This window comes from Grampus griseus, assembly GCF_964374135.1.
Source record: "Grampus griseus genome assembly, chromosome: 6".
Classification (NCBI taxonomy): Eukaryota; Metazoa; Chordata; class Mammalia; order Artiodactyla; family Delphinidae; genus Grampus; species Grampus griseus.
In genome coordinates this window covers 44,598,274-44,664,084 of record NC_139000.1, presented here as the reverse complement: position 1 = coordinate 44,664,084, position 65,811 = coordinate 44,598,274, and the positions used below count along the sequence as shown (strand labels likewise).

The 65,811-nt window shown below is 37.1% G+C and overlaps 2 protein-coding genes and 1 pseudogene across 4 annotated transcripts; 1 reads left to right on the top strand and 2 right to left on the bottom strand.

Annotated features, from left to right (window-relative positions):
* Positions 1-7,232: 7,232 nt before the first annotated feature.
* LOC309824417 (uncharacterized protein C9orf40) lies at positions 7,233-12,618 on the bottom strand. The gene is made up of 2 exons (XM_082657299.1): positions 12,049-12,618; positions 7,233-7,773 (listed from the first exon to the last, which is right to left on the bottom strand). Exons 1-2 carry the CDS (start codon positions 12,478-12,480, stop codon positions 7,615-7,617), a joined length of 591 nt encoding a protein of 196 aa, XP_082513425.1. The 5' UTR covers positions 12,481-12,618; the 3' UTR covers positions 7,233-7,614.
* An 8,550-nt stretch (positions 12,619-21,168) lies between these two features.
* On the bottom strand, positions 21,169-61,360 carry CARNMT1 (carnosine N-methyltransferase 1). Of its 2 annotated transcripts, none has more exons than XM_082657542.1 (8): positions 60,914-61,360; positions 53,282-53,477; positions 52,274-52,437; positions 39,296-39,436; positions 38,167-38,345; positions 36,017-36,130; positions 25,397-25,500; positions 21,169-24,690 (listed from the first exon to the last, which is right to left on the bottom strand). In XM_082657542.1, the coding sequence occupies exons 1-8, from the start codon at positions 61,357-61,359 to the stop codon at positions 24,589-24,591; spliced, it is 1,446 nt and encodes a 481-aa protein (XP_082513668.1). In that variant the 5' UTR covers position 61,360; the 3' UTR covers positions 21,169-24,588. The 2 variants fall into 2 exon arrangements, with proteins under 2 accessions (XP_082513668.1, XP_082513669.1); XM_082657543.1 differs by lacking the exon at positions 60,914-61,360 and adding an exon at positions 60,435-60,663.
* Positions 61,361-62,785: 1,425 nt separating this feature from the next.
* LOC309823554 (ribosomal protein eL22-like) lies at positions 62,786-63,640 on the top strand (annotated as a pseudogene). Its single transcript has one exon. The product of its transcript is annotated as a ribosomal protein eL22-like (transcript).
* The last annotated feature ends 2,171 nt before the right edge of the window (positions 63,641-65,811 follow it).

The window sequence follows — 65,811 nt, the reverse complement described above, 5'->3', positions numbered from 1 at the left end:
TTATCTTCTAATAACTTTTAATGGAGTACAATCTATTAAAATACTGAATCATTATGCTGTACACCTGAAACTAATATTGATTGTATATCAACTATATTTCAATACAAAAATAACTTTCATATTCTAACATCTGTCTCATCTTGGAATTGGCATCTGTTGATTACCTTTCCCTGTAAATTGATCACATTTTCTTGATTGTTTGCATATCCTGAATATTATGTTGTAAGTTTCTGGGACTTTTTAAAATCCTCTAGAGGATGTTGATTTTTTTTTTTAAACCAGGCACTCAGCCCAGTTAGGTTCAGACCATACATTCTGTCTCTTCTGTGGGTACGGCTCTAAGGTCAGTTCAGTTTTCAAAGTCCTGGCTGTGCTGCTATGTGCCGGTCCCATGCATGCATCGCTCAGACATCAGTGAAGAAACTGGGCAGAAGCTCATACTGTTGTTTAGTTCTCAAAGCCTTTGCTATATAGCTTTCAATCTGTGCCATGCATGTGTACCTTAAGGATGAGCCCAGGATTAGTGCCAGTTTATATACAGAATTATGGGATCACTTACCCAGCTCTCTCATCTCCAGAATTCTCTCTCCTGCTCAAAGCAGCTCCCTTTCCTGGTCTTCTACCCAAAAAGTGAAGCTTCTCTCAGAATTTGGGCTGCCCATGCTGCCACTGCACTTCTGCTGGGTGTTCACTCTTGGTTCAAAGCTGGGGAAAAGAGTAAGAAATAAAACCAGAAAACTTAATGCTGTATGAGTTGCTTTGCCAAATTTGACTTCTGTTTCCAATCCAGTAATGCTTTCATTTAGTTTTCAGAGACCACAGGTGTGTTTTAGCTAGAGTTTTGAGTTGTAATTAGTGGGAAAGAGAGAGTGTACTGAGTTTACTCCACCTGATCAACTCTTAAAGTCCTACTTTTTTTATTTTTAAGCATTTTTCTATATCATTAAAAATTCTTAATAACACTATTTTATGATTTCATTATCCTCTATTACACATATTTAAATTATCCATCAATTCTCTTTAAAGCTATTTTTTGTTTATTGCTAATATTTTGCTATTACAAATAACACTACAAATAATAAGTGTGCATCTAATTTTCTGATTATTTCTTTAGGATAATTTTTAGATATAGAATTACCAGTTCAAATTATAATAAGGCTCTTAAAGCATATCATCAAATTGCTTTTCAGAAAGGTGTTACTGAAACTAAAGCATTATCTGCAACTTTTGCCAATTTATATAGAAAAATATTATAGTATCTTGTTTTAAATTTAGGACCACAATTGATTAGAAATGCTTATTTTTTATACTCGTGTATATTTTTTCTTTTGTAAACTATTTTTTGTAGTTTAATGCATGTCCATTACTCATTTATTAGAATCATAGTTTTATAATAAATTTGTATGAATTATATATATAAATAAAGAAGAAATTACATGTCTACCTGCCCACTAGTATAAAAATAAAAACAACAGAACAAATCAGAAATTAATGAGATTTTTACTTACAGGGTTAAGTGACAAAGTAGGAAAAAGAGGAGAGTGAGAGTGGGGTAAAATATTTAGGAGGAATGACTTCTCTGATGATAGATTTTTGTATAGTTCTGACTTGTAGAACTATGTGAATGTTTTACAAACTTATAAACTTAAAAGAACATAGACGGAAAGTCAAAACAAAACAGAAACAACTGAATCCAACTATATTACAAATAACTAACATAACCACTTTGAAGAGAGGGATGGGAAAATAGAATCAAATGAAGTACGTTTGGGAAACAATATTTTAATTGCATATCCAAAGAATAAAGACAAAAAGAAAAGTGTATACAAATATTTTGCTCTAATTAGCCGCCTACTTATTACAGAACTATGGGTTAGCAGTTTACAAACTATGTTATATGTATTTGAGGACTGAGTAAATAAATATACTATGGATAAAAAGCCCCATTTTCTCACAGTTGGAGAAAGGAGTTACAAATAAGGAAAGGTGGGAAGATAAAATGAACCCTGTCATGTTTATCAGTATGAATTCAAGTGTTTTTAAATATTTTTATATGTTTTAAAAATCCGCTTAAAAATATGTATAGGAATTCCCTGGCGGTCCAGTGGCTAGGACTCCATGGTTGCACTGCAGGGGGCATGGGTTCGATCCCTTGTGGGGAACTAAGATCCCACAAGTCACGCAGCCAAAAATAAAAATAAATAATTAAAATATGTATATACAGATATAGACACAATATACAGATACATATAGATATACATTAGTTGTATACACAAAATACATTTTATTGTTCTGTCAGCTGAGAGGACCTAGAAGCAATGATACCCAATACCAATGAGCAGATCTTGCACTGAGCTCTTCATTTCTAAATACCATTCTCTAATAAAGGAATCAGGGCTTTTTGGAGAAATAATTTCAGGACTAGGGTAGAGAAATTACAAGAGAAACATCTGTGCCAAACATCTTGTGTGAGAAGCTAAGGTAGTGTTAAAAAGTGATGGGGTCTGTATTAGCTGTCTATTGCTGCATAATAAATTGCCACGAACTAAGCAGCCTAGAAAAACAGAACAAAATTTATCAATTTATTAACTCACTTCTAAATGTCAGAGGTCCAGCTTGACATGTAACATTCTCTGTTGAGAGTATCATTAAGCTGAAATCAAGGTGTCAGCCAGGTTCTGGGGAAGAATCCACTTCCAAGTTCATTCAGGATGTTGGCTGAGTTGATCCTTGAGGTTGTAGGACTGGGGTCCCATTTTCTTTCTGGGTTGCCACCAGGACTTAGGCCTTCAGCCTCTGGTGGTTGCTCTCAGGTTCTTGTCACATGTGCTCCCTCCATCTTCAAAGCCAGAGGAAAATTACTCTCATATTGAATCCCTCCTACACTTTGTATCTCTCTGACCTCCTCTCTCTCTAGCCTCTCCACCCATATTTAAAGGGCCTGTATGATTAGATCAGGCCCACCAACTCATCTCTCTATCTTGAGGTCAACTGTTTTGAGACCTTAATTATATTTGCAAAGGTATTCAAGTAGTACCTAAATTAGTGTTTGATCAAATAACTGGATGTTAACAACAGGGTCTGGGAATCTTGGGGCCCATCTCTGCCTATCACAGGGTCATATCATTAGAATACAAGATACAGCAATCAACAAATATAAGGTGTTATGGTATTACTATTTAGGTCTGTGGACTCCAGATAATTCAACAGCTGAAATTCTTGAAAACTGATCTTCCTAGAGTGTTTTCCTCAATCAACTTCAGGTATTGAGAGATCACTAATAGTTATCTATCTGTCTATCTATCCATCTACCTATCTGAAAGATAGTGAATACATGCATTTCAAGTACTGTAAAAGAAGAGAGATATGTATTTAGTGCCCACTATGGTTTCCCCACAGCCACCATATCATTTCACCCCAACTCTGCTCCTCTGAGGGAAGTATTAGTGTCCCCATTTTCTGAGGAGGATACCAAGGCTCAAACTGTTTACTGAGTAACAGAGTTGCCACAGCTGGCACTGATTTCCATCCAGAGACCTTGTAAATGCAAAAGTGCACTGCCAATATTAACCAGTATTCACACAATAATAAAATACATTTAAAAAGAGGAAGGCACAAGAGCCAACTTGAAGGGACTCCCAATGGCTAAACCTAGGATTTGTGCAACAAAATAATGATAGTAACAGATTATAACTCATAGAATAAAATATATACTCATTAGTCTATACTGATATAAACAATTGAATATAGAAATGAGGATGAAAGGAAAGCTCTTCCCTTACAGTAGAATTCCAATAAATAAATATACTAGGGATGATGGAAATAGAAAATTACCATTTGACAGATACCAGAGAAATAAGTATTTCAGGCAAGAATCATCAAGATTGTAAAATTTGTGGGCAGAATGAGAAATTTATATAGTTTCGAAGTATCTTTCCAAAAGATAATTATTAATTACAAAGGAGAAAATTGTAAATTTACAAGAGACAAACCTGGCAGATACCCCCTTGACCAAGTAATCAGTTACAATCACCAATAAAGAGACAAATTGACATCCCATGCCTCCTGGTATGATGCACTGAGGTTACATCACTTCTATAGAGTTCTTATTAAAAATGCATAATTATGGGAAGTAACAGACAAACAGAAATTGAGTGCCATCTGATAAAATAACTAACCAGAATACTCGTCAAAAAGTATCAAGATCATGAAAGGCAAAGAAATTCTGAGGAATTGTTTAAAGAGGACTAAGGAGGTACAACTAAATATATGACATGGATTGAATCTTGAGGCAGAAAAGGGATGTTAATAAGACAGAAAAGGGATGTTAATAAGACAGAAAAGGGATGTTAATAAGACAATGGTGAAATCTGAACCTTCCTTTTTTTTAGGTTTTTGACATATATTCTTTAGAGTTGTCTGAAGTCACTCTTTCCATGTCCTCATCAAAGTATAACAGAATTATATTGATGCTAATTTCCTCATGTTCATAATCATACTGTGATAATGTAAGATATTACAATAGGGAATCTGGGTGAAGGGCATACAAGTTAAAAAAAAAAGAAAAAGAAAAACCTACTTTTTAATTTCCATCTCAATTTATCCACAATGCAATTTTGCCAAGTTACCTGAGGCTTACTAAATTAACAACATTTTTTTAAAGGACAAAATTATTTCAACTCTCTGTATATATACGTATACATACACACACACACACACACCCTGCATGTGTATATTATACATATTTAACATATATGTGTAAATGTTTACATTGTACTTATATATACACCTACATAAAAATATTAAATCTTTTAACATATTAACAGCACGTGTTTTCCCTGAATCTTTATTTTTTTTGTTTTTGTTTTATTTATTTAATATATTTTTGGCTGCGTTGGGTCTTCGTTGCTGCGCGCGTGGGCTTTTTGTAGTTGCGGCAAGCAGGGGCTACTCTTCATTGCAGTGTGCAGGCTTCTCATTGCAGTGGCTTCTCTTGTTGCAGAGCTCAGGCTCTAGGCCGTGGGCTTCAGTAGTTGCGGCACACGGGCTCAGTAGTTATGACTCGCAGGCTCTAGAGTGCAGGCTTAGTAGTTATGGCACACAGGCTTAGTTGCTCTATGGCATGTGGGATCTTCCTGGACCAGGGATCAAACCCGTGTCCCCTGCACTGGCAGGCAGATTCTTAACCACTGTGCCACCAGGGAAGTCCTACCTTATGGTTTTGATGTTTTTTGACACACGCTTGAAAAAGTCATCCAAGCTACTCTTTGGATCTCCTTCACTCAGACACTGCAATGTGGTGTCCGATGAAACTTGTCAAAGTAACCACCTCCTATTGTTCATTTGGGGGACATGTCTTAGTCCTTACGTTACTATACAATAAATATAATAAAGTTAGCACATTTCCAATGTTTTACTACTGGATCTCTGTAACAAACCTTTTCTATATTCATCTTCAGGAAATGGTCTAAAATTGCTGGCATGACCCTCCCATCAACAAATAGGAAAACCCATTCATTTGTTCATGCAATATTTATTGACTGACTACTATGTGGCAGGCACTGTTCAGGCCACTAGGAAGAACAGTGCACAAAAATAGACATCTTCCAAAAATAAAAAATGGACACCTTCCTACCCTCAGGTCAAAGAGAAAGAAGGAAGAAAGTTTATCCTTTCCACAGTACTTTAACTGCTTCTTCCCCCCGTCTGCCTGCTTTCTTTGCTATTTCTTCAATCCCAACTCTTAAACTTCTAGTAGCAATTTAAAGTGGAATGAAGTGCAACTATAGGAAGCACATTTATTCCAATTATGTTTTTTGTACCCATAAGATCATTATGAGAATTAAACAAGATGATGCAGGTACTTAGTATACTGCTTGACAATAAACATAGTCTGAGGTAGATACTATTTATTGTTTCTCATTTTACCAGTGAGGCATCTGGAGCTTAGAGATGAAAAATAACTTGCTTAATGTTACACAGGTAGAAGTGGCAGGCCAAGACTTTGAACAGTCTGACTTCAAACCTTAATTATACAGTTTGTCTTCTGTTCTAGAATATTCTTATTAATGTCAACCCATACTTAAATCCTACAGTACACACAAAACATTGGTGGTTCTCTCTCTCTCACTGGCATTTATCATCTTTCCTAAATTTTGGATCTAATGTCATTAACAACAACAAAAAATATACAAGCAGGATGAGTTAGTCAATTACAAAACCAACATTCTGAATGCAATACAAAAGTTAACTTAATTACTAAGTTATTAGTAACTTAGTTACTAACTTAAACACAAATTGCTTACTTTAACAATGAAACTGTAATAATGACACAATAATTCAGTTGTAACAAAGCCATCAACAGAGCAAAATAAAAACAAAGCTAACGAAGGAGGCAGTGCTTCAGCTCAAGTTAGTTATCTCCTTTAAACAGGAAAAACAATCACTAGTCTAGTGGTTCTTGAACTGGCCTGCTCATTTGAGGAATGGGTGGAAGGAAGATTGGTGCTTAAAAAAATAGCTACACCACGGGCTTCCCTGGTGGCACAGTGGTTGAGAGTCCGCCTGCCGATGCAGGGGACACGGGTTTGTGCCTGGGTCCGGGAAGATCCCACATGCCGCGGAGCGGCTGGGCCTGTGAGCCGTGGCCGCTAAGCCTGCACGTCCAGAGCCTGTGCTCCGCAACGGGAGAGGCCACAGCAGTGAGAGGCCCGCGTACCGCAAAAAAAAAAAAAAAAAAAAAAAAAAAAAAAAAAATAGCTACACCCAAAGCCCACCTCAGAACTATTATATGAGAATCTCTCAAGAGTGGGGCTCATTTGAAGTGTTGTCAGTGTTGACAAGTACAAGTCTAAAATAATAAGCAATAAAGAGCATGCCCTCAAAGCAATTCAAAACCAAGAAATTAAAAAAATAAAATAAATATGATAAATTTCTTGCCTCTTATCCTGGGAAAAGGGGGAAGCACCTACTCATTTCTCTTTGTTCTTTACCGATCTTTGATTGCCCAAAGTCAAGTTTAACAAACGTTAAATACTGGAAGTTATGCAAACATCCTACCCAAATTAAAATTTTCACTACTGTACATTTAGAAAGCTCTTTTAAAACAATACCAGGTTTCAGAAAGAATCCCCCACATTTTAAGTTTGCACAGATGTTTAAGTCAGCTATTTGTTCAACGAAGAAGAGTCGATGAAATGTATTAGAAAGCATTTTATTAATAAGTTATTATAAAACAATATTTATTTCATGTACCACAAATTAACTTTTTGGTGCAACAAGAGGAATATCTGAATGTTTCCCATCTATTTCTAAAACTGTCACAATTCCTTTTTATAAGATATCTTCAAATTTAGAACCTAAACATAAATTTTTCTTAAGAATGCATACATAAAATACTTCTCCTATAACTGCACTATATCCTTGACAAATCCCTATTGGGAGGTATAGTAGTGACTGCAGGCATTTATCTTTAAAACAACTTTTCCTCATTTTTCAGGTTTGGGAATGATATCACATCAAGTACGGAAAATAACTCTTTTCCTTAAGAATACATAAATTCACTTAGAGATGTCTCCTCAAATTCAGAAAAACCCACTTCTTCAGCTCCTTCTGTCAGGACTCCATATCGATCTCAACAACTTCATTCTTGTCCTGAAGTGTTGTTTCTGTCAGGTTGTCTTCACTTACATCTTCAATGTCTGCCAGATCAATAGGTGGTAAAGGATTCCTCCAGTACTGGAAGGTGTTATACTGCCAAAATTCTTCATTGAGCTTTAGTGAAAAGAAGAGAGAGGTGAAAGTACATCAATGGTCTAGAAAAAATTAAGTTGTTTCACGAAACAAATTTTTTTCTGTTTTAAAAGCAAACTCACGTTAAGATTTTGCAGTCTTTAACTTTGCATCTTCAACAAATATATATTTTTAATTCTGCCTAATCAAAGTACTTCATGGACTCAGTCAACTCTGCATTTTCATATTCATGAATTGGTGAAAGTATTTCCTGTGAGTAGTTTAAATTTAAAAGAATTTCCTCCAAGAGCTTCTCTTCCCAGAATTTTCTTCCATTTTTCAACCAAAAAAATAATGCCTGAAGATAGTCTTAAAGTTTTTTACCTTTCAGTGAGGAAAACAATTTATTTAAAAAACACATGCACACATCTTAAAATTTACTTTTGGTCTTTTTCCTGATGTTTGGTATTTTAAGGGATTGACTTGATGTAGGCTAAAATATTTTGACAACCTTCTAAAAAGCATTAGAATAAAAACATGGTAAATAACAAGAAAATCTTAAACTGATCATTTTATTAAAGATACCATTTTGTACAAGACATGACTCAAGATACCAAAACTGATAAATCCAAGTGAATGCTGGCCCCTTCAAAATTCAACAGCTTACTGTAAAAGGCTATAAAATTGTTTCAAGTAACTATGAAGTGAAGTTGATATTCCAATGAAGTTCAAAACTGGCACAAAATTAAAATACTTTGTGCAAAGGAAGTGGCATTGCAATTACATATAGGCTTCCAAAGTGACCGTTTTGAAGGTTAACACCTTTCCCAGATGGATATCTATATATCTATATTTAGTCTACTAAATTGTCTTTGTACTTTAGGTTCATACTTGCTATAGCAGCACTAACCAACAGAAATATAATGAAAGCCACATATGTAATTTAAAATTTTCTAGTAACTTCAGCTAAAAAAAAAAGTAAAAAAAAAACAGGCGAAATTAATCTTAAAATTTTACTTGACCTAATAAAGCCAAAATACTATCATTTCAACATGCAGTCAATATTTTTAAAAATTGAGATATTTTACATTCTTTTTGTCTAACTAAAAGTTTTCAAAATCTGCCAGGTATTTTACACTTCCAGCACTATTCAGACTAGGCCCATTTCAATGCTCAATAGCCACATGTGGCTAGTTAATTAAATGGGGAGCACAGGTCTTCTCAATAAGTTTATTCACTGCCTTAGACACTAAGGCTTAGAAAATTAAGAGTCTCTTTGGAATTCCTTAACACTGGGATAAAAATGTAATAACTCAAAGGATGCCAAGAAAAACTTCATTTTAATAAGTAATAGGGTTAAAAACAAGGACCTATTTCTCTGCCTTTTGGGAAAATAAAAACTATTGTTCAAATGATCTACTTATAAGAACAAACCAGAAAAGATCCTTAATGAGGTCAGTATAACCTAGTAGCTAAGAGCACAGACTTTGCCACCAGACAGACCTGTGCTTGCATGATAACTCCTCCACCCATTAACTCTGATCTTGACCTAGGTCTCTTTCATCATTGGTAAAAAGCAGAAAGGCTCTTGTGCAAATTACAGTTTAGCACTATAAATGCCCAATATAGCTAGTTATTATATCCCAAGAAGCCTACGAACCAATATCACTATGAATCAAAATCACAACATTTCTGCTTCCTTTCTATTTAAAGTATTTAACAGCAAGGGTCAGCACTGACAGATTACTCAATCTGCATAAAGTGACACTAAAGTGACACTAACATGAGAAAATACATGAATATTTATTGAAGTAATACCTGGTTTTATTTTAGTTCTCCGGTTAAAAAAAACACCTGAGGGGCTTCCCTGGTGGCACAGTGGTTGAGTCCGCCTGCCGATGCAGGGGACACGGGTTCATGCCCCGGTCTGGGAAGATCCCACATGCCACGGAGCGGCTGGGCCCATGAGCCATGGCCGCTGAGCCTATGCATCCGGAGCCTGTGCTCCACAACGAGGGAGGCCACAACAGTAAGAGGCCCGTGTACCGCAAAAAAAACAAACAACCTGAAACAGCTCAAATATTCTGAGGTTCTAGAACAGAAAAATAGGTATCACGATTCTGCCTAGATTGCATCTTCAATATAGAAAGGACATATTTGAGGAAATTCTTCCCAAATGAGATCCCAAGGGTACGGGTAGGGACTTAAGCTCTATTCTGAGCAAAACAGGAACCAGGAAGACATTTGCTTCATGAAGTGAAAAAGCTTTTTAACTTCTACATGTTTTTGCTATATCCTATTTTCCCCTTGGCTGTAAGACCCTTAAAACAAAAACCATGCATCTTTGGTGGCAGGAAAGAAAGAGGAAAGCTGGAGAAAATTAAGTTTGCACAAAGAAGCAGCTCAAGGAACAGAACAAAAGAAAGGAACATGAGGGTTCCTGGGCTTTTGCCAAAAGAGAACAGGGGACTAGTCTTGATGAAGAAGGAACCCCTAGAGCCAAGCTTGTTCCCTGTCACAGGCTTGTAGTGACTACAAGAAGCAGAGAGCTGTCAGATGTGGTCACTGCTGTGGAAGAAGACACAGGTGTGTCTAGGAGATTCTAAGCAAATGTCTGTGTCAGTTTACTAAAAAATTCCTTTGCTTACCTGCCATTTCCATGTCCCTCTTATCAATTTGTGGCATACTGCAGTCAGTATATTCTGGTAGCAAAGACAAGCCTAAGTATGGGTCCGGTACCAAAAATGGCCAAGTTTTCAAACTACACAGTACTTATCTCCATACCAAATAGGTCTGGATGGCTGTCACTCTGGATTTTTGTTTTTTCAGGTTTTGCACACTGGTGTGACATGATTTAATTGGAAATTCTAATTCTTTATTCTACTTTCAAAACATAAGTGCTATCTAAAAGCAGTCTGAAGAAAAAAAAATCTAAATAAGGATCATGTTTTCTAAATTCCAAGAAAACTGGGGGTAGAAACATTTACAATTTATAGTTTCATCCAGAAATGCTCATCATAATGATTATATCTAAAGGATAATTTTTCATGACCACAGAAAAAGATCTTTCCCAACTACTGTATTTTATTGGCAAGGTGTCTGATAAATTCTGCATAAGATACTTGAGACAATGAAAAATGTGGGGTGGATGCTATGATGGAGTAATTGAAGAGAATTTGGTGAAGTCTGGGCTCTACATTTGGCTCTTCCACCCCCAAAGCTCCTGGTTCAACCCAGAACTGCCAAATCGCAGCTTGAATTCCAAAGATTAGACCAACGCTGCCCAATAAATACAAAATGCCAGCCACAAACGTAATTCGAAATTTTCTGATGGCCATATTAAAAAAGTAAAAGAAATAACTGAAATGAATTTTAATATAATTTATTCAATCCAATATCTCCAGATTATTTCAACGTGTATTCAATATACAATTTTTTGAGATCTTCGAAATCTAGTGTGTATTTTACTTTGAGCACATCTCAATTTGAACTAGTCCCATTTTAGGTGTTGTGTCACATAGCTAGTGGCTGCCACACTGAATAGCACAGATCTAGACAGATCTTATGTGCAGAGACAGGGCAGGCTCATTTCCCAAGGAAGAGGAACTCTCCAAAGATCCTCATACAGACGGCTGATCTTAAGAACCAAATTAATTCTCAACAACGATCCTTTTTCATAGGATCCGATTTAAGACTGCCTTTTCCCAATATACGGAGGCCCTTCCTCTCAACCAAAAGAGCTGTAACATGCCTAAAGGATGTCCAACTGGTGGCTACCACATTCGTCACCCTCTTTAGAAAGAAATCGATCACGAATTCCAGAAAAAAAATCATCGTTAAACCAAGGAAGACGCAATACATCTTTCTCTGACGTTTGTCGTTGAGCTTAACTTATTGCGGTTCACGGTCAACATCTTCCCAAAGTTCTACAGTCTGTCATGACCCACGCCCCTGCTTCCCTCTTGGACAGCACAGATGCTGAAGGTGCAAGGCCACGCCTACTACCTCACCCAATGGTCTGTCTCCCCAGACTTTAGCTTAGTGCTCTCAGCTCGTCGGACTCTCCCAAAACGCTGCCAAAGGTGGGCTCTGGGGCCCCTGGTGTGCTGCCTGGGATGGGGGGTCGGTGTTCATTCTTGCGGCGAGGATCCCGGCTTTTCATCTTTTGGGGCGTCGTGACGAACATGAGTCTAGAGGGGAACGATCGGTTCCTTCCCGGGACGCGCAGTGCCCGGGAAAGTATGACCCTTTTTCCCCTCACCCCGGGCCCCGCCCCCCGTCCCCCGCCGGAGCGCCCAGCCCACCGCCAACCCCTACCTGGTGCGGTGCGGCCCCCCAGTCTCCCCGCAGGGACTCTGCGCGCTCCGCCCCGTCGTCGCCACCGCCTCTCGGGGGCCGAACGCCCCGGGGCTCCTCCCCCGGCCCCCGGGGCCGCACGGGCGGCTGCAGCAGCGGCGGCTCGCCAGTCTCCAGGCCGCGGCCCTCACGCTCCGCGCCGTCCGGAGCGCCAGTGTCCCCGCCGTCGCGGCGCTTGCTGGGCGAAACCAAAGGCTCAGTCATACCCCCTGCGTCGATTTTACGCTTTCGGGGCAGCTCCGGGACGCCGAGGGGCTGCTCGGGATGCGAGGCCCCCGGCGGCGGCGGGATCCAGAGCGGTGGCCGCGGCGGCTCCTCAGGAAAGTCGCAGAGCAGGAGCCGCTTCCAAGGCACGTGGAACGTCAGGGGCTCGGCCGCACGCCGCTTGGCCATGGGCCCCGAAGGCTCGGGCGGAGCCCGCCAGGCGCGGGAGGCCGAGCGCCGATAGCTGTGGGGGCGGAGGGCGAGGGCGGAGCGCGCAGCGCGCTAGGAAGGGCGAGGACCGAGTCCGGGCGAGGCTGCGGCTGGAAGGTGCAGAGGGCGGAGGGGGCGGGGCGGCCGGTGTGGCCCAGCCCGCGCACGCTGCCCTCGCGACCGCCGAGGTGTGGCCGGACGCTGAGGAGCAACCACGAAGCGGCTGAGATTCGAACCTGCGCACAAATGTGCGCGCGCGCACTCGCACCGGCGAGGCGGAGTCTTTGGTTGGTGGAGGCTCGCGGGGCGAACTCCCGAGCGCCCCTGCGGCCGGAAGTGCGCGCCCCGGGGCGAGGCGGGAAGGCCGCGGCGGGTTTGTTAAAGGCAGAGTGGCGCTGTCTTCGGAGGGCGTGATTTTTCCTCAGGGGCGGGGATAGGGGTGTGCAAATCCCGAGCTTAAAGTGTATATGTTAATATTCCCTTCCTTGAGTCAGTGGCCGTCGGGGCGTCCCCAGGAGTTTAAAACAGAGAATTATACAAATTTGATAAATTAGTGTTCACAGGCTTTAGCGCTACGTTAAATGATTACGCAAGACAGACTGCTGAACGGGGGTTGGGGCTGAGGGAAATAGATAAAGCCAACATGCAAAAACAAAACAAGAGAAAACAAACCAACGAGCGTGTTTTGCAGTGGCTGTTGTGGACGGTGAAGTAGGCACCACATTCCTTGATCTTTTGAATAAAAATTCACTGATGAAGTTGCAGAGAAGATGCGTCGCTCATCTAAGGGCTAATCCTGGAGCACAGACCTCTTCCGACTGAAACCTAAAATTGTTTGGCTCTTAAATTACGTGGGAAGTGCACAGAATTCCCTGCTTGCTCTGCGCGGTGATCAAAAGTGAGATTCCAAGACCTTTGTTATTTCAAACTTGTGTGTGTTGTCAAAGAAAATGAGGAGACGATAACAACATATAAGGTATTTACCTTATATTTTAATGGTTAATAAAGACAGTAACCAAGTAAAGAAGAAAGTAAGGAAGAAAATTATATATAAGTGCTTTGAAGGGAGAAATTACTATGATCTTCTAGAGGAAAATAGTGCAAGGAAGATAACTGTCCTCTAAATGGTTGGTACTACCTATATATTAATTACCCCATGCCCCTATACCTCAAGGCTGTTGTGAGAAGATAGGGCAACCAGTTGTTTATTAATAAGCACAAATAAAATAAGTAGGGTAATAAATAGTAGCTTTTCTGTCTGATCTTTCCATTTCCTCTTGTTTTCCTCTCATCCCCGCGTCCCCCTCCCCTCTGGCAACCACCCGTTTGTTCTGTGTATCTATGACTACTTCTCTTAAGTTTGCTCACTTGTTTTTTAGATTCCACATGTAAGTAAAATGATACAATATTTGTCTTTCTCTGAATTACTTCACTTTTCATAATATCCTCTAGGTCCATCCATATTGTTGCAGATGGCAAGATTTCATTCTTTTTCATAGCTGAGTAATTTTCCATTTATTTTATTGATATTAATATTATATATATATATGTATGAATATATCACAATTTGTTTATCCATTCACTGATGATGGACATGTAGGTTGCTTTCAGTTTGGGGCTATTACAGATAAAGCTGCTGAGAACATTTGTATGGACATAGGCTTTTTTTCTCTTGGGTGAATAAATACCTAGGAGTGGAAAGGCTGGATCACATAGTAAGTGTGTATTTAACTTATTAGCAAACTGCCAAACTGGTTTCCAAAGTGGTTATACCATTCTACATTGCCACGAGCAGTGTATGAGAGTTCTAGCTCCTACACATTCTCTCCAACAGTTGGTTTAGTCAGACTTTAATGTTAGTCTTTCTAAATAAGTATCTCATGTATCCCATTGTAGTTTATCCCTTTGCATTCCCCTAATGACTAATGATGTTGAGCATCTTCTAAGTGCTTACTTGCTATCTGTATATCGTCTTCACATTTTGACCAATTTTATTTTTGCCCTATTTTATTTTATTTTTGCCCAATTTTAAAATTGGGTCATTTGCTTTCTTATTTTTCTTATTTCATATTTTTATGCATGTAATCATATTTCATTCATTTGTATTAAGTATAGCATTCCATCATATGAATCCACTTCATTGTTGATAAACGTTTCAGTTTTTTCAGATGTTTGCAGTTACAAATAATGTGCTATGAGCATGCTTGTTCATAATTTCTAAGGCACATGTGCAAGAATGTCTCTACAGAGTGGAATTACTGAGTTGTAGAATATGTTTAACTTCACCTGGACTAGGTAGTGCCAAAGCTTCCCAAAGTGCTTTTTACTAGTTTATCATTCTAGTAGAGGACAAGAGATGCCTTTTTGTCGCATCCTCACCAGTAAACTGAGTATGGTCTTACCGGAGCAGTGTGATATGGTATCTCATTGTGGCCTCAGTTTGTATTTCCCCAGTGAAATTGGACATCTTTTTATATCGTTTATGGACCATTCCTGGAGCAATAATCCTGCCTCTTTACTGTGCATGGTGTCTTGTTGAACAAGTTCTAAACTTAAATGTGGTTTAAATTATGTCTTTTCTTTGTCTAGTTTTTGCTTCTTTTTTGTCTTTAAGGCATTGGCCCTTTCACCACCACCTCTGCCTCAAGACCACCCTGCCTAATCCCAGTCTCTGCTTGGCCCAACTTGGATCTCTAGCTTTTTGTAAAAGGATTGCTAAATTCTTTGCCCTTTAAAAAAATTGGTTTAGTTGGGTTTTTTTCTGATTTGGAAGAGCTTCTTTTATATTCTAGAAAGCAATGTTCTTATGGGTAGTAGGTGTTGTAAATATTATAAATATTTCCTCCCAATTTGTGTCTTGTATTTTTACTCTTTGTGATACCTTAATTTTAATGTAGTCAAGTTTATCAATGTTTTCTTTTCTGGTTTACACATATTGCATCTTGTTTAAAAAGTCCTTTCCTGTCCCAGTTCTATACATTTTATGGTTTTATATTTTTGCTTCCACATTTAAATCTTTCATCCATGTGTAATTGATTTGTGTGTTTTTATGGTGTGAAAAAAGACTCAAGTTCATTCTCCTTCCCTGTATGGAATAACTAGTTTTCTTAACACCATATATTGAATAGTTGTCCTTTTTATCACTGTTATGCAGTACCTGCTTTGTCACAAGTCAAGTTTTCATAAATACACACAACTTTGGGGGAGCTCTCTATTCAGTTAGATTGGTCTATTTGCTATCCTGGGCCAATTCAACAGTGTCTTAATTACCATAGCTTTGTAATAAATCCTTGATATCTTTAGAGCAATCCTCCACATCTTGTTCTTCAGGAATATCTTGACTCTACTAGGCCCTTTGCTCTTGCATGTACAGTCATCTTGTAGCATTACATTACCCTTTGGAATCATAATTGCATTGAAACTATAGATCAATTTGGAGAGAACTGTCATCTTTACAATATGGAGTCCATTTCCTTCTCAATGATATTTTATAGCCTCAAATTATTTAGGTCTTTAAAAAAGTTTTATAATTCTCACTGCAAGGAGCTTATGTATCTTTTGTTAGGTTTATTCCTATGCACTTTATAGTTTTTGTAAATAGTTTTTCCCCCCACACCATACCTTTTTTTTCTCCAACATTTTGAGTTATTACTCAGTTGTTACTCCCGCGCTGTCTTTAAAAAATTAGTTTACTCCAAGTTTTATATAGTACCAGATTCATTGCTTCAAGGAATTTATCCATTTCATTCCAGCTGTCAAATTTGTTGGTGTAATATTTTCTATTTTCTGTTTCCTTGATTTCTACTTAATTGGGGTTTACTTTGTTCTTCTTTCTCTAGGTTCTTTTGATTTAACCTCTAGCGTCATTGATTTTAGCCTTTCTTCTTTTCTAATATAAACATTTAAAGCTATAAATTTCTCTGTAGCACTACTTTATCTGCAGCTGCCCAAATTTTGCTGTTACATTTTCATTATCTTTCAGTTTGAAATACTTTCTAATTTCCCTGATTTCTTTTTTGACCTATGGATTATTTCAATGTGTTAATTTTTCAAATATCTGCGATTTCCCTAAATATCTTTTTCTTATTGATTTCTAGTTTAATTTAATTCCTTTAATTCATACTGTGTGTAATTTTAATCCTTTTAAATTTATTGAGATTTTATGACCCAGTATATGAATTATCATGGTGCATGTACCACGTGCTCCTGAAAAGAATATATATTCTGCATGTATTGGGCACAGTGCTGTCACGTAAGTAGATGTCACAGGTAAAGGTGATTGATAATGTTTGGTGATTTTTTTGTTTCTCCCTTAAGTTCCATCAGTTTTTGTCTATGTATTTTGAAGCTCTGTTATTAGGTACACACATATTATGATTGTCATGTCTCTGATGTACATCCATTTTTCTCTCTGATAATGCTCTTTGTTTTGAAGTCTTAATTTGAGATTAGTATAGTTGTTCCAGCTCTCCTATGCTTACCATTTGCATAGTATATCTTTTTTTTCCATCCATTTACTTTCAGCTTGTCTGTATCTTTACATTTAACGTATCTCTTGCAGACAACTTACATAGCTGGATCTTGCTTTTCTGGCATTCTGACAATTTCTGAATTTTAATTGGAATGTTTGTATAGTCCTTTAACATTTGATATAAATTATTGATATGGCTATATTTAGGTCTGCTGTTGTACTATTTTGTTTGTTCCCTTTCTTTTCTGGCTCTGTACCTCCTTTCCTGACTTTTTTTTTTTAATATTTACTTATTTATTTGGCAGCACCAGATCTTAGTTGTGGCACGCAGGATCGTTAGTTGCAGCATGTGGGCTCTCTTAGTTGCAGCATGTGGGATCTATTTCCCTTACCAGGGATTGAACTCAGGCCCCCAGCATTGGGAAGGCAGAGTCTTAACCACTGGACCACCAGAGAAGTCCCTTTCCTTACTTCTTTTGGATTAACGGAATATTGTTTTGAATTTCATTTTAATTCTTAACATTTAACTACATCTCTTTGCATTAATTTTTAGAGATTGCACTAAGGATTGCAGTATACATCTTTAACTTTTTAGTCTATATGAAGTTAACACAGTACCACTTCATGTAAAGCAGAAATCTTGAAACCCTTCTTTCTCACCCCTGCCCTGTCCCAGAAGCACTTTTATACTGACCCAGTAGGATATTCTACCTATCCTATAATTTCGTTAGAAGCACTCTGACTTCCTTCCCCAATACTTCTTGTGGAAAATAACCCAGAACTCATCATTAGTAACAACAAAGCAACAAAGAAGTTTTCTTAATATCTTCTTGGTAAAGAAGACTCTCATGAATTTATTCTGCTTATCTTTAAACTTGCCTGTTTCAGACTGATTGAATGAAGCCTCAGAGCAGTTTAGGGTAGGGAAGTGGTTTAAAAATTTTTAGCAACTATATATTTGCCAGACCTTTTACATATCTCATTTAATCCTAAAAACTGCAGCAGATGCTATTACCAATTTAACAGATAAACCTCACCCCTGAGCATCAGATCCCTGTCAACTTTTCAATGCGTCCAGACTTGACCACCGTATTTAAAATTGCAACTCACTCCATGTTAAGATTCCCCTTGCCTTTTTTTCCCCCACAGCACTTTACACCTTCCAATATATTATATAATTCACTTATTTGTTATTCTTATTATCTTCCTCTCTAGAAAGTAACCTCCTTGAGGGTAGGGTTCTTTGTGTTTTTTTCACTGATATATTCAAGCACTTAGAACAGCGCCTGGCATGTATTAGTAGCTCTTTACATATTGTTGAATGAATGACTATTCTTCATTTTACCTGGGTGTTTCACAGGCGTCTCATACTCCATCCTCCAGTATTCCCTATGAGCCATCATTCATCCAACCAGGTACTCATATCAGAAATACTCCTGTGCCCCTTCACAATCTTATGTTCACTCATTAATTTATTCTTTGAACAAATATTTTGAGCATCTGCTATGACTGGGCAAAATTCTAGACACTAGAGTTTCAACAATAAACAAAGCTAAAATCCCTATCCCTTGACTCTCCCACCAAAGCTTTGTATTGGGGGAATTAGACAGTAAACAAGTACATCTGTCAAATGCTGAGGAAAAAAATAAAGCAGGGTAAGAAGTATAGGGAGGGTTTATATAAGGTGAGCAAGAAGGATCTCTCTGATAAGGAGACTTAAGCAGAGACCTGAGGAAAATGAAGGGACAAGTTGTATATATATATGGGGAGTGACTGTAGGCAGAGGCAATGGCAAATACAAACATCCTAGAGCAAGAGCATACCTGGCATGAGCTTGGGACAGCAAAAAAGCCAGTGTGGCCTTTTTTCTCTCAGTGTTTTGTTTTGCATAGTTGCTATATCTGCTGTTAACCCTATACATTTTTTCATCCCAGACAATGTACCTTTCAACTCTAGAAGCTCAATGTGGGTTTTATATATGTCTCTACATAACTTTTTGAACATATGGAATACAGTTATGCTATTTTATTATTTTTTTTAAAAAATATTTATTTATTTGGCTGCACCAGGTCGTAGTTGTGGCATGTGGGGTCTTTAGTTGTGGCATGGGAGATCTCTAGTTATGGCCTGTGGGATCTAGTTCCCTGACCAGGGACTGAACCCGGACCCCTTGCATGGGTGCACGGAGTCTTAGCCCACTGGACGACCAGGGAAGTCCCCAGTTATGCTATTTTAATGTTCTCTGCTAATTGTTGGTTCTGGGTTGGTTTCAGTTGATTGATTTTTCTCCTCTTTATGGGTGGTGTTTTCTTCTTTCTCTGCACACATGGTAATTTTTGATTGGATACCAGATATTATGAGTTTTATTTTGTTGGGTGCCTTTTTTTTCCTCTGGCTTGGGTATGTAGTTATCTCACACACATGCACTGATCAGTACTCTACAGATTACTCCAGTGGCACTGTCCTCAGATCTCCAGTGTTCTCTCTGTGTGCAACTCTTTCCTCTCAGGAACTCTGTCCTACACAAGGTAACAACAGCTCACTGCCAGTGGAATCTGAAGCCTGTGATGCTGTGCGATAACAAAAACAAGACGCAAACCCAACTCAAGTTCTTCTAAGATTGACTCAACCTCCCATGCCTGCCTGAGAGGCATAAATTTACACCAAGGCATAAATACTCTTTACCTCAGGTTCTGTTTTTTTCTACACAGTAAGTGGAATTCAATATTATGAGACTCAGGGAAAAAAAAAAAAAAAAGCCCTAGTCAGCCGATGAAGCAATTAATGGAACTAGACTCAGAGTTGACCCAGATATTGGGATTATCAGTTAGGGACTAAAATATCTATAATATATTAAAGGATACAGTAAAAAAGGTGGACAACATGCACTGATACACAGGGAATTTCAGCAGAGATGAAAACTACAAAAAAGAGATAAATGGAAATGCTAGAAATAAAAAACATAATATCAGAGATAAAATTTCTTTCAACAGTTTCATTAGTAGAATGGACAAAGATGAGGAAAGACTCAAGGAACTTGAAGATAGGTAAAAAGAAACTATTCAGTTTGAAACACACGGAAAATTTTTTTTTAAAAAAGTGTAAAAAACAAAACAAAAACTAAGAAACCACCAAAAACAGAGCATCCAGGAGTTGTGGGACAATGACAAGACAATCTGATGTACATGTAATAGAAGCCCCAGAAGCAAGAAGCAAGAGACAGCAGGGCAGAAGAAATATTTGAAGAGATAACAGCAAAGAACATTACAGAAATAGTAACAAAATATCAAACCACAGATCCAACAAATGGGGTCCAATGGGCTGCTGCTGGTCAGCCTCAGTGCCAGCTACGTAAAACCAAAAGCAGATGTGGTCAGTCTTGAGAGGCCAGAACTCAGAACAGCCCTCACGACTCTGGCCAATCCTCTGCTTAATGAACCTCACTACGTTTTTACTAACTTTTGGGTCTGGTCTGCCAGGTGAGAGCCTACAGACTGGCAGATTAAAGACACCTCTCTTTGTCCCTTAAACTTACGCAAATTGCTCAGCCTCCCTCGTAGTTAAAAGAATAAATATTAAAATTAGATACTTATATTGACAAAATATGGAAAGCTTAGCAATATCTAGTACTGGCCAGGAATGGATGCAAAGTTATTCTCAAACGCTGGATGGAATGTAAATTGGTAGTCTTCTTGAAAGGCAACTTGACTGAAAGTGCACATACACACCCAATGATCCCACTTCTAAACAGCTACTGAAGAGAAATAAACATATATATGAGGCATGTACTACTAGCATGTTTGTGAAAATGAGGGTAACCCTCCATTAAATTTTACTTGTGCCCTCTGTCCCATTACCTACCATTATATTTCTTTACACTTCCCACCAAGCTTTTGGAATCTATACTTATACCTGTCATCTTTGATTTTTTCCCCTAAGATTGCACTGAAACTTTTTTCAAAGGGTCACCATAAATATTAAAGGTAATGTCCTGTTACCAATCTTCATCTTTTTCTATCACTATACAACAGTCAACACAGATTGAAATCACATTTACTTGTCCACCATATGCTTTCACATATTCACATACAGGCATACCTCAGAGACATTGCAGACTTGGTTCCAGACCATTGCAATAAAGCTAATATCGCAATAAAGTGAGTCACACAAACATGGTTTCCCAGGACATCTGAAAGTTATGTTTATACTGTCGTTTATTAAGTGTGCAGTAGCATTATGTCTTTAAAAAATGTACATACCTTAATTTAAAAATGCCATCATCATCTGAACCTTCAGCAAGTCATAATCTCTTTGCAATGGTAACATCAAAGATCACTGTTCACAGATGACCACAACAAATACAATAACGGAAAAGTTTGAAATATTGCAAGAATTACCAAAATGTGACACAAAGACATGAAATGAGCGAATATTGTTGGAAAAATGGTGCCGACAGACTTGCTCAACACAAGGGTTATCACAAACCTTCAATTTGTAAAAAATGCACTATTTGCAAAGCACAATAAAATGAGGTACGCCTGTATAATATTTCACAGATAGCACATACGATCTCATAAAAACCCACTGAAATAGGTGGTATCAATCCTGTCTTATAGATGAAGAAACAAACTCGGAGCACCTTGCCCAAGATCACAAATAATAATTCAGGAAAAGTATCTAAGTGCAAGTTAAGTGCTCATCCTACTAATGGCTGGTCCTGGAATTTTCTTCTACTGGTTCCTTTACAATTCTTGGTTGATTATTTAACAAAACCAAAGACCAAGATTAATTAGTATGAGGCCCAGCATACTCAGAAACCAAGTGATCATATTAGAAGCATATAAAAATAGGCTAATCCAAGGGTTCAAAAGTATTATGTGTTCAATTAAAATTCCCATGTCTATGGTTATGAGTAATTTAGATGGAAACAACCAAGCAAATATTGTTTCATAGCAATTGGCAGACTTTAATATTCAAGAAAAATTAAGTCCATCATACACATTAAAAATATAGGAAATTTCATGCAGACATGAAGCTTCCGATTAAGCCTTTGTGGCAACTTTTAGAATGAGAGTTACATACAAATACAGTGCATTTTACAGTTCCCAAACTTCGTAATTTTATACTGTGATTTATACAGCTTCTCTTTATATTTTACATATCCCATCTTGCTCACTTGATTAATATACCCTAGCCTGCATTGCTTCAGATTATGTAAATTTAATAAAAAACAACAACAAAAGCAAGCACAGTGACCTATCTCCTCCCATTTGATGAAAATGAATGAAAACATTTGTGTATAGAGTTATTTAAGAAAAATGTTTTAAACTTTAAGGCTTACACACTTTAGTAGCTATTTATACACATAAGAAATACAAAATTAAATCCTCCAGTGACACCTCTATTATTGATTGATACCACAATTTTCAAGTTTAGAATATATTAACTACAAAAGCTATAAGAAAAAGAGTGATGCAAATTTGTGAAGTACGTTTAAAAAACAGTATTCATAATATGAGGGAGAAATTAGAAACAAATGAAATGATTTCAGAATTAACTAAAATATAAGCTATAATTTAGAAATATAAGTAACATTATTAAAGAATAAAACCTGATAGCAAAAATTTTAAGTAATAATGCCAACCCATTGGTGTCAACCTGTTTTTCCCTCTGAGAAAACCAAGATCGTTTGTTTTGATACAAGTTGTAAAAAAGTTAATATTAATCAGTGAATAAAAAGCATTTCTAAATTACAAACAGCATGATTCCTTTCCTTTCAATGGCTTTTTTAAAATACTTATGCTCCTTTTAAGTTTCTTTCTTTAAAAGAAAATAATAAATTTGGGGGCTTTTTCCCCTTGCAATTAATTTCAAGTTCATCCATGTGGTAGGTAAGGAGAATTCCCACTAAGTGAATATCTGCCAAGTACTGAGGAACACAAAAAAGAGAAACAGTTTTTCAGAAATACTCAACAGGTTACATACTCGTGTCCATAACTTGACAAATCAAATTAACTTCACGGAATCCTTCACTGCATCATGGGCATAAAGGCCACAGGAGCTCCTGTAGTGTATGCAGAAAAGGTCCTACTGGTAAGATGCCAAATCGCGTAGTGACTCCCCCGCACCTAACTGACAGTAAAGGTCTAAAGACTTCTAAGTAAGTTTTCCTATGAAAACATGACATTTATGCTACCAGCACATTATTGAGATTAAGTCTATCTAATCCAAATTGCCACAGAGGTCACTTAATATCATCACAATCATCTGTGAAAATATTCAATATTACTTCCTTTTCTCCAAGAAAAGGTTAAATTAGTCATCTCTACTTATCAAGCTACTGGAAAACAGGATAATAAACATTAAAAAAATACAAAGGAAAACTCCCTCCAATAAAGATCCGCTAGAGGTAGAAATTTAAAGCAGCATATATACTGTTTTAGCTACAGCTATCAGGGAACAAAATTGGTATTAATCTGAAATTATATTAATGGCTGCTTCTTACAATATTAAAGACACAGACCATGGGCAGTAATTTATCCCTAAATTTCATAATCAAAATTTCTCCACATTAATACTATCATGACAGTTTTTACTAGTATATAATTGTTTTAACGGAAAAAAAAGTGCTTGCTTTTGTAATTCATGTAACCTAAAGAAAAGACATTATTGTAAACATCTCACTGACAAACTCTGTATTCATTTATAGTTTGAAATCATACATTTCAAATGGGCAGATTTTATTCTTATGTCCCCAGTTTCTGAGCAGTACCTTTAATAAAGGCTTTTGTGCCTCACTTAGAATGCTGAGATCTCATACATTTCAGAGTGATCCATGATGAGTATGCTTTCAAAAAGCGTTCAATTTAGTGTGTCCAAAAGACTTAATTTCTCAGTTATTTAAAATGCATTTTACTGGCCTGTGATCCTATGAATTCAGCACTTCATAAAAATGAAATGTTTGATGCTAACTATAAAGTCAGTTGAGCTAGAAAATAAAATCAAATAATCTGAATGATAAAAGAATAGATGCACATTTTACATATAGATTCCTTAGGTCCAAAGTAAACAAAATTCCCAATTCCAGATGTTGAAAGTGACAGAGGATCCTTAGACTTTTTAAAAAATAACATGTGCAATGCATACAAAAGAACAAAAAAGGAGATTATTATGGACTTCAATACTATTAGTCATTCATATGGCAGACTTGCAATGGACAGCTTCATGAAGACACTGGAGACAAAGTTTTTTCTACTGAAAGATAATTCTGGGCTTCAAGGAAAATGTATACTTGAAGACATTTCCTCCATTTTTACTTGTGTAGTACAAATATGCATGGCATAGTATGTTTCTGAAAAAGCAATAGACATATTAAGAAAATAGACGCTATTTCTTAATTTTGTTAGGAATAAGAAGGCACCACTGACTTGAGGTTGTGTCCTGTCATTGTGATAGTTGACTTTGAGTTGTTTATTTCAGCATCTGCTATTATTAAACTTTTTTCCTTGTGATACCACTTGAGATTGTGTCCTGTCATTGTAATAGTTGACTTTGAGTTGTTTATTTCAGCATCTGCTATTATTAAACTTTTTTCCTTGTGATACCACTTGAGACCGTTATTGTGGTTTACGGACCACAAACAAGACACATTCATAGTAGTACTTCATCATGGAGAGATCATTCACAGTATATGTTGACAAGACAGATTCTTTTTCCACCTGAAATGCAAACAATAATCATAATGATGATGATGATGACAACCATGGTGCTATTTTAAACACATTCTGTATATTAATTCATTTATTACACACAAGTACCCCCTAAGATTGGCACTATTAGTAATCCCACTTTACCAACAACAGTTTTGCTCAAGGTCACACCACTAATAAGTGGTGGAACTGGAATTCACACTCAAGAAGTCTAATTCCAGAGCTTGAACTGTAAACTACTACAATATGTTGCTTTTCTTTATCTTTAAGAACAAACCTGTTATTTACCTTTTAAATGAATCAAATGCTTCTAAATAAACATACAACTAAAACACAATAGTCAAAGTATCATGAAACCTTATAATCACATGATAAGGAAAGACTGAACAGTACAAAAGTACATACAGTTAACAATATCCCTCTTACACCTGCCCTCCCACCCTGTCTACCTGGTACTTTTCAGTCTACAAAGGCCAATATTATAATGGTCAGCTACCACTTATTGAAAGGTGATTACACCAGAGATTACTGTTTTCCATTTACATACATATTATCTCAAATCCTTATAGTTCTAAAAGCTAAGTATTATTATTTTCACTTTATGGGTGAGAAAACAAAGAGGTTAAGAGGTAAAGCCAGTAACTACCATAACATCACCATTCCTGTTTAAGTGCTTTGGAAGTTAAATTTTGGCAATACTTCATTCCATCCTTACCTCTACCTGGAATCCATACTGCAGGACAACGTTTTTTATATCCTCATAGCTCAATTCTATGGAAAGTTCATTTGCCAAATTTTCAAAGTGGTATAGCAGAGGACCTATGGTTTAAAGATACTATGAATGAACTACTTAAATATAAACATGCACTAGTAGCCGTTTAAACTGAACTCCAAGTTGAGAAATAAGTTGGGTAGAGGATGAAACGTAAAAAGGAGAGGTAAAGAACCATTACATTTGCCAAGGACAAGTATCCAGACCACTGAAACTTTGGCCAAGTAACTGCCATTTGAGTGCTGGGCCTACATTCATGGGGAGCGAGACCCTCTGGTATAACCGCCTTGCACTGTGATTCTCCACATCATGGGCCTTACACCTGTAACTCTTAAGGTCCTGAAGGAGTAGCTGAATCACAGAATGCCTAGTCCCCAAAATGCAAGGGTATACTGTAATTATAATTCCATAAGTAAATGCAAAACTGCAGTTACAAACTGAGTATCGCATGAAAACAGAGAAGAGTCCTCAAGCCAGACTGGGAAGGAAAAATGCAGGGGTAAGGGGGGTTGGAGAGTGATAGGCTGGGCTTCCTAGAAGGAGAAGGTGATACGAGAGCTGGCTTTTTTTTTTTTCCCCCTTCTTTTTTGGCAGCACCTCGTGGCTTGCAGGATCTTAGTTCCCTGACCAGGGATTGAACCCGCGCTACCACAGTGAAAGCACTGAGTCCTAACCACTTGACTGCCTTGTGCTGGCTTTTTAAGAGCACAGTTCATATCCCAGCTCTAACACCAACTAATTGTGTGCCTATGAACAAGTCACTAACTCTGTCCCATCTGTAACGTGACTTTAACGTGAGATAACACACCTGGCATATTGTAGGCACTAAGTTCATCAAAGCTATTACAACTTCTTAAAATGACATTCCCCCTTTACTATTCTCTCACTCCAGATATCCAAGGAACTATCACCTGACTCAAACCAAATTTTCCAATCTTTTAGTCTCACATTTTGCCCAATCTATCGGCTTTATCCAGGTAACATTATCATTCCAAAGTTATACTAAAGGATTAATCTAGACAACCATCTCTGCACCTTTCATTGGGTTAATTATAAACCCTGAGACCAACTCACCACCCACACCCCATCCCCACTGCTCATACCATGTGCTAATAATCACAAGAGATAAAAGTAACAAGACAAAGTTTCTGCTCCCAAACTGCTCACCACTCTGTGGAACATACTTACTTAGGGTTAAAAGGTTTTTCTTCTTCTCTTTTTTATTGTACATAAACCACTAGAAAAAAATAACTATAATTTATATATTAGTGCTCTTTTCAAAAGATAACAATGACTCCCCACCAAACTACTCACTCTATCAAGCTTCAATTCCTTTTAGCTGGATTAGTACTAGTAAAAATGAAAGATGCTACCATTTACTGAGCACCTATTGTAACCAAGATCATCCCAAAGCTTTTGAAGCCTTTTATTAAAGAACGCAGAGCCTCATAGCAAAGTCTTTCCAGCTCTAAAGCATATGCTGTTCCTTCTCTATTATTTTAAGAACCTCCAACAATATTGTTTTATTATATCTACATAAACACATTCCTAGGCCAGATTTTACTTCTACATATGTTTTATTCCATTACAAGCTATATGTCTTAGGTTTCTTTTGAATCCACCATAATGCCCAGCATAGCACTGAATGTACAGTTAAGCATCTGTAACTTTACCACCCAAAGACAGCCATTACAATTGCGCTGTATTTTTCAGTCTCCTATCACAAATGGTACTTCAACAAATAGCTCTGTGTATATTTCGGATTCTCCCTTACAAAGAAATTCCTTGAAGTGAAATTTCCAGGTCAAAGAGAATAAACAGGGCTTCCCTGGGGGCGCAGCGGTTAAGAATCCACCTGCCAATGCAGGGAACACGGTTCGATCCCTAGTCTCGGAAGACTGTACAGGCCGCGGAGCAACTAAGACCATGCGCCACAACTACTGAGCTTGCACTCTAGAGTTCGTGAGCCACAACTACTGAGCCTGCGTGCCACAACTACTGAAGCCCACGCACCTAGAGCCCATGCTCTGCAACGAGAGGCCACTGCAATGAGAAGCCTGTGCACTGCAATGAAGAGTAGCCCCCGCTCACTGCAACTAGAGCAAGCCCAAGCGTAGCAACGAAGACCCAATGCAGCCCAAACTAAATTTATTAAATAAATAAATAAAATAAAACAAAGAGAATAAACATTTTTACTGACTTGATTCAAACTGCCAAAATGCTTTCCAAAGGAGAAAATAACAGTTTTCACTCACAATTGCAATGGTAAGTACTTGTTTTAACACCTTACTTAGGAAGGGGTGGGAATACAATGGTACAGTCACTCTGGAAAACTGGTTGGCAGTTTCTTGTAAAGTTTTCCATACATGCACCACATATGACCCAGTAATTCCACCAGTAGGTACTTATCCAAGAGAAATGAAAACTTGTGGCTACAAGATTTGTACTCAAGTGTTTATAGCAACTTTATTCATAATCATAATTTGGGAACAACCCATATGTCCATCAACCAGTGAAAGAATAAAAAATGTAGTATATCCATACAGTGAAATATTACTCAGCAATAAAAAAGAAAAAAGCTACTGGTATATGCAACAAAATGGATGAATTTCAAAAGCATTATGCTAAGCGAAGAAAGCCAGACACAAAAAGCAACTTACTGTATGATTCTATTTATATGGTATTCTGGAAAAGGGAGTACTATAGTAACATAAAACAGAGAACTGCCAGGTATTAAGGATGAGAAAACTGACTACAAAGGGGCACAAGAGACCTTTTGGGGATGATAGAAATGTTCCCTATCTTGACAGAGGTAACAGTTACATGATTATCCAGCTTTCAAAATGCATCAAACTGTACACTTAAAAAAAAAAAGGGTGAATTTATTATGTCAACTATACCCCTCCCAAATCTAACTTAAAAAGAAAAAACACAGTAAGTATTTGCTAAATTGGCAAGAGGAAAACAACAGGCCAGACATGATTTCATCTGCATTTCCTTGAGGCTGAGCAGTTTTTCACATTTATTACCTGGTCGCTCATTCTTTAAATGAATGTTTACCAAGCACCTAGCAAATACCTGGCACTGGATATATAAAGATGAATAAAACACTGCCACACTCCTCAAGGAGTTCTTTATTTTCTCAACTCGCGTGTCTCTTCACATTTTTTAATGGAAATAACAGAAGAAGCAAAGAAATATTTTTTCCTTGACCATAAGTATAAAGCAAGCTCAGTAAGAGAAAGCTAAAATAACATGAAATTTCATAAAAATAAAATCAAACCAATGAGTAATCCTAACACTCAGAGATAACCACTTGAAAACTTAATGTATCTCCCTGATGCATTAGCATGAGATATTACGTATATAGTTTTGCATCTTACACTTCATTCGGAACATTTCACTATTTTATTGATTATTTCTGGAGAATGGTTTTACTATGTGGCTATCCTATGACTATCCATTCCATTACTGTTAGAAATGTAGGTTCAGTCTAAGTTTTCACTCAGTGAGTATGTCCATTAATTGGTCTTTAGTCTTCACCCATATCTAATTATTTCACTCTGACAGACTTCTACAAGTATAATTAACCTAACACATGTACGTAATACTGAATGCAATTATGTAATAGGTTAGATGGCAAGGCAAATATTTGAGGCTTTGTGGGCCACATACAATCTCACCCACACATTCTTATTTGTGTGTCCCCCTACCCCAACGCTTTAAAAAATGTAAAAAATACTCTTAGCTGGTGGGCCATAAATAGGCGGCTGGCTAAATTTGGCCTGTGGGCGATAGTTTGCCAAACCCTGACCAATGTATGAATTGTTAAGATTTTATCATACATTATCAAAATGTTTTCTTCTTGAATAAAGTTTTATTACTATACTCCCACTAGCAGTACATAAGCACACCCTATCTCACTGTAGCTTATCTAAACATCAAGCAAAAAATTTAAAAATCTACCCAATATGATACGTGAAAAATGGCATCTCATGTATATTTATTTGATTAGCAATGAAGGTGAACATTTTTCCCCCTGTATATAGGTCATTTACATTTACTCTTTTATAACTTATACATTTATGTTGTCTGTCTATTTCACTTGAGAAGGTTTCTCTTAAAGACTTTTACTTTTTTTTCCCTTTCCAATTTTTTTCTAATTAAAAAAATAGAGCTCATTGCAAAAATACAAAAACATATAAAGGAACTTCTGCTTCCTGTAAAGGCAGGTTAGGTTATTCAGACCAATGTTTCTACTGAAAACAACTAAAATTGGCGTATATAATTTATTTTTTTAAATCTTAAAAATAAAGAATACATGGCAAGTTACTAAGAAACTACCAGGAGCCCAGAGGATTAACCAGAGGTAAAGCTAGATGCCATTTTTTTTACCCTGAGGGTATTTGACTATCCATATGAAATGGGCCTGCAATTTAACAAACTCTTTTGGCCAGGGTGATAAAAAGACAAAACTCTGAGCCTACCAAAGGTAGGTCTGACAGATCACCCAACATTATATTTGGAATCTTACAGGCTATCTTCTTCTTCTTTTTTTTTTTTTTAATTTTTTTAAAAACATCTTTATTGGAGTATAATTGCTTTGCAATGCTGTGTTAGTTTCTGCTGTATAACAAAGTGAATCAGCTATACATATATAACCCCATATCCCCTCCCTCTTGCGTCTCCCTCCCACCCTCCCTATCCCACCCCTCTAGGTGGTCACAAAGCACCGAGCTGATCTCCCTGTGCTATGTGGCTGCTTCCCACTAGCTATCTATTTTACATTTGGTAGTGTATATATGTCCATGCCACTCTCTCACTTTGTCTTATGGGCTATCTTTGAGGTAAGAAATAAGTAAACTGAATTCTATCCTTTAACCTGGGGGTGGGGGGGAAGGGGGTTGCAAGGAAAGCTGACCTAGTGCTTACTAAACAAGGGGGAAAAAAGAGAAAAAAAATAATTTTGGAGAGATATTGTAAATCATGCTTTAGCCCTAGGGTAGATTTTCAGCTTAATTTTACATAACATGAGTGGTCCAATGAACCTCAAGTCCAGGTTTTAGTTTAATATTTAATTTTAATTTAATTTAGAATTTAATATTCTGTTGTTTTTCTGATAATGTTCCAATCTTCTCCCAGAAGCAAATGCACATTCCTTTGGAGAAAAAACCCTTTAATGTAGGTCTCCAGAAATCTCCAAAAGTAACTTCTCAAGGGCAATGAGCAATAAATAAATGGTTAAGGTCCACAGCCCAGGGAAACAAAGAACCATAAGCAAGAACCAGCAGGAACAGGAGAAAGCAGAGACTCACCTGCAAAGACTTGAGATATTACAATTATTGGACAAAATACACTCAGTATTTTCAAAGAAATAAAAGACTATCTTGAAAATATATTCAGAGAATAGAAGATTCTTAAATGACATAGACCAAAACACACAAACAAAACCAAAAAAAAAACCCACCTAATAGAAATAAAATAGATATTAGACACAGTGAAAGAGAGAATTTGTGAATGGGAGGACAGGTCAGAATAAATTATCCAGAATGCAAAACAGAGAGACAAAAAAATAGCAAGTAAAGAGAAGTGAAAGCTAGAGTGAGAAGGTCTAAAATACATTTGATTACATTTCCAGGAGAGAAAAAGAATGAGGGAGAGGAGATTTATGAAATAATAGAAATAATACGTGTTATTACTTATTTTGATGCTATGCTTGTCTCATATTGGCAAGTGGAGACCCTTTTTTAAGCTAAGATTTTTCAGAACTGATGAAAAAATTTACAGACTCAGGTAGCCCAATAAACTGTATAGTTTTTGTTTTTGTTTTTGTTTTTGTTTTTGCAGTACGTGGGCCTCTCACTGTTGTGGCCTCTCCCGATGCGGAGCACAGGCTCCGGACACGCAGGCTCAACGGCCATGGCCCACGGGCCCGGCCACTCCGTGGCACGTGGGATCTTCCCAGACCGGGGCACGAACCCGTGTCCCCTGCATCGGCAGGCAGACTCTCAACCACTGTGCCACCAGGGAAGCCCAACTGTATAGTTTTTAAAAAGAAAAAATCACAACTAGATGTAATATTGAACCTGAAAAAACTACAAAGTGAAAAATCTTAAAAACAAAACTGATTACTTAAAGAAGCAACAGTTAAAATAGCTAAAGTCTCAACAGAAGCTAGAAGCCACTGGAATGATATCTTCCATGTACTGAAAGCTATATGCCAACCTTGTGTTGCTTGGGAACTAAAAGTACCAGCATAAATTCATGATCTATAAACATGAACTGTGTCTATAGACATAGAAGGGTACAAACATATACTTCTAAAAAGGTCTAGAAGCAATACCATCGCAGTGGTAAAATCCAGATTTTCATTTCTACATACCATTCCCCACTAAAAGGAACCAGGAATCCTTGGAAAAAATGACTGACTTCAGGGATCTCAGGCAGAAAAAGTATAAGATGAGCCTGGTATACCTGGTTATGCCAGAACGGAGGTGCTCAAAAAATGACAGGGATATGTCAAAAGGACACAGGAGCCAGCTTGAAGGAGATCCCATTTACCAAATCTGGGATAAGTTGATTTAAACCATTTATATCCTTAAGGTTCTAAAAGTTCCAGTTAAGAGACAGAGATTATTAGATTGGATAGTGAAAGAAAATTTAACTGTATGCTGTATATAAGAGACACATCTAAAACATAAAGATACAGAAAGGATTTAAGAGAAAAAGATCCACCATACGATTATTAAAAGCTAGTGTAGGACTTCCCTGGTGGCGCAGTCGTTAAGAATCCACCTGCCAATGCAGGGGACACGGGTTCGAGCCCTGGTCCAGGAAGATGCCACATGCCACACAGCAACTAAGCCTGTGCACTGCAACTACTGAGCCCGCACTCTAGAGCCTGCGAGCCACAACTACTGAGCCTACATGCCAAAACTACTGAAGCCCGCGCACCTCTATCCTGTGCTCCACAACAAGAGAAGCCACCGCAATGAGAAGCCCGCGCACTGCAACGAAGAGTAGCCCCCGCTCGCCACAACTAGAGAAAGCCTGCGCGCAGCAACAGAGACCCAATGCAGCCAAAAGTAAATTAATTAAAAAAAAAAAAAAAGCTCATGTAGCTATACTGACATGCTGACTTAAAGAAAGATGGCTTGCATCTGTGCAAAACAGACAGCTGGCACTCAAACTCCAGCAAAAAGTTTTATAGTCAGGGTAGGGAGGTGTTGGGGGTAGGAGTAGGGTGAACTGGTGGTCACTGCCTGATCATTTTCCAATGCAGACTTTTAATTAATCCTCTTCTTTTCTGTCCTACATTTCATACTCACTCTCTACTAGGCCATGCTTTCATAAATTCTGCTCCTTTTCCATTTACTTTTTCCAGGGAATTAAACTTCTGGTCTCCTGCCTGAGCATGGACTGGAAGGGGGCATAAGGTAGGCATCTTGGTTACATAGGAGGTCAACTGTTTCCTAAATATAGATTTTTCAACTTATGTTGTTTTCATTTGGTACCTCATTTTCCAGGGTTATTCCACGTCAACCAGCTCTATTCACGTTGGTCTCTTTGCACAACTTATCCACCTACCCCATCTTCTGAAATACTGTTACATTCTTTCGTCCCCTGATGACATCCCTGCCATTATTTGTTCGTGTGTTTTATACCTTTTTATAAACTGTAACAAGATCTCAGTGAGGAGATAATGTATGTGTTCAATCATCCACCTTTTATAGGAAATCGTTCATGTTTTTAAAAATTCTGTAGGTTTACAGTGCTTTCAAATCTGATAGGCTCCATTTCTCATTACGCTTTACAAAGACCTCCTTTGGTACTTTAACCTGTTTCTCCTTCCAGATGAAGTTAGATTCAATTTGCTAATTCCCTGCCCTCCGCTATCCAACTATAAATGTATCAGTGCATGGGCACAGACACGCACACCTACACCCCCACTTTTAAAAATAAATTCTGTATAAATGCATTTAAGGGGTACTGATCACCATGAAAAACAGTTGCACAGGATGCACAGGCATTCTTCTGCATTTTGCCAGACCAGAGCCTTTCCCAAAGGACATATGCAGAAGAGTTCCCTTGAAAAGCTCACTAGTTTTCCAGAACCTAGGAAACATTAAAGTGAATACCTTAAATACCTCTTAAAGCATTTTATAAATTAATAATATTCCCAACTCTAATCTCATATAATGTCACTAATTTTTCATTACAATTTAACTTCCAATGTAACTTTTTAGTATTCCAGAATGGCTAGCAGTTACCTCTCTCATTACATATGAGTATGTTGACATTCTGGTCTATGTAAGCATGATTAGGGTGAAACTGTCCCCGAAGGGCTGGGGACACACTCTCAGTTTACAGATAAAACTAATTTTCCAAGTCCACATGGCTGAAGCCAAAACCATAGGAATGTTATGAATTTACCAATATAAATGCCATTTTATTAAGTCCCTTGGCAGCAAACTTCTGTGGCATCTTAACATTACTTTGATCCTGATTTCAAATTCTGAAACAATACAACCATTCATACACCTAACAGTTGCTAAATATTCACTCCAAGTGAGGAAGAGGCATTAGATTCCTGCCCTCATCAAGCTTAAAGACTAGTAGGGGAAACAAAAAGATGACTGACTATACCACAATGTGTTAAATGCTAGGGACAGATTCTGTGAGAATATAAAAGAGAAATACAGGATATTTAACCCAATCTGAAAGGATCTCCTGAGCTGAGTGTTAAAGAGCACATAGGGAAGAGCCAAATGAAAACAGAGAAGAAAAAGAAAGGGCTTCCTAGGCCAGAGGACTAGCACCTGAGGTCAGGGCAGCGGCAGTAAAAAAGAAAAGGAAAAAATGAAGCTGAGACACAAGATAGAAGAAAAGATCACAAAGGGCACTACACATCCAGAAGAGTTTAGGTTACCAACAAAGTTAGACTTTTATGCAGGGAGTCTGTCAGGGATAGATTTGCACATTGGGAAGATCACTCTGGTGGTAAATGGAAAAACTGAAAGAGGTGTAGAGGGTTGAAGATAACTTGAAAGCAGGGATACTCTTAAGAAAACTACTGCATTAATCCAGGCAAGCAATGATGAGGGCCTGGACTGGGGCATTAGCACAAGGTTAGAGCAATGGTTTTTGATCAAGGGTAGTTTTGCATTTTTGGCTGTCACAACTGGGGAAGTACTACTGGAATCTAATAGGTACAAGCCAGGGATGCTGTCAACCATCCTACAGTGTACAGGACAAACTCCCAACCCTCAAATGACTGCATAGTCAGAATAATGCTAAGTTATAGACTGACCCAGCACAAGCCTGCAGAGGAGCTGATTAGGCATTCAAGGGGTTGGATGGGGGCTGTCAGCCTGTCTCTGCCATATATAAGCTCCACAACCTTTCTGCTAGTTACTTAACCCAAGATTCAGTTTCTTCAATTATAAAATAGCAATAATCCTATTTCAACATAGGGTTGTTTTGAGACTAAACAAGGTATTTTTAAGTGGCTAACATAATGCCTAACCCACAGGGAGCAAATACCCAGTAGGTAATGTTATCTGTCAATCATTCCTCAGGAAAAAGAATACTTTTCTTTTAAGGAAGACCCAAGGTTAGAGATATTTGCTTCATATCATGGCTACAGTTTACAGCTGCTCTCATCTTTCCTATGGACTTCTAAAGAGAAGTCTGGAAAAGACCTACTACTACCTGTAGGCTTAGTCCTACTGGCTAAATCTCTGGTAAAGTCAAATCATTAAAGAGAGCACATAACAGAACCCACCAACAAAACTACACCAATACTGAAGACACCAAGGACTCAATGTTTATCTGACTTTTATGTAATATAAAGTCTTCCTTAGTATGGATTATATATCCTACTAAAAAAGACAAGTATATTTACCTTGATTATCATTATTCTCCCTTTATTTTAAAGGAAGAGTATAAAATTGGCAATTTCCCTTAGACTCTAGATGGGAAGGACCACGTCATACTCATTATTTGATTTCTAGCACGTGGCAATAGGATGCAGTAAAAAGGCTTTTGCATAAATTAAATTATATTTCTACCCTTTCTTAAACTCAAGGTAGTCACAAAAATTATCATACCTACTCTTTTCCTAGTATGTATATGTACTGGGGAGGAGGTTTCCAGGGGAGAGATTAAGTGCTTTCCCTCAAATGTTTCATTACAGAAATAAAAAAAGAACACTTCCTTCTTAAAGGAAGCGTTGTCTCCATGGAATGGAGGGTGGGGAAGATAAGGGAACGATTATAATCAAGTTAATAGTTAGTACCTCTTTGAAATTATGACTGCTGTGAGACTGACCTAGTATGAATATACAAATTTTGGGGGTTCTACTGCTTTTGGAGGAACTAACTATGATTGGAGGAACTGTACCACTAACTAGAATGCAGTCTAAAGGAAACTGCAGAGGTTTTAAAACATGTATGACATAATTACAACTTCCATGAACATTTAGTACTGTGAAGTTACCAAATGCAGAACAGCTCTAAGTACTCAGATTAATGTGTAAATTCTAATAAATACTGAGAAACTTACCTAGATTTATCCAAATTCCACCTGGTTTGAGTATTTTCCATATTGTGTCAATATAATCAATTACATTGTGAGCTGTGTCTATGAAGAAACAGGTAGCAATACAGTCCCAAGTACCTATTCAAGGAAAATCAAATTACTACATGTTATATTATTTTGCCTTTCTTTTAATGAATTCTATAAAGGTACCAGTTACTTCTTTACAGACTATGAATATTTCATTTAACTGCAGGGGTATAGAAGCTAAACTCTTCCAATCAACTGCTATAATCAAGGCTACCAAATAAACATTTATGAGATACTTTGTAATTCATAAGAGCTTTTATTACTAATTTGATAAGGTAATCAATTTGGAAATCATTTTTGATAACCTATATCACTATATCCTTACCAAATAATATTTATAAGAGTTTTGTTTATAATCTTTTCAACTTCTAGCCTTCATTTTACATCAGTTAAGATGAAATAATATCTGAATTTTAAGTTGTGATTTAAACCAGTGTTAGCTACCAATTCCGGAAGGTTTCAAAAAGACTGCATGCATTTGCTGCCAATTGAGAAATGAATGGCATCAGAATACATAAGCGTCCACCAGTACTTGGGAGAACTGCCAGTTGAAAAGGGGGATGGGGGCAGTCAGCAGCAGTGGGTGGGAACCCAGCAGAGAACTCTGTTTGCCTTCTGGAGGCTGTGGCCTGGCACAGAGACAGAAGAGACTGCATTGAAGGTGGCTGTCTGTACAAATAAGGCACTTGATCCAACTGCGGATTACCTTCACCATCTCCTCTTTCAAACCTGCTCCAGAAGAAAGTCACTTTTACTTGACAAAGCAATGTTTTCCATTATTTCATTCCTATTTTGAGACCCTGCTCCCTAACTTACCCCCAGCACCTAACACCTTCTATCTCCCTCCTTCTACCTTCAGAGTGCAGGTTTTCACAAGGTCAGCGTTCAGGGAAAAACAAACAAAAACTTTACTATCTTGTTCCTCTCCCGCTCTAATCTCTCCAAGGCCTCCCATTTCTCTCAGAACACAATTCAAAGTCTTCGCTGTGGCCTACGAGTCAGCCTCACCAAACCCACTCCAACCTCATCTCCCATCATTTGCCCACTGCTTATCAAACCCCAGCCAAACTGACCCTCTTACTCTTCTTGAGCAGAACAAGCATACTTCCCACTCCCTAATCTTCTTTCCTTTGCCATTCCCCCTGCAACACTTTCCCCCACATATCTGAATGGCTTGCTTCTTCATTCCTTTGAGGTTCTCTGCTCAATCTTTCTTCTTAAGTTCCCCTTTTAGAAAGATCTTCCCTGGGAATTCTGTATAAACCAGCAGTCTCTCCCCAGTCACTCATTATTCCCTTTACCCTGCCTTATTTTTTCTTCCTCACAATATTAATTTGTTATCGCCTCTCTCTCCAAACTAGAATATGGGTTCCCTGTGCACAGGGGCTTTGTTTTGCTCACTGCTCTCTTTGCAATGCCTGCTACTTAGCAGGTACTCAACAAATACCTGTTAAATGAATGAACTTGCTGACCCCTCAGCCTGCTATTTTTTTTCTTCCTTTTATTGCCAATCCCTCTCTCCTCTTTCCCCATTATCATCTCCCTTTCTCTAATGCCTAGCTCAAATTTCTTCAACATTTTGCCAGGCTGAAGTCCAAACTTCATAGCCTGATTATAAAGGTCATCCACAATCTGGAACCAACCTACTTCTCTAGCCTTATCGCCCATTAAATCCCCAAATGTCCTTTTTCCTTCCAGTAAGGCTATTCTACCATCCCCGATTACCTAACTCATTCATATCTTTGTACCTCTGAATGCCATTCCTCCCTATCCTTCAAGTCACAGCCTCTCCACAAAGAGCTCACTTCTCACACTAACCTACTTCCATCTTTATTGTATTCATTACTCAACCTTTGTTTACATGTTGTCTTATGTTAATAGACCCAACAGATTCTAAATTTCTTAATTGTGGGATCTCATATTTCTTTATATTTCCCATCACTGCCTTATACATAACTTTGAAAATATTCTAAATTGTCGTTGAAGTATACCTTATATTCTATCGTCAAAATGAATGACCACAACGCTGGCCTAGTATAAAATTAGCTCATTAAATTTACAATAAAGCATGTGATCTTTGGACTTACTGCATTCTGAGTATATCTCCTGAAAATCTCCTGCTGTCATAGAAAAGTTAGAACCGGGAGGAAGACTGTGGGGGTCAACATCAGGGAAAAAGATGGGTCGAATCTGATCAGCTGACCTCCGGTTATTGCTAAACTGATGAATCCAGGGATAAAGCTTATATTTATTAATTTCAGAACATCTGCAAAATATGAGCATAAAATTCAGTGTTAACTAAATATTTTACCAGGGAAATCTACTTTAAACACTAAAATATAATCTGTTTGATTGAAGATTTACTTATATAATTAATACTTAAAAGTGTTACCACGACACTCTACCCAATTATCTGAAACTCCACATAGGCATGTAGATGAGTAACCAATCACGGATTAAAACACAGAAACAAAATTAAGGTAAATTCAGATATATAAATGTGCTATTCTCACTCAAATTTTTAAAAATATATCACTGAAACTCAAGCTCAAGTAAAAAAGTCTAAGTATTTTTTTCAAAAAAGGTATGGGTTTTGTTTGTTACCTAATTATTTTAATTACTTTGTACAACACTCTCCTTTCTACCTTCTCACTCTCCCCTAACTCACACTGCTATCAAGACAACACATTATTTAAACAAGGCAGCTATTTATTTTTTTCTCTAACACACCTCTTCTCGCTTTAAAAACTCTTTTCCACTACTTTCTAAATGAGGCCACAGAAGTTCTGCGAGATCTTTCCAACTCAGATATGTGAGCCATTTATAAGAATTTGACTAAGAAAAAAATATGATTGCTACATTATAATCTTACTCCACTAAAGAAACAAAGGGGTGAATAAGTTTAAGGAACAATAAGAAAATACTCCTTCCAGGACAATACTTAGCCCAAAATTCTGCAGAGAAATCATTTCAGTTTCATGGAGTACCCAATCACTTTTTAAAATATCACTTACCCATCCCGTTCAACATTCTGTTAACTAGGCAACTAATTAAAGTAGTAATTGTATAAGCAATTTAATTTTAATCAGAAACATTTATGATATATACCATATTTAAACACTACGTACTTATCTTCAAATTCAGAATTCTGCAAAAATAGGTAAGTCAATCTGATTCTGAGAAATTACTATTTCCAGCAAAAAGTAAATTAAATACCTGTTGAGTACAAAGTTGGAAGAAAAGAGCATAAAAAAACTCCATTCATTTCCTTGACAAGCATAACCTAGCATAGCTATTTCCCAGGCCAGTCTTCCTAGTCCAGCACCAGGTACCAGAATATTTACTTTAGAAGGATCCCTGAAATGAAATAAGGCAATTATGTCCAACCCCTCAAAGAAAAGGGGAAAAAAAAATAGACAAAATCCATATTAACAACTAAAAACTTAAGATATTTAGTAAGAATAAGCTCACTCAAGACTCTGACTTCTTAAATTTGAGAAATACTTCTAAATATCAGTGAGAAATAAGGATATAAAGAATTATCAAATGTTCAGTTGTTGTGTTAGGGTTTTATCCCCAAAGTATTATTTTTAAGAAGAAAAAGGAGTCGCCTTATATCCAAGACTTATGAAGACACTCATATTCCTAGTAGCTATCACCTATCTGGGAAGACAAATTATTCCAAAAAGGATCCCTAAACATACAAAGAGACTGAACAAAATTATTTTAGCATATGAGACAGTCAAACAAGACATAACTTTATTTCTGAATTCTATATGTAATACAATGGTTTATGTGACCAAATTAAGTACAAGCAGATCTTAATGTGTCAGGTCTCTCCTTAAAATCTTATATATTTCAAATGGCAAAAGAAGCTGGAGCTGGGATATTCTCATGGGGAAAATGGGGAACTGCCTTCTAATTGAGCATATATGATGGCAAACATATCACACCAAACCAGAGGTTCACAATCAAACTGTTCTCCACTTATTAGCATCACTTTACCATCACAAATTTCCTTTACTGTAACATCTGTCATTCTATTTTCAGACCACTGAAAAGCCTTAGCAAAGCAAAGACTTTTCTCAGTACTCCTGGCAAATCAACATAAGCCTAAGGGAACTAAAATGTGTTCTTGTGAAAAACCAGAGAAAAATGTGTATAATCAGCTGTCATTGTGTCAATTAAAAAGGAATTTCATTATTGTCTGTATTCCCCAAATTTAGCTCATAAGTCAAATCCAATTTCCAAGTCTACTCCCATGAACAATTCTTTTTTATCTTTAAACTGTACGGGCTTTAAGTTTGATGTGCTCCAAATGGCAACAGGACTTTTTACTAGTAGCCCATATGATAACCTTTAGCATTTCCCACTTTGAAATGAAAAGAAACAAATAGAACTATGGGGCTTCTGAAAATTCAGTCTACAAATACAGTAACAAGGGAATTTGCCCAGCATTCTTCAATCTTAAATATCTATATATGGAACATGTATTTGTATAAAAATTGCAACAAAGTCTATTTAGTCTGTTTTACTGCTGAATTTTATATATACAATAAGGCATAAACTGAAATTTGCTAAAAATGATTTCTGACAAATAGGCTTAATATGATTAGTAAGATATTCTTTAATACTTGACATGGACAAACTAATGCCAAGGTGCCTTATAATAGTTTTCACTAAAATAAAATAGAATGTTTCCTTTTCATGCCAGACTATATGCAATATGTTTGTATGTGCGAACACTAATTTTTAATAAAGAGAATGGGTACCTGCTCTCATTCTGTTCAAGCCTACCTATATCAGTTATCTAACATGAACATATATATTTTTAATACTAGAATCTGAAAAACTCCTAGCTGTAGGACTCTGTGCTAGCCCTTGTATAAAGGACCGGCCACTGTCATTTTCTACTCCCCACCAGACCCACCAAAACACTTACTCTCCAGAACTACTACCTCTTTTCTTTTCCCAGTTCCCATTTGCCCAATCAAAATCATGTTTTTTTACAAGTGGCTGTTTTCAGCTTAGATTTTTTTAAAAAAATCAAGGTAATGCAACAGAAAGTAAAAGGATCTGGAAGTAAATTCATAGAGTATTTAAATTTTTATAAAAACAATCACTAATAATCAATTTCTGAACGGCTCATAATCCGAGTAAAAGATTACCATGCAGAAATTAGAAATCATGTCAAACTTAAGGGAAAGTTGTGTTAATAACTGTATTAATATTTATTTTGTTCACTTAAAGAAAGTTAACTTTATGATAGCTATTACCAAATACTTCCAAACTGATCAGGCCTATAGAACTCTTTATCCCTACCTTGTGGCAGAAAGTTTCTATATAAAAATGCTATTAAAAGGCTGTCATAAAGCCATGGAATACAGAATACATCAAGCCTTACCTTAAGAGTTAGTAGAGATTACTATAGATCTATCAAGAGTTAGTAGAGATTACTATAGATCTATCAAGAGTTAGTAGAGATTACTATAGATCTATCAAGAGTTAGTAGAGATTACTATAGATCTATCAAGAGTTAGTAGAGATTACTATAGATCAATTATTTGTATTACAGAAAGAAAAAAGAAGGATTTTAGTGGGAATATTAAAGGAGACACATTAAAACAAATTCTCTAAGAACTGAAAAAATGATCAAGAATCAAGCACTGAATGGGAGAATTCTTCCCCAAATCTTTGTTCTTAGCTAGATTTTTTTCCCCCAATTGGGTCTTCATATAAGGGATATTAACAGCATAAAAGAAAGTCTCTCTAAACACAATGTGTATAAAACTAAGGCACTCTAAAAGGCATTTTCTAGTATGAGTTCTTATAAAGTCAAGGGCATTTCTACTCTGTGGAGAATAAGAGACATATAAGTCTAAGTATAGACCTTAATGGTGAACTGACTTAAACTTAGAAAACCGGGAATAGAGCCATATGACTAATATGTGCCTCAGTAATCAAATGTTGCCTGTTTGAGAGTCTCGGCAAAAAATTGGCAAGCAAACAAGTTTATGTAGTTATTAAGGCCCAACTATGGAGAAGCAGTATATTCACTACAAATTTAACACCTCTGATAATAGTGGGAAAAGTTTCAATGGTTTCCCAGACAAGCAAGAATGAAGACGACAGAGAGCCCCTGTGTCTGAAGAGGCCGTGGATCATGTTTGCACCAACCTTTGTCATCCAACTATTTTACCAGCAGGAAATGTTGTTCTTGAAAGAAGTTTCCTTTATTGTACACAGAATGATTTTTGCATAGCAGCTGCAAATCAGCAAATTCCAACAGACAAAATTCTTTTTCTCGGTGTGTCAGCAGAGTGACACTTAGCTGACCCCTGGTGATAGGAGTATGCACAACTTTCAAGCATCAAAAGTGCTGGGTTCTATTTGAATCACAGCAATTCACATGGTAAAAGCCACAACTCATTTGTGGCTACTAAATACTCAAAATGTGGTTAGTTCTAATTGAGATGTGTTTCAAGTATAAAATAAATACCAGATTTCATAGACTTAGTATAAAAAAGGAATGTAAAATATCTCATTAATAATCTTGTATACTGATTATATGTTAATATATTTTAGATATACTGGGTTATTAAAGTATATTATTAATTTCACCTGTTTCCATTTACACTTCTTATGTGACTACGAGAAAATTTAAAGTAACACAGGCAATTTGCATTGTATTTCTGTTGAACAGTGCTGGTCCATACAGAGAAATCATAAAAACACAATTCTGAGCAAAAAAACAATTGTGAAATGACACCACAAACCATTATATGGCCTTTTAAAACACACAGAACACAATGTGTTGTTTATGTACATGTATATAGACACGTAGCTAATGCAGGAAGGTAAGATTAGAGTAACAAATTTATATTAGTCGTTATCTCTGGAAAGAGAGAAGAATGTGCTCTGTATTGTTTGCAGGGCAGTTTCAAGTGTATCTGTAATGTTTCTTTTAAAAAATACAGAAAAAAGAGATCTGAAGCAACTAGGGCAAAATGTCAAGGTTTAATAGAGTTGGATGTTGAAACACTTTTTATTCAAACTAGAAAGTGGGTTAGAAATCAGAATTAGTGTCTAGCCCCTTCAAAAATATGGTCCCAACTTCCTTATCGACTCCCAATAAAGAACTCCGTATATCAGCAAGACAACTTCTCATCCATTTCAGAAAACACTTTCTCACCTTAATCTTTAGAGCTCCTATAGAAACTGAGCTTAAATTATCACCGAATCTATAAAGTCTTTCTTTTTCCAAATATCCCAGGCAAAGCTTTAAGTCACTTCTCAATGCTTTCAGTACTTCATTCATATCTCTATGATAGTTTATATACCTAGTTCATCACTTCGCTTCTTTCATTTAATACAGGGGTCAGCAACTATGACCCACTAGCCAATCACCTGTAGTTGCAAATAAGGTTTTAGAACACAGCCATGTCCAGTCATTTATGTATTGTCTATGGTTGCATTCCCATGACAAGAGAGCGAAATAGTCAGTCCCCAGAGACCACATTGCCTTCAAAATCTAAAATATTTTCTAGCTGGCCCTTTAAGAAAAAGTTTACCAATCCTGATCTAATGTATCTTGAACTTCTTTCCCAATCCGTGCACAGAGCTTTCTTAATCTGTTTTATGACTGAATAAGTAGTCCATTGTAATACTGTATAATAATGTATGAAAATTTGATAATTAAGGACTAGATTGTTTCCAATCTCTTGTTATTATAACATTAAAACTAATATCCTTGGCATAAATAGTTTCCCTCATGTACCTCTGTGGATAGCTTTCCCAAAACTGAACTGCAAGGATCAAAAGATATGCATTTGAATTTTGTTAAAATTACCAAGTTGCCCTCCATAAAATTTTACTAATTTATTCTTCCATCAGCAACATGTTTCCTCACACCTTCAGTAAGTTATATAACTTTTAAATCTTTACAATATAATGGATGAAAATGGCATCTTAGTGTGTTTTTTTTGTTTTTTTGTTTTGTTTTTTTTTGCGGTACGCGGGCCTCTCACTGTTGTGGCCTCTCCCATTGTGGAGCACAGGCTCCAGACGCGCAGGCTCAGCGGCCATGGCTCACGGGCCCAGCTATTCCGCGGCATGTGGGATCTTCCCAGACCGGGGCACGAACCCGCATCCCCTGCATTGGCAGGCGGACTCTCAACCACTGCGCCACCAGGGAAGCCCCTTAGTGTGGTTTTTACATTTGCATTTTTATATGAGATTAAGCACCCTGTATTTCTTTTTCTGTTTACTATTTACATTATTTTTCTACTAGGTTATAGTCTTGAATTGTTTTTCCACTGAGTTATTACTCTAGATTTGTAAGCACTTGAAATCCTGGAATGTAGGTGCTTGAGATCTTGATTTGAAAGAAATCTGAAATATATATCTGTCTTTGTTCTAAGAGGACTTTCTGGAGAGAAAAAAGAGACTATTTTCAGTCTCTAAACTACTTCGGCATTATTTGGCAATCTCCATTTGCTCTTTTAAAATGGTTTCTTACAGCTAAAAATAATCCTTTTAAAATGTGTAAATCTTAACAGTTACTATCTCTGATAGATTAAACAATATGATTTTTTTAAATCCTTTTATAAATTATAACTTACATTCTTTATTTCAATCTAAGTGAAAAATGCTTCTTTAAAGCTCAGCATATTTCTTCCTAATGCTCAACTATATAAAAGAAAAAATATATTCAATATAGTCAATAGTATATCATAGTCTTCTTGAAGTGTTAGACATATACTGAAATGCAAAGGCATAATAGATTTACCACCAACAAACAAAATATCACTTCAAATTCTTCTAAAATAGAATGGGTTAACAAAATTAAGCTCTAGAAAGTACAGTCCAGAAATTTTCAGGATTCATTAAGAGAATATGATTCTACATGGTTGTGATTTCCCATTTCAAATAGGACTCGTACCTAAGAATCTCTCCTTAGCAACTATAAACTTTATGGCACTAAATTCTTGAGCTAATAACTACTGAAGTGTTTGGCATTCAGCACAATTAAAACAGCATTTCCTTAATTTAAAAATAGACCCCAATATAGATGTTAATCTGTGGCTTCAAAACTGCTTGTACTTGTAAACTCAGACGCTTAAAAATTCTAAACAGGAACAAATTGGACAAACTGATAAGACAAATATGTTTTCATAGGAAAAATTATTTTAATGATCACAAGTAGAGTTAATTTATGCATATTTAGGTATATTGTTTTTTGCAGACAGCTCAGTTAGAAAAGGCCTTTATTGAAATTTCAAAAAGAAAAGAACACAATCCAAAGGCTAGCTGACATAAATGTAAGTCAAATTCAGCCTGAGTGTAAAAATATAAAATTCTCACGTGCTTGCTGTGGCACAAACAGAATCCTAAAAATTTATCTGAGACCCAAACTTAACCAGGATTTACCTAGAGTCAACCTGGATTCTGAAGGGCTATAATTATTTCCCTTTTCCAGGACTCGGAGTTTACTTTTTATGGCAAAGTTATAACTTTAATATGGATAAAGACTTTGCTGTATTTTATTAGGTTTATTTTTTAAGTTTTTTTTTTAATAGCTCATCTTATCTATTATAAGGAAACCAATCTAAGTTTAACAAGCAAAACAAATGACGTAGGAAGAAACATGTAAATTTTCCATTGGGTACCAGAATGCCAAAAATAAAGTTTGATATTTTGGTGCACTTCATTTAAAGTTCATATATCAATGTCCACTTTTATAACATTGATTACTTTCAGGGAACGGAAATGGGTAGCTGGGTAGGAAACTTTATATCCTTTGAAACCTTTAAAATTTTGAACCCTGCAAAACGTTTTACCTCTTCAAAAATTTTTTCAATTATTTACTTATTTTAAAGAAACATTAAGAGTTAATGTTAGAAACACTGAGTGAATTCATCCTTTTCTCACCAGTCTACATTGTATCTGCCAACAGTAATAATAATAACAACAACAGTAACAGGGACTTCCCTGGTGGTCCTTCCAATGCAAGGGACGCGGGTTTGATCCCTGGTTGGGGAACTAAGATCCCACATGCCGCGAGGTAACTAAGCCCACGCACCGCAACTACTGTGCCCGTGCGCCACAACTAGAGAGCCCACACGCCACAATTACTGAGCCTGCGTGCCACAATGAAAGATCCCACGTGCTGCAACTAAGATCCAATGCAGCCAAAAATACATAAATATATTTTAAAATAATAATAACAATAACAGATAAATAATAGTAAAATAATACTTGTGCTAGTTCAGTAAGTACCTTTAACAATGACATGCCTTTTTAGTACAGCTAACATTGTTACGCTGACTGGATACCACGGTAATACACATGATTCAATGATCACTGAGTATGAACGAAATCATGTTTAAAGTGCTAGAAATTATGCTGACTTAAGCATTTGGCCTTCCAAAAATACCCAAACTTTTGTATACTCCAACAGTAAAAAGTCTTATCTCACAACCTGCTTTTCAGAAACAAAGATATTTTGAATTTTGAGAAATACCTGGATTTTATGTTTACAAAAGCTATCAAACTATATTATCCATTATTTTATAAACAGTATATACATTGAGAGAGTGCACCAAGTAGGAACTTTAAGAATATATTTTTGGAAGCAGCAATATTTATAAAAGTTCCTTAAACTGAAAACATATATTTATAAAAAGTATGAAAAATAAGGAAATAATGAGACTAGATTATAATTCTAATAGTTGTAGAATATTTAAGGTAAGACTATCGATAAAAATTAACAAAAAAACTTGTAACATTTATTAAAGTAAACAAAGGTAGGCTTTAAGAATAGAAGAAAATTAATAGAACAAAGGAAAAAAACATGATCATTTCATCTGACACAGAAAAGGTATATGACAAAACATTCTTTCATGACAAAAACTCTCAGGACAACAGGAATACAGGGAAAATTCCTCAATATAAAAAAGGGTATTTATGAAAAACCCAGAGCTAAATGCCCCCTTTCACCACTGCTATGTACTGTTATGTACTTCCAGAGCTATTTAAATGGGGAAAGGAAGAGGTAAAAACTATATTCACAGATGAGATGCTCCTATATGTAGAAAAACACAAAGAATCCAGAAGAAAGCTACTAGAGCTAATAAACAAATTAAGCAGTTGCAGAGTACAAGATGAACACATAAAAAAGTTAGTTGTTTCTATACATCAGCAATGAACAATCAGAAAAGGAAATTAAGAAAACAATTCCATTTACAATAGCATCTAAAAGAATTTAAAACTTAGGAATAAATCTAAACAAGGAGGTGTTACATTGAAAACTTGTATACTGAAAACTAAAAAACAAAGCTTAAAGATATTAAAGAACACCTAAATAAATGGAAAGACATCCTGTATTCATGGATACGAAGATTTAACATTATTAAGATATCAATACACCAAAAACAATCTACCTATTCAACACACTCCCTAACAATATTCCAATAGCCTCTTTCACAGAAATGGAAAAACTGACTCTGAAATTCATATGGAATTGCAAGGAGCCCCAAATAGCCAAAACAATCTTGAAAAAGAATAAAATGTACGAATCACACTTCCTGACTTCAAAAATTGCAAAGCTACAGAAATTTAAATAGTATGGTACTGGCAAAGGGCAGACACATAGACCAATGGAATAGAATAGAGAGTCCAGAAATAAACCGTCACATATGGTCAATTGATTTTCAAGGACAGTGCCAAGACAATTCAATGGGGGGAAAAGACAGTCTTTTTAACAAATGGTGCTGGGAAAACTGGATATTCACATGTAAAAGAATGAAGTCAGACCCTTACCTGACACCATATGCAAAAATTAACTCAAAATGGACCAAATACCTAAGCTTAAGAACTAAAATTATAAAACTCTTAGAAGAGAATATTGGGGAAAATCTTCATGACACTGGATTTGGCAATGATTTAATGGATATGGTATGAAAAGCACAGGTAACAAAAGAAAAAAACTGATAAACTAGACTTCAAATTATAAAATTTTGTACATCAAAAGACACTATCAAGAAAGTAAAAACAGCCTACAGAACGGGAGAAAATATTTGCAAATCATATATCTAACAATGGATTAACACATGCAAAAAAAGAAAGAGAGTCAAATCTTATCACACAATCTTATCTATGAAAATCATCTTCAATCCAGATATAATAAAGTATAAAAATGCATTAACAAAGCCTATGGACAATAAAAATGTAAATTAAAAGCTTGTCAAGTGAGTACTATATATGCCAAGCATTTGAAATCTGAAATCTGAAATATCTGTAGTTGAATATTTGAAATCTGCCTAGCTTTGAAGCCTAAGAATAAACTTCTTTCTAGAAAAAACACGTCACTAAAAAACTTCTTTCTAAATCGTATCTGCAGAGCACACACAAAAAGGCAGTGAATTATTACCGATTCTACATCTGAATCTTGTACATTAGATATCTGGACATGCAGAAATAAGCAGTCGTCTTTTTTTTTCTTTTTTAAGTCTGACAACATGGCTGAAATAATGATAAATTCAATTGTGGGGCGTCCAAAGTTACTCGCTTACTGAGCTATTTCTGGGTCTCACACCCAGAACTCTATACACTTGACTGAAGAAATATTTATAGAATTGAACATCAGTAGTGTCATGACTTCATCAACAATGGAATAAAAATTATGAAAGCTTTAAGTGATTAAAAAAATCAAAAGTATACAACGAATCTATTATCCCTTCACCTGTGTGTTCAGAACATAATTACAGCACAGCATGCCAAAAAACTACTGGTCACAAGCAGAAATACACTGGGTGATTTTCATACTTATTCAGCTAAAGACAATCTACATGGCACACAGACATAAAAGTATTCAAACAAGGTGGATCAGCTTCCGTTACATGTTAAAGGCTCACTAAATAAAACAGATATTTTCAAGTCTTTCAATGGGCTTATCAACAGACTGGCATAATAAAGAATCAGTGAAGTTCAGGGGAAGTCAATAGAAATTATCCAAACTAAAATATAAAATGATTTAACGGAGGGGCAATGTAGAAAAAGAGCCACTTGAAACCTGAGAGACAATAGCAAACAGTTTAATATATATGTAACTGGCATCCCTAAGAGAAAGAAATAGAGAAAAAGGTAGGAGAAACATGTGAAGAGATAAGAGCAAAGAATTATTGATTCGGTGATATATATCTACTCAAACCTCCAAAAGCAAAGCCAACCTCAAGTGGGAGAAACACAAAGAAAACCACATCTAGTCATACTGCTGACAAAGGTGGGGAATGGGGTGAAGAGAATGGCAAGTAACTGTTTAATGGGTATGGGATTTATTCTGGGTTGATGAAAACGTTTTAGAAGTATACAGAGATGATGGATGCACAATACTGTGAATGTACTTAATGCCACTGAATTGTTTCCTTTAACATGGTTACTTTGAAACCACAATGAAACAAATCCTGCCAACAACCTGAGTGAGCTTGGAAGTCAATGCTTCTACAGTCAAGCCTCTAGATGAGAACACAGCCCAGCAGACATCTTGATTACAGCCTTATAAGATCCTATACAGAGAACTCAGTGAAGCCATGCCCAGACTTTTGACCCATAGAAACTATGAAATAATAAATATGTGTTGTTTTAAGCAGTTAAATTTATGGTATTTTGTTGCACAGCAACCAATATACATTTACCTTTCAGATGCAGCAATTCCACATCTAAGAATTTACACTAAAGATACATCTCCAAAAATACAAAAATATACATGCACAAGGTTATTAACTGTAGCATTATAATTGCAAGATACTGCCAGCTACTTCACTTAAATAACCAAATATAAGAGACTGGTTGAAGTATTCTGAAACTGTTTTAAAAAAAAAAAAAGATTGGGTAAAATTTCCATGAACTGATACAGAGCTAATCGAGGATTAAGTGGAAAAAGGAAAGTGCAAAATAAAATATATAGTATGCTCCATTTTGTGTATGAAAAAGGAGGTATTTAAAAAGAAAAAAGTACTTATCTGCTTACTTCCATAAAAAAAAAAAAACAGGGACTTCTCCGGTGGCGCAGTGGTTGAGAGTCCACCTGCCAATGCAGGGGACATGGGTTCGAGCCCTGGTCTGGGAAGATCCCACATGCCACGGAGCAACTATGCCCATGTGCCACAACTACTGAGTCTGCGCTCTAGAGCTTGTGAGCCACAACTACTGAAGCCCGAGCGTCTAGAGCCCATGCTCTGCAATGAGAGAAGCCCCGCAATGAGAAGCCCTCGCACCACAACGAAGAGTAGCCCCTGCTCGCCGCAACTAGAGAAAGCCCTCGCTCAGCAACAAAGACCCAACGCGGTGAAATAAATTAATTAATTATTTTTTTTAAAAAAAGAAGAGAAACAGTAACTAAACAGTGGGAAAACCAAATAACATCTTGATTAGAATCATCAATGATGGGCTAACAGACTTTGCATGTCTCTGAAGGTGATATCCTGAAAAGGATACAACATCAATTATCTATTATTTTGAGAAAGGACACATAATCTAGATCTAATCATGAAGAAACATCAGACAATATCAAACTGAGGAAGAGTCTATAAAATAACTTACTTGTATTCTTCAAAAATGTTAATGTCATGAAAGTCAAAAAAAAGGCCTAAGAACTGTTCCAGATTAAAGACATTAGAATTAAACATAACACAATATCCTGGATTGGATCCTAAACTGTACAGAAAAATAAGTGTCATAAAGGACATTATTAGGATAATTTATGCAACTTAAATATAGATCATTGATTAGAAAGCAGTAATCAAGTTTAAATTTCCTCAATCTGGTAACTGCACTGTATGCTTATGTAAGAGTATCATTGTTCTTAAGGAAAAAAACTCAAGTATTAAGCAGTGAAAAAGCATGATATATGGAAACTAATCTCTCAAATAGTTTAAGTAATTATCGTGTATATGTACGGCTATAGACTAACAAAGCGGGGAAGGAGAAAGGAAGGGAAATAGGAAAGGAAATAAAAAAGCAAAGGTACAATGCTAAGAATTGGTGAATTTAGGTAAAAAAAAATACATGGGAGCTCTTTGTACAATTCATACAATTTATCTGTAATTTTGAAGTTATTTCAAAATAAAAAGTTTTCAAAAAAGAGAGGGAGAGAAGGGACACACACATATGTACGGAAATTTCTGAATGGATACATCCAAACTTAAAGATGTCAATCAATGAGGAGGGGAAGAAGATGAGGAAAAGGAGCCTCTCGCACTACAATGGTCCTTTTAAACAACAGACTGAACTCCACCCAGTGGTTCTCTTTAAATATATAACCTGTAAGTCAGGTTCCTAACCTGGGATCCATGGACCAAAGAGGTCTACAGACAGAATTCACTGTACCTATAAGGGGGTGGAAAAAAATTACATTTTCATTTCATTAACCTTTAACTGATTATTCTTTTGTCAATTATGAATGTAGACAACAAACAATAGTAGTTTTAGGAGTACCTGTAACTGTATCACCAATAGAAATCATATATATTTTCACTTCACATTAGCTGTTGAGATTCTCAAAATAGCATATACCATTTAGTTCTTTTCAAAGTACATTAACACTTCCTGCAAGACTTTTATTTAATGTGATACATGATAAAAAGCAGGTTACATAACATTTTCTTTTTAAGTATTTTCATAAGTATATTTCAAAATAACTGGTTTCTTTGTAATCCTATGGATGTTATTTTATTCACTTATGTTATTCTGAAAATGAAAATTATGAGCTTCAGACTGCTCAAGGTTTTCATGGCATATAAAAGTTAAGAATCTGTTCTCTGAGCTATAGATCCCTCACTTGTTTACAAATATGCCATAATGAGGAAAATTAAAATAGTTTGCAGCTTTTTGCTCTGCTATAAAGCAAATTATAAAAAAAAATGTCGCTGATAATGAACATTCAATCTAATCTTCTCATTATGTAATTTCTAGATAGAGTAATTTCCGATAGTGCTAGAGCAATAATTATTCAAAACACTAACTGCAATCTCACACAAAGTACCCAAGAACAAATATAACAGCATACACCCACACATGAAAAAATACAGTCACACAGCAACTTGTAAAAATGAATCAACACTGTGAAATATCTCTTAGAGAAACTCAGTGCTTACATATCTTAAAGAAACTGGTTAAAAACAAGATACTATTTACCATCTCTCTTTTGGAAAATTTTTTAAAATTTCTTTAATGATTGGCTGGTAGCAGGCATCCCTTTCTGCTTTCCCAGTTTCACTCCAGTCTCTCACAAACTGTTTCAATGTGGATTTTAACTTATCCATGTCAAATGTAGATGCTGGCATAATCTTTCCATTCTCCTGTTTAAAAAACAGAAATCAATTTGTTTCTCAGAAAGTAATCAATCTTGAATATGATTAAATAAACATGCTACTAAGGGGCTTTATAGATGGTTTAGAGGGTAGGTCACTAGCCTTTCAACTCGACCGGGGTTCAAGTGCAGCTTGAGATTCTAAATGAAAATAGTTTGGTGGTCTCACTTCTACCCTCAATACAGTATGGTCCATTAATCATGAAACCACCATATAATTAAGCAGTCTTTACTCAAGAGAGAACCAGAACTGAGCTGCTATGGAGACCAAATATTCTCTCCGTCTAAGAGAGGAAAGAAAGAGCCTCCAGGTCATTGATGGGGCAGCATGGAAAGGCTCACACTGGAGTGGCCCAACTGTATCTATCCTGTGGATACAAAAACAGGACTTCAGTTTCTATTACTTCCAGTCCCTTGAGATTTATAAGGGAAAATAATCTTTTAGAGTAAAAGATGAACATCAATAGATGCAAGATTCTCAAGATAATGTTTAGCAAGGGAAATTAATTTCACACAGCTCTGAAAGTTGTTGATAAAAATGTAAGTCACTAACTCCATATGCCACAATAGGCGGAACACTATGTGAAAAGTGTATCAAAATGCCCACAATTATCTTAGTACTTTTAGGGGAAAAAAAATCAGTGAACAAATCCAGTTTCTGGCATACTGTTCTATTAAACCTAATAAAATGACTGAACATACAAGTGAAAACATTCTCTAAGTAGAGCCAATGACTCTTTCATTTCATAAAAATGAAATCCAGGAAGATAAAGATCTCAAAATATAGAAGGCAAACCCTAAAATAAAAACAAATAGAACAAACTTGCACATACGTCTTCTCCATATTCTTTATTTTCAAACATATGTATGCAATCATTCACAATGGTGAGTAGTATCTCTTGATTATGATCAACGCATTTCCGGATCTTGTCCAAGTGAAGAAGAAACTGCGGAAGTAGTTTCTGCTGATTAGCTGGGAGTGATCGAAATTGTCTTTCTGTTCGGTGCACTCGCTCATGCATACTGGTGCTAAAACATAAAAGGTGTTTTTTAAATTGGCAAAGAATTCTCACCAGAGGCCAATCTTATTTTAAGTTTCTCTTCCTGTACAATTATTTCCTTATAATGTTGGATACTGTCCAGCCATTTTCAATCTTTTGGTTTCTTAAAGGGTATCGATTTACGAAGTTTCGTATATTTTCATCTTATTACAAACTCTCTAAGCAACCAAACAAAAGACAAATAGTTAAAACACCTGCACCAATTAGAAGGGAGAAAAAAGGAAACATAAAGAGGATTAATGCACAACATGTTTATTTTTATGATTTCAATTTCCAAAATTAAAATTTTCAGCAGAACAGCTTTGATTTTAGAAATTTTAGATTTCTCCATCAAGTAGCAGAATACTGCTCTGAAGTTACTTTAGAATATATACAAAATGTGTTTTGAAATTATTAAGAGCCAACCAAGTTGAATTTTTTTAATTATTGTAAAAGATCTTATATACTACAAAAGTAGTAAACAAATGAAAAACTGAAATTCTATAGCTTTTTACATGACGATATTCACACTTTGTATTCCAAAAGTTTCCAGATAACTCTAACGGTCACTTTGAGGACTTTTTAAAGAAATAAAACCTAAAAAGAACATCATTTTTAAAAGTTAAATATTATACTCAAAATAAAATGTCATTTTACATCAATCAGATGGGCAAAATTTTAAAGCCTGACTATATGAAATACTGGTAAAAGTACGGAAGATTTAGAATATTTATATACTGATTGATGGTGGGTGCGTAAATTAGTACAACCACTTCAGAAAATTTAGCATTACCTAGTAAAGCTTAATATGCAGACTCCCTATGACCAAGCAATCGTACACCTAGACACATACTCAAGAAACTCTTGCAAACGGGCACATGACACATGAATAAGTCTCATCACAGCACTGTAAGAAATAACAAGCAAAAAATCTGGAAACAACCCAAAAAGTCTATCAGCAGTAGACTGAACGAAGAAAATACAGTATAGTTATACACAGAATACAGTTAATAAATACAGCTACACACAATAATATGGATAAAACTCAGAAACAAAACATATTGTAGGGACTAAACATATGTAGAGAAACTACAAGGAAAGTAAGGAAACGAAAATGCAGGAAAATGATGTCCTATGAGGGGAAAAGGATAAGATAATGTTCTTTCTGTAGACTGGGTGGTACGCGTTCACTACATCATTCTTTACATTTTACATATACAAATAAACAAATACATAAATGCATATGCTTCTTTTAAATGTCCTTTAGCATTTACTCAATATTAAATGGAAATGAAAAATATTCTTTTTCATTTGGTTGCCTGAGTCTCTCTATTTATCCAAATCTGTCATTTTATCATATGTCAAATTACTGTATAATTTCTGAACAGTCATATTTAAAGAGGTTCTGAAGAAACTTGACAAAACTGAAGCAAAAACCTGGTCACATTTTTAGAAGATTGCGTGTGGTGGTATTCTAGGGGTGGTTAGGGATAATGTGAAACCAAGTAGGCAGTGGCTGCACTAATGTTTGCTTTTTTTCCCCCCTGGAGACAGTACAACAGTGAGCTCTGGAGTGTAACAGATCCAGATTGAAACCCAGGTTATGCTACCTATTCGCTTATGTGACCCTTGGCAAGTTACTTCCTTTCCCTGTGGCTCAACAGTCTCATATACCAAAACAAGGAAATACATAACAATGATGATGATGACAGAAGCTATGATTTATTGAGATTTAATAAATGTCAGGCACTAAACCAAGTCACTTAAAATGAATTATTCTGAAAAATCTCCATAAAACCCCACGAGGTAGACACCATTATACTCCTCTGCCTACTTAATGGATTTCATTGAAAGTGTAACAAAATAAAGCACACAACACACTTAGCCCAGTGCCTAAATCATAGTCATATGATTTTTATCATAGTCATAATTTATATAACTAATGTGTACACAGTGGAAATACGAAAAATGAAGAAAAGTAAAAGTATTCAGGAGGAAAAAAATTCCTAATAATTCCTCTTCTAGAGGCAACCACTTCTAACTTTCTGGCATATTTCTCTCTGTTTAAGACAAAGTCATCTAACACCTTTCTAGTCAAAACGCAGTACAGACCACAGCAGATCACTTGGAAGTGGTTCGGAATGGAGAATCTCTGGTGCCATGCAAGACCTACTGAAATGTAATCTGCCTTTTAACAAGATCACCAAATGCTTCACATGCACATTAAAGTTTTAGAAACACTTGTAATTCTTCATCCTTATCAAAAGAATTTTCCCAGGTCAGAAGAAAAGTTCTCAAATATCTATATGACAAATGACTATAAGGGCTGCTCATCATCATCCCATCTTAAGCAACCAAAATTTACTTAGCTATTTCCCAAACATTGGGCATCTAGATACTTTCACTTGTCTATACAGTGAAATTTTGTGTTCAAAATCTGTCTACATTTTAGAAAAAAAAAAAAAAATTACCACAAACTCCCAAACGAATTACCAGATCAGAAAGATAAGTATTTTTAAAGCTCTTGATACAAACTGATTTTCAGAAAGATTTTACCAATTTACATTCCTATCAGTAGAGTATGACACTAAGTAACTACTTAAAGTGGGCAAACAGCAGAGTTGCAACAGTTTACAATTCACTGTCAACAGGTTAAATAGTCTCACAGTAATCCTTTCCTAGAATTCCTCGGCACTGGATACCCCACCAACTCCCTCTCACCATGCCTCAAAACTCAGCATTTCCAAACTAAACTTAGCACACGTCCCACCAAAAAAACTTGCACATCTTCCTATATGGCTGATGTTGATGAATGGTACACCACACATCCACTCAAGTCAGAAATTAATGAGTCATCCTAAAATGCCTCTTCTCATAGCACACACAATCAAGAAGCCTGAAATCCTTTTGATTCTACTTCATAAAACTATCTACATATTCCCCCTCCTCCAATGCTTTACCTCGGGCCCTCACTATGTCTCCCAAAGATAAACTGAGAGGCCTGCTACCTAAATATGCTTTCCCCAACCTAACCCCCTCCCACCTCCAATCAGATAAATTCTTCTAAAATACAAAACTCATCTTCGTCACTATTTAAACTCCATATTTCAGCGTATGTAAAAAGCAATCAATAAATGTTCAGTTACGCTCCCTCGGCACCACTTCTGGTTCTCCTTGGAGACTACTTATTTCCATAAGTGCAGGGGAGTTGAGTAAGTTATGGATTGGTCAGAAAAGCCAATCCATATAAAAGTTCTGTTAATTCCATATAAAAGTGATGTAATGGGGCTTCCCTGGTGGCGCAGTGGTTAAAGAGGCCGCTGACCAGTGCAGGGGACACGGGTTTGATCCCTGGTCCGGGAAGATCCCACATGCTGCGAAGCAATTAAGACCGTGTGCCACAACTACTGAGCCTGCACTCTGGAGCCTGCGAGCCACAACTACTGAGCCGGCGTGCAACTACTGAAGCCCTCGCACCTAGAGCCCATGCTCTGCAATAAGAGAAGCCACCGCAATGAGAAGCCTGCGCATTGCAATGAAGGGTGGCCCCCGCTCACCGCACCCAGAGAAAGACCGCACGCAGCAAGAAAGACCCAATGCAGCCAAAAACAACAACAAAAAGCCAAACCAAAACAAAACACAACAAAGAAAGTGATGTAACTACACAGAGCAGGATGAGATGCAGCATATCCCTTAACCCCTGGTTACTTAATGGTATGCAAAGCTGTCCATAACATACATCTACATACTCTCTTGAAATAAGTGAGGTCTTATCAAAGTTGAGAAGAGTCCAATCCTTACTATACTATTAAAATTGGGGCTAATTTCACTATTCTGTAAATGCTTACATTATCAATGTGTTTTAAGACAGTGGTGGGCAAGTTATGACCTCCTGGCTACTTGTCTGTTTTTGTAAAGAGTTCTACTGGAACACAGCTATACTCATTCCTTCGCATACTGCCTGTGGTTGCTTTCACACAAGCATACAGTTGAACAGTTTTAACAGAGACCTAGCTCTCAGAGCTTAAAATGTTCATTGCCTGGTTCTTTAAAGAAAGTTTGCCAACCTTAATTTAAAGGAATGTTTTACAACCTTCAGACTCTCCTTGGTTCTGAACTCAGTCAGCATTAAGAGGCTACATCCTTGGGCACCTAAGAGGAGAACAGAGTCAGCAGCCACATTTCCTCAAGGGTATCCCTACCTCCAGCTCTCTCTAGAAGGCTGATCTCAGCAGTGACCCCAACTCTGACTCAAAGTGGGTCCAGTGCTGGATCTAGCCAAGGGCTAAGGTCATAGACCCATTCCTCTGCACCTGTTGAACTATTCTACAATTCCAAACACGGAAGCATACCTTTTCAGAGGAGAGTCTGTCTCAATCCATTTAAAATATTTATTAAATGTCCAAGGTTAAAATTGTATTACTAGTACCACTACTTACTAATGCAGGGTAAATTTTTAGTTAATGACTTTGGATTTCAGGCCAGACTCTACCACAATTTGGTCGTATAACCCTAGGCAAGGTGCTCACCATATCCCCTCACCTGTAAAAATGAGCTCTACATCTCAGTTTTTAAGATCTCACCCAACTGCTATTTCTAAAAGTAGGACATTTCTGACGACGTTTGATATTTCAAATGTAGTATTTCTTCTGTGAGTAGGTATCTCCATTCATAACAAGAGCAGTATTTTAAGGCTAACATTTTTTGCTATTCAGTACAATGCTATCATCATTTTTACGTCAGTCAGAATATGTCATCTAAGAATGATGTCAGAATATGTCATCTAAAATCTGTAGAAAGTACAGGACTGGAAGCCACTGGAAAGAGAATTCTTTTTTTTTGAATTTTATTTTTTTATACAGCAGGTTCTTATTAGTTATCCATTTAATACATATTAATGTATACATGTCAATCCCAATCTCCCAATTCATCCCCCCACCACCACTCCCCCCTGCTGCTTTCCCCCCTTGGTGTCCATACGTTTGTTCTCTGCATCTGTGTCTCTATTTCTGCCCTGCAAACCGGTTCATCTGTACCATTTTTCTAGGTTCCACATATATGCATTAATATATGATATTTGTTTTTCTCTTGGAAAGAGAAAATATTAACCAAAAGACATTTCTTGCCTTATGACCTTTATCTAAATCTCCTATATATTGACAAAAAGGCAGTGAGTAGTAAAACCAAACTGTCTGAAATTTGGAAGCATCTGCTAAAGGTCTAGAATAGAATTGTTCGTAAGAACTTACTACAATGATGGAAAGGCTTACATCTGCACTGCCCAATACAGCAGACAATAGCCGCATGTGGCTACTGAGCATCTGAAATGTAGCTAGTGAGACTGAGGAAAGGAATTTTTAATTTTATTAAATTTTAAGTAATTTAAGCTTAAATGCAGCCAGATGTGATTAGTGGCTATGGTATTGGACAGTACAGGTCTAGAAGATTATAAAATGTTGGAATGTAATAATCCAGTGTTTTCTGCTACACAATTCTTCCCATACCCCTAAACATACTTTTAATTGTATACTATTTTCAGTACAAGGATTTCAATTTTTTCATTGAGAGTACATGCAAATAAAAAGGATTGTTGTTAAAAATGAAATTTTCCTCAGTCCCACACTGAACTGGTAAAGAAGAGGGAGGAGAGTATAGGAAATTGTATCACAACCACCAGAATGTGCACACAGTGCCCTTTTCTATATTGCCACACTTAGGTCCTAGTTTCAGGTCAAAATCCCCTGCCCTCCCCCACAAAAAGGCCCAGCTGATACTCAATCATAAATATCAATTTTAAATTAGTCCCAATATATTAGAACTGCGTACAAACACACATTTTAACTGAGTCCACAATAGTCCCAAGACATTTCCCAGTATTCTTTCTACATTTTTCAACAGTAAAATATACCAGACTTCTCTGCAGCTAACACTTCTGGCTATCTATTGTCAGCTTCTTCCCCTCGCTGCATGGTTCTTCCAGACACAATACTTGTAACAAGTTCAATGCTCCAGTTGTCTGCCTTCCTCACTCCGTTGATACTAAATCAAATCCCCATGTTACTAATTCCCTTTTGAGCTCCATAAGTAATGCAATCCATGGCTCCTATGCCCGAGTTTAATTAGTAAATTATTTCATCAAGATGTCTCAACTTCAAAACTTCATGTCACCAATTTAATCAGAGTCTGAAGTAACTTTAAGCTTTCATTAAGCAAGTTTTAAAATTCAGAATAGTAACAAACTAGTTTAACCATCAGTTACAAATTGACAAACTATTTGGGAATGACAAATGTACTTCTTTGCTACTACTTGTCTTATTTGTTAAAAATAGAGCTCCAACAACATGCCAAGCACTGGCAACGTAAAAATAAATAAGGCTCTGTCCCTGCCCTTGAGGAGGTCAGTCAACCAATATTTTAAAATTTGCATAAAGCACAGCAGGAGCCCATCTAAGGGAACAGTTTTACTTCAGTAGGAGGTCACATCTATCAGATTCCAACTGCAGACTCAGAACATTGCCGTCGGTGTACTCATCTCTCACACGAATAAAAGTGCTTTCTTTACCTGAAAATCCAATTAAGTCCCTTTCAGATCTTGGAATTATAATTTTGTGACTAAGCTACTTTACGATTTATCTACAAGAAAAATGAAAGTTAGGAAGTTTAAAAGTCCTACCACTGTGCCCAACCCACAGTGAGAATTCGATAAATATTTGCAGAAAAAAAATCATAAAAGCGGCTCCTACAGTGCTTTCCTTCATTCCCCCCTTAAAAACTCTGCAAATTTTAGAACATCCGGACCATCTCCGATCTTAATTTCACCCACCAGTTAAAGGCACTGAGCAGCATCATTCACTCGCTCATCACAAAAGTGCTGTGTTTTCGCAGCGCCAAGGGTGGGGGGTGTGTGAGGGGCGGAAATCTTAATGCTGCTCTCACAAGAACTTACAACCGTTTGAGAAAAAAACATCCTACGGCATCCCACGTGTAGGTGAACTTGGGCTCTCCGTCTGTTCAGTTTGCAGGACAGCGACAATACATACAAATCATGCCCAGCACTGGACGATTTTACCACCACCATCTTCTATCTGAAATTCTTACAGCACTTTTCCGGTCACCCTCACCCGCCTCAAGCCAAACCTTTAACGAGGAAGGAAAGGCAAGAGGGCTAATCTGATCCAGAGATCAGAAGACAAGAGGCTGAGCAACAGACGGCGCGGCAGACACGCGAGAGTGCAGCGCCGGGAGGGGCTAAGGTGGTGCGAGATGACTCGGGGGCGCGGAGGTCAGCTCAGGCGGCCCGGTTCCGACGCCCCGGAGGCGTGGCGACCGGAGGGCGAGCGCGGCGTGCGCCACGGTGCGGACGCGTCAGCCGCAAGCAGCGGGCGCGCCGACGGCCTGAGCGGGGGTCCGCCGCGGGCTCCTTACCCATAGTAGCGGAAGGCATTAATGATCTTCCAGAAGTGCTCGCGCTCGAGCCTCTCCTCCTCTTCCTCTGTGCTGCGCGTGGCCGCCGCCGCCGAAACCGCCGCGGCGGAGCCCAAACGCCCGGCGGAGAACTGCACTTCCACCTCCTCGCTCCCGCCGCCTCCTCCGCGGCTGCCGCCGCCTCCCCCGCAGCCCTCGGGCAGCTGAGAGACTGGCGGCGGAGGGCGCCGCCGTCGCTGCATCGCCGCCGCGGCCCTCGGCCTGGCTCGCTTGCGTCTCGCCGCGACTGAAAGCGTGGTGGCGGCTGCTTGGCCCTCCTCTAGACGGCGCCCGCCGTGGACATGCCCCCAGCTCGCGGCGCGCCCCGCCCCCGCCGCCCTCAGGCCTCCATCAGCGCCTGGCTCCGCCAGGTCTTCCGAGCACCCGGAACGACCGCGCTTGCGCATTCGAGAGTACGACTAAGGGCCGCAGCCACCTGCGCTCATTTGCTGCCGGCCTTTGGCGACGGCGCGCTGATGTCACAACAACGCGTGAAGTAGGCGGGGGCAAGGGCCAGATGGGTGGGGCGAAGGAGGAGATTCCTGGCAGGTTGGGGATGGCACCTGCGAGCAGCCGCGTGGTTCGGGCTTGAGAGCCGGTGAGTGCTGGGTGGTGGAACAGGCCGCTGAACTAAGGCTAACACATTAGCAAAGGAGAAATGCAGAAAAAAAGTTCAGCTTTGATGAATTTAATAGGAACTTTTATTTCAGAAAGTCTAGAAGGAAGGTCTTGCATTCGCTCGCCCTAAGTTGTTTTAATGAATTTCTTTTTTTTGTTGTTGTTGTTGTATGGTTTTAATGGTTCATGTCGAATCTAAAAATATTACAATGAAAAAAGTACTAGTATATTTATTTGTATGTTAATATTTTCCTTTATCTTGAACACATACATATATTCTATTGCTAATTTCAAACCTTGTTTCATTTTTTTCAAATTTACTCTTTTCCCAATATTATTATTCTGCTAGAATTCTTTTTAAAGACAATTAAAAATTATTTCTTAAAAAACAAACAAAGCAGGCTCATCACCTTTTATGACACTGAATTCTGTTATGCATCTATGAAACAACCACTCATATGAGCCTCTTTTCAAAATATAACATTAGGCTAGATAACAGTAGGTTTAACATGATGTTCAAGGCCTGTCAGATTTATTTTGTAGAAGGAAGAAGCAACAGGCCTCCAACCACTTCATTATGGAAACTGGGGAATGAGATGTTATATGCAATGTGGAGTCTTTAAAGGCAGAGAAATAAACATGAGAATGTTTACCCAAGGGAGATGATGATATTACATGTCTGAATTAAAACCAGTTGTTAATTTAGGAATTACTTTCCAGAAATGTGGTATTTTGCAAGTATATAAAGTGACATTGGATGAATTTAATGAATTTCTTAAGTGAATTTCTATTTTTAATTGCATAAATGTAGAGGGACACTGTCATCTTTTCAGTGTTTAGGGGCCAGCGAAAGCCCTAACCCAAGCCCTGGACTGGTCATGGCAGCAGATCGGGAAACATTCAGGAACCTAACTCTGGCTAGTACTCGCACTTTGGAAGACCACCAAAGCGCAAAGGAGCCGTAACGCGGTGCAGCATTAACATCAAACGGTGGCCCATAGCAATGTCAGACTTAACCACTAACTCTTATTTACCTGCGTTCATTTTCCGCCCCATTTCTCTCTGGGCTCGTGGATAAAACCTCTGCCCTACCTGCATTTGATGTTATTCTTAGAAAATAACTCGTTTCACTCAATTTATTCTACCATCCAGCAAAATAGTCTTTCAAAATAACGGTAAAAGAAGATTGTTTTATTCAGGAGAATTAAACTTGCTCAGGGACCACGGATTCTGTTAAAAAGATATAATCATATTGAAAATGAAGTGGCTCTCTGATCGCGCGGCGGGCCTTCAGGATGGCGCCGAAGAAAGACAAGAAGCCTAAGAAGTCAACCTGGAAGTTTAATTTGGACCTTACTCATCCAGTAGAAGATGGAATTTTTAATTCTGGAAATTTTGAACAGTGTCTACGGGAGAAGGTTAAAGTGAATGGAAAAACTGGAAATCTTGGGAATGTCGTTCACATTGAACCCTTCAAGAATAAAGTCAGTTGTTTCTGAGAAACAGTTATCTAAAAGGTATTTGAAATACCTTACCAAGAAGTACCTTAAAAAGAAAAATCTTCGTGATTGTCTTCGTGTGGTTGCATCTGACAAGGAGATTTACGAACTTCATTACTTCCAGATTAGTCAAGATGAAGATGGATCCAAGTCTGAGGACTAGATGAAGGCATCCCTTATAGGGCTTTGCTTGCTAATAAAACAAATGAAGTATACAAGAGAGACATCTTGAAATGGACCTTTAGTTTATCAGTGAATAAAAAACATTACTCTGGGGCTTCCCTGGTGGCACAGTGGTTAAGCATCCACCTGGGGACACAGGTTCGAGCCCTAGTCTGGGAAGATCCCACATGCCGTGGAGCAACTAAGCCCGTGCGCCACAACTACTGAGCCTGCGCTCTAGAACCCACAAGCCACAACTACTGAGCCCGTGTGCCACAACTACTGAAACCCATGCACCTAGAGCCTGTGCTCCACAACAGGAGAAGCCACCACAATGAGAAGCCCGCGCACCGCAACGAAGAGTGGCCCCCACTCGTTTGCTGCAACTAGAAAAAGCCCACGCACAGCAACGAAGACCCAACACAGCCAAAAATAAAAAAATACATTTATTTTAAAAACAAAAAATCATTACTCTGTATGTTAAGCATTCATCTCTTTTATTTAAGTGTATGCTGTTTGTATGGTGCTGGCTTTCCTTTAATACTTTTTTTTTTAATTTTTATTGGAGTATAGTTGATTTACAATGTTGTGTTAGTTCTGAGTGTATAGCAAAGTGAATCAGTTATACACATATGCACTCCTTTTTTTTTAAGATTCTTTTCCCATATAGGCCATTACAGAATATTGAGTAGAGTTCCCTGTGCTACAGAGCAGGTTCTTATTAGTTACCTATTTTATATATAGTAGTGTGTACATGTCAGTCCCAGTCTCCCAATCTATCCCTCCCCCCCTTATCCCCTGGTAACCATAAGTTTGTTTTCTACATTTGTGACTCTACTTCTGTTTTGTAAATAAGTTCATTTGTACGCCCTCGTTTTTTTTAAAATACTTTCTGTAAGCAGTATTTAAATAGCCTATAGCTAGTGGAATTTCTTTCAGGATTTCTAAAATGTACTGCTTTTAGAAATGTCCTTGAATTAAAGTATATAGTGAAAAAATGAAGCACAATTCTGGGTATAACTTTATATAATAAAATATTTAAATTCTCAAAAAAAATGAAGTGGCTTCATTTTCATAATTTAAATTAATAATTGAAATAAGGCAATGCTAAAAAAAAGTACTGTGGTTATTCTGTGTTAATGTTACATTTTAATACAATGTTTTTATAAAGTTTAAAGTTATTTATTTTTTGAATAGTAATGCAGTAATACATGGTTCAAAATTCAAAAGGAAAATGCAAAGGGTTACAAATGTAAAGTTTCTTTACCCTGTCCCTAACCACCAATATCCCTGTCCCAGACACAATATATCAATTCCTTGCCTATTCTTCCAACTTTTCTATCCAGTACCTTTTTTCTTAGAGTCTGGTGTTTGGAAGTTATATATAAATTCTCATAATATTAACTGTTACCAATGCTGTTTTCATATGCACACACAAATTATACATGTCATAATTTGTGACATATATCATGCTAACATTTAATATTTTAATTGTTTTCCCCTATTGTATCCCCTTATTTGTTCCTTACCTCAACTCTGTGAAGTAAGTCTTGTTATATTCCTTTAAGAAATGAAGACAGACTCAGCAAAATTGTCTTACCCAGGGACACATAAATAGCAGAGCTAAAGTACATTTATTCATTCATTCTTTCCAGCAAATGTGTTGGTTGCCACCTATGTCTCTTGCACTGAGCTAAAGGCAGCTAGAAGCTAGTGGAAACATGTACTTCTCATTTTCCCTTTGCCAGTTGGTAAGTGTGACCTGTTTAAAAAAGTTACTTGAGGTGTCGACTGTATTGTTTCTAAAATGGATGTAATATTACCCTTCCTACAGGGCCATTGGGAGAAATAAATGAGATAAAGAGCAAGAAATGCCTAGTATATCAGCTTAATAAATGTTTTCTCTTCAGAATACATTTTTGATCTTGTTTTAAAACACTTTTCTTAAGACTTCCTCTTCCTAACTTCTTTGCAATGAGTTTCTCCTATAGAAATCTTCCCAAACAATAGAGCCCTTTGGGCTGAAAGTTTGGGAATGTTTTCATCCCAAGGTCAATTAAACTCCAAGAATTAATAACCAAAACATACTAAGCATCTCTTAGTTTTCCCAGTCCTACCAACAAAGTTACGTCTTCATTATTCTCAAGGTTGTTTCATAATGAATAAATGTTTATAAATAAAGGCTTAGAAATCAGCAGGCCTATTCACCTGTTAATCATAAGTATATTTCTATTCGCCTCATGTTCCCCAAGTGGATATCTCACTGAAAGTTGGCACTTAAATATTATGTTGGTTTACCTTTTAACCAGTTGCCTTCCCTACTAGACTCTTAAGTTCTTTGAGGGCGAGATGCATATGTTGATCTGTTTTGTTCAAGACCATATCCCCAACATCCAGCACAGTGTCTGGCATGTGAAGATTTTCTAAAACCAGTTTATGGATTGAGTACAAGAATTTACAAGTGCCAGGCACTGTGCTAAATACTACATACATCATTGCCTTTAACTTAGTACTTAAAATAGTATTGTCATTCCTGTTTTTTTTTTTTAACAGATGAAACCACTGTAATTTAAAGTCTTT

What these genes read in the sequence shown, in the direction of transcription:
- CARNMT1 (XM_082657542.1), bottom strand. Translation starts at nt 61,359, where the DNA reads ATGCGCAAGCGCGGTCGTTCCGGGTGCTCGGAAGACCTGGCGGAGCCA. An exon ending in ATAAAGAATATGGAGAAGAC is followed by an intron (nt 52,438 to 53,281) that starts GTATGTGCAAGT and finishes TTTTTTAAACAG; the next exon opens with GAGAATGGAAAGATTATGCC. An exon ending in TGGAATTTGGATAAATCTAG is followed by an intron (nt 25,501 to 36,016) that starts GTAAGTTTCTCA and finishes TTTAAACCATAG; the next exon opens with GTCCTCTGCTATACCACTTT.
- LOC309824417 (XM_082657299.1), bottom strand. Translation starts at nt 12,480, where the DNA reads ATGGCCAAGCGGCGTGCGGCCGAGCCCCTGACGTTCCACGTGCCTTGG. An exon ending in GGGGGGCCGCACCGCACCAG is followed by an intron (nt 7,774 to 12,048) that starts GTAGGGGTTGGC and finishes TTTTCACTAAAG; the next exon opens with CTCAATGAAGAATTTTGGCA.